This window comes from Staurois parvus, unplaced genomic scaffold (genome assembly GCF_062004578.1).
Source record: "Staurois parvus isolate SC_StPar_1 unplaced genomic scaffold, SC_StPar_1.0 ptg000387l, whole genome shotgun sequence".
NCBI lineage: Eukaryota > Metazoa > Chordata > Amphibia > Anura > Ranidae > Staurois > Staurois parvus.
Window position 1 is genome coordinate 7448183 of NW_028318183.1, and position 72089 is coordinate 7520271.

The window sequence follows — 72089 nt, forward strand, 5'->3', positions numbered from 1 at the left end:
GATCATGCCCGCACTGTACAAAGCTCCTGTTGTTGAGGAATAAAACGTTTTCTGCGTGTCACAATAGAACAGATTCCCGGGAAACCGCTACCAACTTCACATCCATTTCCTGGACTGAGCAGTAAGACTGGCATACACTTCCAGCCATACAAACTGCGCTAACATTTCTCGGAATCTAACCTCACCACAGCATCGATCACCACGTGCTTGTTACGTAGTGCGCACGAAACGTCAACGCCATGACGCCGGAAGCTGTTCTGCTGGTTGGCAAGCGCTGATTTCCCATTGGTTGGCGGCGGTCTGTGTGTTTTTCCGGGTTGCAGTGGATTAGTGTGTAACCATGGAGGACGAGCTGGAGCGGTAAGGAGCGATTATTACTTTATACGTCTATTAAATACATGGTGACGGGTGTATAGAGGGCATAACGTGATCTGAAGGGCTGAAATGTACAGGGTCAAATTGTCAGGGGGAGTGTGTACAGTACATATGTAAGTGTACGTGTCATGGAGGGGGAGTGTGTACAGTTTATAGGTCCATACGTGTCATGGAGGGGGAGTGTGTACGGTATATAGGACCATACGTGTCATGGAGGGGGAGTGTGTACAGTTTATAGATCCATACGTGTCATGGAGGGGGAGTGTGTACAGTATATAGGACCATACCTGTCATGGAGGAGGAGTGTGTACGGTATATAGGACCATACCTGTCATGGAGGAGGAGTGTGTACAGTATATAGGACCATACGTGTCATGGAGGGGGAGTGTGTACGGTATATAGGACCATACGTGTCATGGAGGGGGAGTGTGTACAGTTTATAGATCCATACGTGTCATGGAGGGGGAGTGTGTACGGTATATAGGACCATACCTGTCATGGAGGAGGAGTGTGTACGGTATATAGGACCATACCTGTCATGGAGGAGGAGTGTGTACAGTATATAGGACCATACGTGTCATGGAGGGGGAGTGTGTACGGTATATAGGACCATACGTGTCATGGAGGGGGAGTGTGTACGGTATATAGGTCCATACGTGTCATGGAGGGGGAGTGTGTACGGTATATAGGTCCATACGTGTCATGGAGGAGGAGTGTGTACAGTATATAGGACCATACCTGTCATGGAGGAGGAGTGTATACAGTATATAGGACCATACGTGTCATGTAGGGGGAGTGTGTACGGTATATAGAACCATACGTGTCATGGAGGAGGAGTGTGTACAGTATATACAGTCATGGCCGAAATTGTTGGCACCCTTGATATTTCTCCAGGAAATCATGTATTTCTCACGAAACGTATTGCATTAACACATGTTTTGCTATACACATGTTTATTCCCTTTGTGTGTATTGGGACAAAACAAAAAAAGGGAGGAAAGAAAGCAAATTCGACATAATGTCACACAAACCTCCAAAAATGGGCTGGACAAAAGTATTGGCACCCTTTCACAACTGCGGATAAATAAGAATGTTACAAGCATGTGATGCTCCTGTAAACTCACCTGGGGCAAGTAACAGGTGTGGGCAATATAGAAATCACACCTGAAAGCAGATAAAAAGGAGAGACGTTCACTTAACCTTTGCATTGTGTGTCTGTCTGTGCCACACTAAGCATGGACAACAGAAAGAGGAGACGAGAACTGTCTGAGGACCTGAGAACCAAAATTGTGGCAAAATATCAACAATCTCAAGGTTACAAGTCCATCTCCAGAGAACTAGATTTGCCTTTGTCCACAGTGCGCAACATTATCAAGAAGTTTGCAACCCATGGCACTGTAGCTAATCTCCCTGGTCGTGGACGGATGAGGAAAATTGATGAAAGATTGCAACGCAGAATAGTCCGGATGGTGGATAAGCAGCCCCAAACATGTTCCAAAGACATTCAAGCTGTCCTGCAGGCTCAGGGAGCATCAGTGTCAGCGCGAACTATCCGTCGACATTTAAATGAAATGAAACGCTATGGCAGGAGACCCAGGAGGACCCCACTGCTGACACAGAGACATAAAAAAGCAAGACTACAGTTTGCCAAAATGTACTTGAGTAAGCCAAAAGCCTTCTGGGAAAACGTCTTGTGGACAGATGAGACCAAGATAGAGCTTTTCGGTAAAGCACATCATTCTACTGTTTACCGAAAACGGAATGAGGCCTACAAAGAACAAAACACAGTACCTACGGTAAAATATGGTGGAGGTTCAATGATGTTTTGGGGTTGTTTTGCTGCCTCTGGCACTGGGTGCCTTGACTGTGTGCAAGGCATCATGAAATCTGAGGATTACCAAAGGATTTTGGGTCGCACTGTAGGGCCCAGTGTCAGAAAGCTGGGTTTGCGTCCAAGATCCTGGGTCTTCCAGCAGGACAATGACCCCAAACATACGTCAAAAAGCACTCAGAAATGGATGGCAAAGAAGCGCTGGAGAGTTCTGAAGTGGCCAGCAATGAGCCCAGATCTAAATCCCATTGAACACCTGTGGAGAGATCTTAAAATTGCTGTTGGGAAAAGGTGTCCTTCCAATAAGAGAGACCTGGAGCTGTTTGCAAAGGAAGAGTGGTCCAAAATTCCGGGTGAGAGGTGTCAGAAGCTTATTGATGGTTATAGGAAGCGACTGATTTCAGTTATGTTTTCCAAAGGGTGTGCAACCAAATATTAAGTTAAGGGTGCCAATACTTTTGTCCAGCCCATTTTTGGGGTTTTGTGTGACATTATGTCATATTTGCTTTTCTGCCTCTGTTTTATATTTGTTCCAATACATACAAAGGGAATAAACATGTGTATAGCAAAACATGTGTTAATGCAATACCTTTTTTGTGTGAAATACTTGATTTTCAGGAAAAATATCAAGGGTGCCAACAATTTCGGCCATGACTGTAGGACCATACGTGTCATGGAGGAGGAGTGTGTACGGTATATAGGACCATACGTGTCATGGAGGGGGAGTGTGTACGGTATATAGGACCATACGTGTCATGGAGGGGGAGTGTGTACGGTATATAGAACCATACGTGTCATGGAGGAGGAGTGTGTACAGTATATAGGACCATACGTGTCATGGAGGAGGAGTGTGTACAGTATATAGGACCATACGTGTCATGGAGGGGGAGTGTGTACGGTATATAGGACCATACGTGTCATGGAGGAGGAGCGTGTACGGTATATAGGTCCATACGTGTCATGGAGGGGGAGTGTGTACAGTATACAGGACCATACGTGTCATGGAGGGGGAGTGTGTACGGTATATAGGTCCATACGTGTCATGGAGGAGGAGCGTGTACGGTATATAGGACCATACGTGTCATGGAGGAGGAGCGTGTACGGTATATAGGTCCATACCGTCTGGTGCACACAGATGTTTTCAGACATAAAATATGCCTAGCGTAAAAAACAGGATATGTTTCTGCGCCTGAAGAATCCGGCTACAGAAACCAATGGTTGTACACTCCTGTGTTTGTGTTAGGCCCTATTCACATCTCATGTAGCAGGAAAAACACGTTCCTGCTCACAGGTTTCTTTTTGTGCGATTTACATGCTTTTCCACATTTCCCACATAGGCAGCCCATTCACTTGACTGGGCTGCCCTATGCACATTTGTAACGGCAAAGTAGCTCAAGGACCAAATTTTGGCCTTGAGCTAGGCATGTTTCTTTTCACACACATTTTGCCATGTGACAAAATCGCACCGCGTGTAAGGTGCCATAAATAATTAATACAACCCAAACACTTGTCACATGTTTTTCTGTGATTTCAGTACAATTTGAAAACACAGGCAGAATTGGCGCTAGAATCACTAGCGTGTCCGTGTTTATATGCGCATGCACAAGTAATGCATTTTTCCGGTTTCAGGAAAATACCCTGTAATCTCATATGTGGGTAAAGGCATTTACACAAGTACAGGTGCATACAGCCATTCACCACTATGGCCAGATGTACACCCCACTTGTGGCTCTCCCAGCATGGGAAAATGCCATCTTTTTTACACTTGATATAAACTTTGGCTGTGTGCATGAGACCATATACTACTTTATTGTAAGAACATTGGTGAATGGATAGAAATGGAATGGATTGTTTATTCACCTTCATGTGACAGAAGTGTGTTTTAAAAAGTGCTGCTTGATACGTCTTTGGTGCTCTTTTCAGACAAATGCATGTAGGAATGAATGGTGACACATGTTCCTGCACCACGTTGCATAGGTGAGATCGAGAGAGTCACAAAACTTTTTGCTTTCTTTTCACAGCGTGCAAGCCATTCTGCAGTTAGATGAGGTGCAGATGAATGTTATGCTTTCACCTCCTCCAATCACAGAATACCTTGCATCCTTTGAAAAGAATGCAGGATATATTCTGAATGGGCAAGGGGCAGAGAGATAAATCCTCTGTGATCATTGTACTCCATCAGAAGCTGAGTCTTAAAGTGGTTGTAAAGGTTCAAGGTTTTTTACCGTCATTCATTCTATGCATGAAGGTAAAAAAAACCTTCTGTGTGTAACAGTGCCCCTGCAATACTTACCTGAGCCCCATCAAGATCCAGCAATGTGCATGACAGCCTCGGCTGTCTCGGCTCTCTGCTTCCTCATTGGCTGAGACAGCAAGCGGAAGCCATTGGCTCCCACTGCTGTCAATCACAGCCAGTCAGCCCATGAGGAGAGAGAGGGGGTGGGGCCAAGCCACAGCTCCGTGTGTGAATGAACACATGGAGCAGTGGGTGTCCCCATAGCAAGCTGCTTGCTGTGGGGGCACCTAACAGAAAGGTGGAGCCAGGAAAGCCTGCGGGTGACCCAAGAAGAGGAGGATCCAGGCTGCTCTGTGCAAAACCACTGCACACAGCAGGTAAGTATAGACATGTTTGTTATTTAAAAAAAATAAAATAACCTTTAGGATCACTTTAATGCTGGACGTTTGGCGCTGATTGTTACTGTAAGTGCTTAATGAATGAAAACCTTTTGCCAAGTGTAGCAGCACACGCTTCATCTTCATTAGCGGAAATTTATTTTTACAGTGCAAATGTCCAAAAAGTAGTTTTTCACTGGCGTTCATATTTAAAGGAGAAGTACAGCCAAAGCTCTTTTGGATGTACTTCTCCTGTGGATCACAGGAGTGCAGTCCATTTTTCACTCCTTTGACCCTTTTTCAGCTGACAGTGAGCTGAAGCCTGCTGTCAGCTGACATCACAGAGCCAATCCAGGCTGGGGAAGGATTGCCACCATATGGTTGGGATCCACCCCAGAATCCGGAGCGGCACCTGGCTCAGCCTCTTAGGAAGTTGCTGAGAGCCTGACCCAGCCTCTCCCTCCCCCTCTACAGTGATGACTGACAGTCCTGGCTCTCTGCTCAGAGCGACAGTGAGAACTCAGTGATCAGGGGTCATGTGATCGCTCACCCTTAGAGACCCTGCTGCATTCACCTATTGTAGGTAAGTATGATTTTTTTTTTTTTAATGTTTCCCATACTTCTCTTTTAAGGGCCAGTTCACATCAGAACATGCTGCCTTTGTGATCTGCTGTGGGTGCCAATACATTAACAGCACCCCGAACACTGATTGTAAACACTGCATTTGCGGTCACCAGTTCACGTCATGGAAGGGCCATTGTATGCTTTTTTAGTTGACCAAAAGGAAGGCAGAAATTCATGAGCCAGAGGATTTTTTTTTAAACAAACATGACAGCTGTGCATCAAAAGACTTTATTCTTTAATTTTACATATACACTCACTGGGCACTTTTATTAGGTACAACTCGCTAGTGCCAAGAAAATATCCCCCATCCCATTACACCACCACCAGCCTGGACCGTTGACACAAGGCATCCATTCTTTCATGTTGTTTATGCCAAATTCTGATCCCACCATCTGAATATTGCAGAAACCAGTCTGCCCATTCTCCTCTGACTTCTGGCATCAACAAGTTATTTTTGTCCACCCAACTGCCGCTTGCTGGATATTTTCTTTTTTTTCGGACCATTCTCTGTAAACACTGGAGATGGTTGTGTGTGAAAATCCCAGTAGATCAACAGTTATTATTATACAGGATTTAATAATAACAGTTTTTGACATACTCAGACCAGCCCGTCTGGCACCAACAACTATGCCACATTCAAAGTCACTTAAATCCCCTTTCTTCCATTTGAACTTCAGTAAGTCATCTTCACCACGTCTAGATGCCTAAATGCATTGAGTTGCTGCCATGTGGTTGGCTGATTAGCAATTTGTGTTACCAAGCAACTGAACAGGTGCACCTAATAAAGTGGCTGGTGAGTCTATATGGCTGAAAGCAAACATTTAGTCATTGTGCTGCTGTATGCATTTTACTAAAATATTGCAAACACGATACCTCTTGAGATCCCAGCTCCACCCTTTTACTGTACAAGGGAATCTCAATTTGTTTAATTTCTTTTTTGTCTTATATTATAAAACAATGATTGGTAATACTGAAAGGTCAGCAGGAACTATGGCAGAAAGATGCAGATATGTGTGTGAAGGGATACATGAAACCAAACCTTTAAACTCCTTTCTCTAGACACAAACCAAAATTGAAAAATTACTTTTGGGTGGCCTGACCAATAAAACTGATTGTTTCTAGGTATTTTTTTCTTGAGGTACTTGTCAGAATAGAAATATGGGAGCTGCTCTTTCTTTTGATAGTATCATCTGTATGCAACCAGTAAAGTGTTGAGCACCTGATATGAACATGCTTGTTCCAGGTCATTGCCTCATTGATGGGAAAGGTGGGATCACGATGATAGTTCTGCATCTTGCACCTTCACAAACAAGTCAGCAATGGCACTTCTTGTATTCACAAGTTCCTTTTAACATTTCAAAGCTAAACTCCAGGTATACAGCTAAAGACACAGATGAAATACATGTAAGGGAGCTATTTTACCTGCCAAAGGATTTGTATTCCTGTCCACCTACTGTAGTTCTTTGATTTACACAGCTCATCCACACAGGGAGGCCAGTTGGATAACACCGCCTTCTTACAGTTCTAGATTTCATTCATCTGCGATGTACTGAGCCTGCTGACTGATGAGGTCATCTTTATGCTCACTCTACTTTCTCTTCCTATCGGCATATTCCTTGTCAACACATTGGCATGTTAGCATGCTTTATTGGCATCCAGTGCTTCTTCTCTCTCTCTCTCTCTCTCTCATTATAAAGTGGCCATAAAGGCCCCCCACCCAAATACTTTCCTGAGCACAAGAGCCTCTGCTTTCCCAGGTCTCTCCCTCCTCATCGGCTGAGATAGCAGCGGGAGCCATTGGCTCCTGCTACTGTCACATACAGCCAATGATCCAATGAGAAGAAGGTGCGGGGTGGGACCGAGCCATACTCTGTGTGTGAATGGACAGACAGGGCAGCCGCTTGGAACAGGAGCTGCTTGGGTTCCCCCATAGCAGGCTGCTAGCTCTGGGGGCACTCGGCAGGAGGGAAAGGCCAAGAACGCTGGTGGGGAACCCAAGAAGAGGAGGATTGGGGTTCCTCTGTGGAAAACCATTGCAGAAGGCAGGTAATTATAACATGTTTTTTTTTTTTTAAATCTGCCGTTAATATCGCGTTAAGAGGCTGATACCAAGTCAACATGCCTAGATGCATGAATTTATGCCTTTTTTATTAAATGCATGTAGTTGAGCTTTAAACAGCTGAGTGGCTTTGCATTGTCCTTAAAAAAAGTTTTTATTATACAGCACAGGAAGGAATTAATACTTTTAGTTGATACAGAATCTGGAAAGAACTACAAAATTATTAATAGCAATAAACACTTGTATTTTGGATTCCTATTAACCTTGCAGGTCGTAGGATCAATAATCTTCACATTTTGTATTCTTCATCTCTTGCATGCTGTTTCTCAGCAATGTTCTGTTACATATGATCAGATAACTCTTGTCTTCCAGACAGTAGGGAACACAGTCTTCTGTGATTTGATTGAACACCAGTATGAACTGATAAAACTTCCGCACTGCAATGTCTCTCTTTTCTGTTCAAGCTTCAGTATAATTTATTTATGTATTTAGTTTTTTTTATTGACTTTTTTTTTTTTTGCAGGAAAGCAGTGGAAGAGCTTCTTAAAGAGGCACAGCGTGGAAAAGATCGTGCTGAGACTATGGGACCAATGGGTTGGTATGTAGAAATATCCTAGTACTTTATTTTTTTGTAATGAAAATAAAGTAGTTTTGGAAGGTAAGTTATATTTTAACTAGATCAGCTAGAATATGTGGTGCTGTCTGCTCCTTTTTAAACTGAAGATGTACAATAAAGCTGAACCTTTGGGAGTAGAAATCCTCCCTTGCAGTGGGGCTGCCTCATGCTGTAAGGGCTAGTTTATGTTTAGAGGACCAGGTAAAACACTTTTTCTCACCTGATCCCACACTTTTGCAGGCTCCACCTTGCTGTAAGACTGCCCCCGCAGCCTCTCGTACCATCTGACGGTCGGATGACCTCTGACATCCTCAAGATTGATGTGTGGCCCATAGCCCTACACTGGACATGAGGAGTTAATGGGGAGGTCCAGTACCAGAACATTGGTGAGCCCAGCCTGCCAGGGGAGCAGAACATCTGTCCCCAAGATGTAAACAACCAGTTCGGCGTTGCAGTGCAGGGGCATCTGTACTGGAAGGGAGGGTTTTTACTTTTGCCGTAGTTGGCCTTTACCCTTCCCAACCACCCTATAGCAGAACTACCACTGCAGGGCTGCATAAAATCATGTATATATACACCATCTTGCATTTCCGGGTAGGGGGTGCGTGTGCGCCGCCCTACCCCCTGCCACCATTGGCGTCTACAGCTGTTGATCACCGGGTCCCAGCCGTAGATTCCCGACCCACCTGGCCATTGCCGAGGAACAGTGAAAGGGGAGAGGCCTGTGTGTAAACAACACAGATCTCTCCCGTGTCAGCACCGACATGCTGGTTTGTATTGCTATGCACAGCAGAACAATACAAAGCAGTATGTTTCCCTAGTAAAACACATACACAGCACACATAGTAAAACAGCACACATGTAACCCTTTGATTGCCCCAGATATTAACCCCTTCCTTCTCAGTGTCATTAGTACAGTGTCAGTGCTTTTTATTAGCACTGATCACTGTATTAGAGTCATTGGGGTGGCAGTTAGTTCCCCCCATTGTCAGAATGCCCGCCGCAGTACCACAGTCCCGCTATAAGTCACTGATCGGCGCCATTACTAGTATAAAAAAAAATAAAAATTCCTGTATATATACCACCATTTGTAGACACTATAACTTTCATGTAAACATTTAATTTACATGTATTGGGATTTTCTTTAGCAAAGATGTGTAGCAGAATATATTTTGGCCTTAATTTATGATGAAATTTGATTTTTTACTTTTTTTTTTACTGGATGTTTTATAGCAAAAAGTTAAAAATATTCTGGGTTTTTTTTTCAAAATTGTTGGGTCTTTTTTTTGTTTATAGCGCAGGAAATAAAAATCGCAGAGGCGATCAAATACCACTGAATGAAAGCTCTATTTGTGGGGGAAAAGGACATTTGGGTGCAGTGTTGCATGACTGGGCAATTGTCAGTTAAAGTAATGCAGCACTGTATTCCCAAAAAATGGCCTGGTCAGGAAGGGGGGTAAATCCTCTGGAGGGAAAGTGGTTAAAGTGAACCTGTGCCCAGGCTATGGATTTTAAACTGTTCACATACTCTTAATCAGTCATGAAAGACTTTTCTAGTTTCTGTAACTGTGAAGTAATTTATCAGATACATTAGAGACTCTAAAGTTTTGTTTTAGTTGATTTCTAAAGGGCTTGTTCACACTATTGACATCCCAATGCACCTTGCCAGTGCACTTGCAAATACTGCATGCATGATTTTTGATCCTTTTGTTGTGCATTAGGCAGCCCATTCATTTGAAATGCAACAGTTGAGCTGTTGCGCTGGATCGGTCTGGTGTGAACCTACATTAGATTGTAAGCTCTCCCGAGCAGGGCCCTCCTAACCCTCTTTTATTATTATACAGGATTTATACAGTGCCAACAGTTTGCGCAGCGCTTTACAAAATGAAGGTAGACATTACAGTTACAATACAATTTGGTACAAGAGGAAACAGAGGGCTCTGCTCGTTAGAGCTTAAACCTAATAGGAAGGGTTGAGTGATACAAAAGGTAATAGTTGTGGGGGGATGAGCTGATGGAGGAAATAAATTTCAATTTAAATTGAACTAAGTAGAAGCAGGATAGGCTTCTTTAACCACTTGCCCTCCTGAGGATTTACCCCCCTTCCTGACCAGGCCATTTTTTGCGTTACGGAGCTGCGTTACTTTAACTGACAATTGCGCGGTCATAAAACAATGCACCCAAATGAAAGTTGCGTCCTTTTTGTCTCACGAATTGAGCTTTCTTTCGGTGGTATTTGATTGCCTGTGAGGTTTTTCTGTTTTGTGCTATAAGCAACAAAAGACCGACAATTTTGTGAAAAAAACGCTATTTTGCACTTTTTGCTATTAAATATGTCCAGTAAAAAACGAAAAAAAAAAATCAAATTTCGTCATAAATTTAGGCCAAAATGTATTCCGCGACATCTCTTTGCTAAAAAACATACCAATACATGTAAATTAATTGGTTTCTGTGAAAGTTATAGCATTTACAAATGGCGGTATAGATACTGGGTTCTCTTTTTCTTTTCTACTACTAATGGTGGCGATCAGCGACTTTTAGCGGGACTGCGGCAGACATTCTGACACTGGGAGGGAACTAACTTGGTGTCACTGACATCCCCAGTGATACCAATACAGTGATCAGTGCTATGTGCTGGGAGTGTTTTACTAGGGGGCTGGGGGTGTTCTTTACTGTAAGCACACAGACTGGGATTGCTGTGCTGTGCACAGCCATCCCGAGCAGTATGCTCGAGCTGACAGGGAGTTAGACTGTTTGTAAACAAAACAGTCCTCTTCCCCTTCGGTGATAGTCGGTAATCATCGGGCGCCGACGGGTAATTACCGGCTGGGACCCAGTGATTGACATTCCTGGCCGCGCCCCCTGCCCAGAATGATATATATAAATATATATATATATATATATATATATATATACACACAGTATTTTTCGCTCCATAAGACGCACTTTTTCCCCAAAAAATATGGGGGAAAATGTCTGTGCGGCTTATGGAGCGAATACTAACCAGGCCTCCACCTGTCACCGCCACCGTGTTAGGGCCAGCGGCTGTCCCATCCCACTGCAACCTGTCCCCGAAGTTCACACTACCTTATCTGAGCCCCCTGTCTCAGCGGGCTGTCCCTGCAGCTCTTCATAGCAGGCAGTCCCCTCACCGAACCAAGCAAGCTTGCTTTGCAGTCCGGTCTGCCCTGCAGGCATGGCCTGTCCTCGGAGCTCCTCCCCGCTCCTGGCATGTGTATGTACCTTAGTTACTGCGCTCTGTGCTCTGCAGTCCGGTCTGCAGGTGTTGGCTTTCCTTACAGCTCCTCCCCGCTCCTGGCATGTGTCCATAGTGCGATCCCTGCTCTGCAGTCTGGTCCTACCTGCTGGTGTGGCCTGTCCTCGGAGCTTAGTTAGTTAGTGCGCCCCCTGCCTTCTATAGCCTGCCTTCTATAGCCTGCCTTCTGTAAGTTAAAAATGACAGATGCTGGGAGTTGTAGCCCTTTTCCTTGATGTATGGTGTCAGATCATTTGATATTCTGGGTGGAGGGGCCCTGTTGGGACTTTATATGGTGTAGTATGTCCGCAGTCTCTGGTCATCTCCTGTACTATGTCCGCAGTCTCTGGTCATCTCCTGTACTATGTCCGCAGTCTCTGGTCATCTCCTGTACTATGTCCGCAGTCTCTGGTCATCCCCTGTACTGTGTCCGCAGTCTCTGGTCATCCCCTGTACTGTGTCCGCAGTCTCTGGTCATCCCCTGTACTGTGTCCGCAGTCTCTGGTCATCCCCTGTACTGTGTCCGCAGTCTCTGGTCATCCCCTGTACTGTGTCCGCAGTCTCTGGTCATCCCCTGTACTGTGTCCGCAGTCTCTGGTCATCCCCTGTACTGTGTCCGCAGTCTCTGGTCATCTCCTGTACTGTGTCCGCAATCTCTAGTCATCCCCTGTACTGTGTCCGCAGTCTCTGGTCATCTCTTGTACTGTGTCCGCAGTCTCTGGTCATCTCCTATACTGTGTCCGCATTCTCTGGTCATCTCCTGTACTGTGTCCGCAGTCTCTGGTCATCTCCTGTACTGTGTCCGCAGTCTCTGGTCATCTCCTGTACTGTGTCCGCAGTCTCTGGTCATCTCCTGTACTGTGTCCGCAGTCTCTGGTCATCTCCTGTACTGTGTCTGCAGTCTCTGGTCATCTACTGTACTGTGTCCGCAGTCTCTGGTCATCTCCTGTACTGTGTCCGCAGTCTCTGGTCATCTCCTGTACTGTGTCCGCAGTCTCTGGTCATCTCCTGTACTGTGTCCGCAGTCTCTGGTCATCTCCTGTACTGTGTCCGCAGTCTCTGGTCATCTCCTGTACTGTGTCCGCAGTCTCTGGTAATTTTCTGTACTATGTCTGCAGTTCATTGGTTCAGAATATCTTTTTTCTTGTTTTTCTCCTCTAAAACCTAGACACGTCTTATGGTCAGGTGCGTCATATTGAGCGAAAAATACGGTGTGTGTGTATATATATATATATATATATATAAATATATATATGTGATTTTGCTCACAGGTGCTGCCCTGTAGCAGTATATCTGCTATAGGGTGGTCCTTAAGCGATTAACCACTTGCCCTCCTGAGGATTTACCCCCCTTAATGACCAGGCCTCTTTTTGCTACTCGGCGCTGCACTAATTCAACTGATAATTGCGCGGTCATGCAATGCTGTACCCTAATGAAATTTACGTCTTTTTTTTTTCACACAAATAGAGCTTTCTTTTGGTGGTATTTGATCACCTGTGCGCTTTTTATTTTTTGCGCTATAAACAAAAAAAGACCGAACATTTTGAAGAAAAGCAATATTTTTTACTTTTGGCTATAAAAAATAGCAACAGGGATTTTGGCCCACTCCTCCACACAGGTCTCCTCTAGATCTGTCAGGTTTCGGGGCTGTCGCTGAGCAACACGGAGTTTCAGCTCCCTCCAAAGATGTTCTATTGGATTTAGGTCTGGAGAATGGCTAGGCCACTCCAGAACCTTGATATGCTTCCTACGGAGCCACTCCTTGGTTATCCTGGCTGTGTGCTTCGGGTCGTTGTCATGTTGGAAGACCCAGCCATGACCCATCTTCAATGCTCTGACTGAGGGAAGGAGGTTGTTGCTCAAAATCTCACAATAAATGGCCCCATTCATCCTCTCCTTAATACAGTGCAGTCGTCCTGTCCCCTTCACAGAAAAGCACCCCCAAAGCATGATGTTACCACCCCTATGCTTCACAGTAGGGATGGTGTTCTTGGGATGCAACTCATCCTTCTTTTTCCTCCAAATACTACGAGTGAAGTTTAGACCAAAAAGTTCTACTTTGGTCTCATCTGACCACATGACTTTCTCCCATGCCTCTTCTGGATCATCCAGATGGTCATTGGCAAACTTCAGACGGGCCTGGACATGTGATGACTTGAGCAGGGGAACCTTCCGTGCAATGCATGATTTGAAACCATGACGGCGTAGTGTTCTACCAACAGTGACCTTTGAAACTGTGGTCCCAGCTCTCTTCATGTCATTGACCAGCTCCTCCCTTGAAGTTCTGGGCTGATTCCTCACCTTTCTTATCATCAGTGATACCCCACGAGGTGAGATCTTGCATGGAGCCCCAGTCCGAGGGAGACTGACAGTCGTCTTTAGCCTCTTCCATTTTCTAACAATTGCTCCAACAGTTGATCTATTTTCACCAAGCTGCTTGGCAATTGCCCCGTAACCCTTTCCAGCCTTGTGGAGGTCCACAATTCTGTCTCTGGTGTCTTTTGACAGCTCTTTGGTCCTGCCCATGGTAGTAGTTGGCGTCTGACTGACTGTGGGGTGGACAGGTGTCTTTAAAGAGCTCAGACAGGTGCTACTAAGTTAGATTAATGATTGGAGTAGAGGTGGACTTTTTAAAGGCACAGTAACAGGTCTTTGAGAGCCAGAATTCTTGCTATTTCTTAGGTGTTCAAATACTTATGTTCAGCAGTGCAAGACAAATAATTTCTTTAAAAATCATACAATGTGATTTCCTGAATTTTTTTTTTAAATTCTGTCTCTCGGAGTGTGAATGCACCTACAATGTGAATTTCAGACCCCTCCATGATTTCTAAGTGGGAGAACTTGCAAAATCGCAGGGTGTTCAAATATTTATTTTCCTCACTGTAGATAATGGAATTTATGGAATTTACACAGCTCTTACTTTCTGACTACCCATCACATTCCTTGAGGTGCTAAAATACCAGGATAGTACAAACACCCCCAAATTATCCCTTTTCGGAAAGTAGACACCCTAAGCCAGGGGTGGGCGGCTCTCCAGCTGTTGTGGAACTACAGTTCCCATGAGGCATTGCAAGATTACAAAACTGACAGTTACAGCTATGACTTGCAGAGCCATGATGGAACTTGTAGTCCTGCAACAGCTGGAAAGCCGCAGTTTGCCCACCCCTGCCTAAGCTATCTGCTGAGAGGCATATTGAGTCCATGGAAGATTTTTTTTTTTTTCCACAAGCTTCTGGAAAATGACAAAAACTTTTTTTTTTTACACAAAGTTGTAATTTAAATTATATTTTTCTCACACAAGCCATGGGTATATGTGGAATTACACCCCAAAATACATTTTGCTACTTCTACCATGTATGGGGATACCACAGGTATGAGACTTTTTGGGAGCCTAGGCACATACAGGAGCCTGAAATCCAATGACCACTTTGAAAGCCTGAAGGTGCGTAACTTCCTCATTTCACTTCCTCACTACCTATCACAGTTTCGGAGGCCCTGAAATGCCAGGATAGCACCAAACCCCCCCTCCCCCCCCCCCCCCCCGAAATTACCCCTTTTTGGAAAGTAGACACCCCAAGGAATTTAAAAAGAGGCATGATGAGTATTTTGCAGATCTCATTTATTCTCACAAGGTTTTGAAATATAGAAAAAGAAAAGAAAAAATATGTTTTTGTTTTTTTTGCTTCATTTTTCAAAAACTCGTGGCAACAAACGAGATCTGCAAAATACTCCCCATGCTTCTGATCAAATTCCTTGGGGTGTCTACTTCCCAAAACGTGGTCATTTGGGGGGGGTTTGGTGCTATCCTGGCATTTCAGGGCCTCCAAAACTGTGATAGGTAGTCAGGAAGTGTAATGAGGAAATAAAGCCCTTTAAAAGCCTGAAGGTGCTTATTGGATTTTGGGGTCCTGTACTTGGCTAGACTGCCAAAACGTCTCTTACATGTGGTACCCCCATACTCGGGAGAAGTAGTAGAATGTATTTTGGGGAGTAATTCCACATATACCCATGTCATGTGTGAGCAATAAATCATTTAAATGACAATTTTGTGTAAAAAAAAAACAACTTTTTTTGTTTGTCATTTTCCAAAAACTTGTGGTAAAAAAAATAAATTCTTTTATTGATTCAACATGCCTCTCAGAAAATAGTTTGGGGTGACTACTTTCCAAAAAGGGGTCGTTTTGGGGGGTGGGGGCATTTTATGCCCAGCATTAGAAGTTTATGCCACACATCATTCACTCTTCTAACCACCTGAAAGCCAAGCCTTTTCTGACACTTTTTTGTTCACATGAAAAAAATCAGTCTTTTTTGCTAGGAAATTAATTTAAACCCCAAACATTATATATTTTTTTAAAGCAGACACCCTAGTGAATAAAATGGTGGGTGCTGCAATTGTGTTATGTCACATAGTACTCGCGCAGTGATTTTTCAAACGCAATTTTTTTTTTAAAAATATACTTTTTTTACTTTTAATGCACAAAAATACTAAATGTTGGCCAATTATTTGGTAAAATATAAAAGATGATGGTATGCCGAGTAAATAGATACCAAGCTTTAAAACTGCACATGCCCCGTGCAATTGCGACAAACTGCATACGTTTTTAATATCCATAGGCAACGTTTTAAAAGCCTTTACAAGCTACCACTTTAGATTTACAGAGCGGGTCTAGTGTTAGAATTACTGCCCTCGATCTGACATTCGTGGCGATACCTCACATGTATGGTGCAACTGCTGTTTCCATACTGGCACAGGGTCAGTGCTCACGAACGCAGATGCACGTGTGCGCAGGGGGGCGAGGGTACTTTTTTTTTTTTTATTATTATTTTCACACTGTCCCCTTCATTTTTTTTGATCACTTTTAATGCTATCACATGGAATGCAAATATCCCCCATAATTTCAATGGGCATTGTCATATATTCTTTTTTGAGAAATCTGGGTTCTATCAGACTCTAGATATCTCCTCTGCCCTTACATTATCTAATTAAACCAAGATCAGGGTGATCAGATGCTTTCCCAATTTACAAATGGCGCTGTTTACATCCTGTGAAACTGAAGTGATGAAATGCTCGTAGCTTCCGATTTCTTAGGCTATAGAGATGATCGGCACCATTCTGGTCTCCAATAAGCAATATGGTCAGGTAGCAGAAACACCGACTGCATTCTTAGGTTGGCCCGATGGCACGGGACTGCCCAAGAAGGCCGTGGAAGTCAGTGGGGGAGAGGGGCATCGTCTTCTGCTGCTTGTAAAAGCAATCCTGCAGCTAATTAGCCACTAGGATTGCTTTTACATGAAAGCTGATCGCTGGCTGAAAAAAACGCTACCAGGATGATGCCTGCAGCTGTAGGCATCATCCTGGTATAACCATTCAAAGTCCAGTGATGTACCAGTACCTCGGTTTATGAATTTGATTCGTTCTGCAGGACATTTCATATAGCGAAGAATTCGTAAACCGAAACACTGTTTCCCATATTGAAAACCAATTAATCAGTTCAGAAGGTCAGAAAACCCGTAAACACTACTAAAATACTACATGAGTTATTTTATTAACTTGGTATTTTAGTAGTGACAACCATGTGTTAATGTTTCAGCTGTCAGCGGGGTTCCCCACTGACAGATGAATGTAAAAGAATTGCTGGTAATTAAAAAGAAAAAAAAAATTTTAATTGCAGGCAATTCACTCATCTGTCAGGTGCCAGTTTTTAAATGTAATTATCGTTTTGGTTTTTTTTTCCTTCACTATACAATAGTTCAGAAATTCAGCAGTCACTTTCCACCTCCAGCCGGAAGAGAAAGTTTCTTTTAGTTTATTTCCCCAAGTTAAAAGATACAATGTTTTCTGTCAGTTTCTTAAAAGATACAATGTTTCCTTTCAGTTTCTTAAAAGATACAAAGTATTCGTTAGCTCCAGGAAACTGACAGCTAATGTTGTGAGCTATACTGTACAAAAAAAAAAAGATGGCAATTGCATTTAAAAATCAGCACTGACATACACTTAGTATTGTGAAAAAAATTATTAAAAAATTTGTAAACCGAGGCATTATTTTCAATGGATTTTCATTCGTAAACCAAAAATTACGTTAACAGAGGCATTCGTAAACCGAGGTATTCCTGTATATGCTATGTTCTTTTTTTGTTTTGTTTTTTTTTTTTGTATGCAGCCTGAGGACTGAATGGGAAAAAAAGAGAAGAAATCTCTGCCAGAAAAAGTGTGTGGCATGCCCACCATTGGAATATACCGCCCTGCATCCACCCACTTCTAATGGTGGGCACACATTAGGTCACACTTTGCCACAAGCGCCAGTTCCAAGATTGTACAAATTTCTAAATAGTGGCACGCTTGAATAAAAATTGTCCACGTATAAGTAGTACCCCATATGGAGAAGGATGACACCAAGTCCCAAACTATCTTGCCACTGCTCCCCATGTAGTCTGTACATCTGGGGGGCTCCACGTGATTATCTTTTCCCTTGTAAATCCGAACAATACTTGTGCTCGCCACCACACCAGCTTGTACTGCACTTATGGGACTCGCCACGTCGCCAAGTCATACTGCAGTGCTGGTATTATTATAATTATTGTACAGGATTTATATAGCGCCAACAGTTTGCTCAGCGCTTTACAATATAACGGGAGACAATACAGCAACAATACAGTTCAATACAAGAGGGTTAGGAGGACCTGATCCTGGGAGCTTACAATCTAAGAGGTATGTGAAAGACCAGGATGTACTAGATCGCTGGTGTTCACCAGTTTACCAAAGGGTAGCTCGGAACTAGTACTGGCACTCTACCGACAAGTGCTAACAGAGATCAGACCTGATTCTGCCAACCTCAGTTTTGTGTGCGATGTATCAAGTGACAGTGACCTATTGACACTGCACTTGCTGGGGGAGAAGGGGGGGTAAGCGTAGGGGCTAAATGCAGGTGCCGGGACTGATCTCGCTAACGCTGCATTTTTGGGGACGCTATACTAATGTGAACGCTGGTATAGTGCTGATCTGATCAAAGATATTGATTCTTTCAGACACTATACTAGTAATGGAGGTTTATTGTGTATGAGCATGTTCCTGTGATGACTGGTGTACTGACGGGCAATCTGACGCCATCTGGGAGGGGCGTGAAAACCACAGGAGCATGAATCACGTATATATATGTGATTTTGCGCACCTGTGCTGCCCTGTAGCAGTATTTCTGCTATTGGGAGGTCAGGAAGCGGTTACATAAGCGGTTTGTGTTACGGCGCTTTGTTACTTTAACTGACAATTGCGCAGTCATGCAACGCTGCACCAAAATGAAATTGACATCTTTCTTTCCCCACAAATTGTGCTTTCTTTTGATGGCATTTGATCGCCTGTGCGTTTTTTATTTTTCGCGCTATTAAAAAAAAAATGACAATTTTGAGAAAAAAAAATATTTTGGACTTTTTGCTATAAAACATGTCCAGTAAAAAAATTTTAAAAATCAAATTTTGTCAAATTTCAGCCAAAATGTATTCTGCTACGTCTTTGCTAAAAAAAAAATCTCAATACATGTAAATTAATTGGTTTACGTGAAAGTTATAGCATTTACAAATGGCGGTATATATACTTGAATTTTTATTGTTTTTTATACTAATAATGGCGGCGATCAGCGACTTATGGCCGGACTGCGATGGACATTCTGACACCGGGGAAGAACTGACTTGGGGTCACTGACATGACCAGTGACGCCAATACAGTGATCAGTGCAAAAATAAAACCACTGACACTGTACTAATGGCACTGGAGAGGAAGGAGTTAACTTTTTTAGCCAATCAAAGGGTTAACTATGTGAGGGGAGTGTTTTACTAGTGGGGGGGGGTGTACTTCACTATTGCAAGCTGTCCCGGAAAGCTAAGCTCTGCTCTCCGGAACAGTGAGCTGGGAACTGACAGGGAGCAGAGCTGCATTGAAAACAATGCAGCTGTGCTCTCTGTCACTGTTTAATGACCGGCCGGGACCCAGTGATTGAAACCCGTGGCCGCACGCCTTGCGCGCGCCCCCTACCCGATATGCAAAATCACGTATACAGTGAAGGAAATGTGTATTTGATCCACTGCTGATTTTGAATGTTTGCCCACTCACAAAGAAACGATCAGTCTAAAAATCGAATGGTAGGTGTATTGTAACACTGAGAGACAGAATAGCAACAAAAAATTCAACAGAAATGCATGTCTAACAAGTTATGCACTGATTTGCATGTTCATGAGGGAAATAAGTATTTGATCCCCTTCACAAAACATGACTTCGTACTTGGTGGCAAATCCCTTGTTGGCAATCACAGAGGTCAGACGTTTCCTGTAGTTGGCCACTAGGTTTGCACACTTCTCAGAAGGGATTTTGGCCCACTCCTCTTGGCAGATCCTCTCCATGTTATTAAGGTTTGGTGGCTGACATTTGGCAACTCGAACTTTCTGCTCTCTCCACAGATTTTCAGTTGGATTAAGGTCTGGAGACTGGCTAGGCCACTCCAGGACCTTAATGTGCTTCTTCTTGAGCCACTCCTTTGTTGCCTTGGCTATGTGTTTTGGGTCATTGTCATGCTGGAACACCCATCCACGACCCATTTTCAATGCCCTGGCTGAGGGAAGAAGGTTCTCACCCAAGATTTGATGGTACATTGCCCCTTTGATGTGGTGCAGTTGTCCTGTCCCCTTAGCAGAAAAATACCCCCAAATACTACCACCATGTTTGACAGTTGGGATGGTGTTCTTGGGGTCATAGGCAGAATTCCTCCTCCTGCAAACACTGCAAGTTGAGTTGATGCCATAGAGCTCGATTTTGACGTTTTTCAGACGGGCCTGGACATGTGCTTTCTTGAGCAGAGGGACCTTGCGGGCACTTCAGGATTTCAATCCTTGTAGGTGTGGTGTGTTACCAATTGTTTTCTTGGTGACTGTGGTCCCAGCTGCCTGGAGATCATTGACAAGATCCTCACGTGTAGTTCTGGGATGATTCCTTACTGTTCTCATGATCATTGACACTCCACGAGGTCTTGCATGGTGCACCAGACCTAGGGAGACTGACAGTTGTTTTGTGTTTCTTCCATTTGCGCATGATTGCACCAACTGTTGTCACCTTCTCACCAAGCTGCTTGGCGATAGTTTGTTAGCCCAGTCCAGCCTTGTGTAGGTCTACAATCTTGTCCCTGACATCCTTGGACAGCAGCTCTTTGGTCTTTGCCATGGTGGAGAGTTTGGAATCTGATTGTTTGATTGCTCCTGTGGACAGGTGTCTTTTTTACAGGTAACAAAATGAGATTAGCAGCACTCCCTTTTAAGAGACTGCTTCTAATCTTAGCTTGTTACCTGTATGGAAGACACCTGGTAGCCAGAAATCCTGCTGAATGATAGGGGATCAAATACTTATTTCCCTCATGAACATGCAAATCCGTGCATAATTTGTTAGACAAGCATTTCTTTTGAATTTTTTGTTGCTATTCTGTCTCTCAGTGTTACAATACACCTACCATTCAATTTTTAGACTGATCATTTCTTTGTGAGTGGGCAAACATTCAAAATCAACAGGGGATCAAATACTTATTTCCTTCACTGTATATACGTGATTTTGCGCAGCGGTGTACTGTGGCTGGTCGGCAACCGGTTAAAGAGGTTTTCAGGGATCGTCTAAAGGTGGATAGATTAGGAGACAGCCAGACAGATTGGGGTAGGGAGTTCCATAGGATGGGAGAAGCTCAGGAGAAGTCCTGGAGGCGAGCATGGGAGGAGGTGACATGGGAACTAGAGAACAGAAGGTCTTGACAGGATCGAAGAGAGCAGTTTGGTTGATATTTTGAGATCAGGTTGGTGATGTAGCTGGGGACAGAGTTGTGGATGGCTTTGTAAGTTGTTGTTAGCATTTTGAAAGTTATTTGTTCAGCGAGTGGAAGCCAGTGGGATTGGCAGAGAGGGGTAGCAGACACTACGGTTGGTAAGGTGGATGAGCCTGGCAGCAATATTCATGATGGACTGAAGGGGGGATAGCCTATGTAAAGATAAGCCAATGAAGAGGGAGTTGCAGTAGTCGAGGCAAGAGATGACCATGGAGTGAATTAGGAGCTTTGTGGTGTCATTGGTTAAAAAGGGGCGTATTCTGGAGATGTTACGGAGGTTGAGGCGGCATGGTTTGGACAGGGATTGGATGTGGGCCTGAAAGGATAGTTCAGAATCCAGGATTACTCTAGCACTCTAGCATACAGGGATGGGTTGATAGTGGTGCTATTGATCCTGACCGAGAAATCAGGGGAAGAGGCACGTGGGGGAGGAAATATGAGCTCAGTTTTGGATAGATTGAGTTTTAAGAAGTGGTGTGACTATTGTATTGTAACTGTGCTGTCTCCAAGTGCTGTGCAAACTGTTGGCACTTTATAAAGTTTATATAATAATAATAATAATAATAATAGTAATTAACAGCATAGAAACATCCACAGGTTGTTTACATTAGAGGGCTGGCAGGCTGTCAAGATCTCTCCAGTACCTATGTTCTGCATGTTGAAAATTCATTTCTTCACAATATTTAATGCTACAGAGATGAATCAAGGCTTGTTTTTAATTTTCTTTTACAGTTTGTCCAGAATCTGTAAATAGTTTAGTCGAGTGTGGACACAGGTTCATCTTAAGGCCCCTTTTCTGTTTGTCTGTTTTTCATCCATCTGTTGATAATTTTTTCATCTGCTTCCATTAAGGTCTACTTGTTAAAATGGAACAAGTCTGCATTTTTGTTCCATTTAAAAAAACAGAAGTGGATGAAAAACATATGTACATGGATGAAAAACGGATGTCAGCGGACCAGAACTAAACAGAAGATGGAAGATAACTGATGTAAACTGCATCCATTTTTTCTTAGCAAAAACATAACTGAACGGATGATTTGCAGGAGCTATTCTAGAATACAGTGCCTTGAAAAAGTATTCATACCCCTTGAAATTTTCCACATTTTGTCATGTTACAACCAAAAACGTAAATGTATCTTCTTGGGATTTTGTGTGACAGACCAACACAAAGTGGCACATAATTGTGAAGTGGAAGGAAAAGTTAAATGGTTTTCAAATTGCTTAACAAATATCTTAAAAGTGTGGTGTGCATTTGTATTCAGCCCCCCTGAGTAGAACCACCTTTCGCTGCAATTGCAGCTGCAAGTCTTTTTGGGGATGTCTCTACCAGCTTTGCACATCTAGAGAGTGAAATGTTTGCCCATTCTTCTTTGCAAAATATTTCAAGCTCTGTCAGATTGGATGGAGAGTGTCTGTGAACAGCAATTTTGAAGTCTTGCCACAGATTCTCAATTGGATTTAGGTCTGGACTTTGACTGGGCCATTCTAACACATGAATATGCTTTGACCTAAACCAGTGGTTCTTAACCTTGTTGGAGGTACTGAACCCCACCAGTTTCATATGCGCATTCACCGAACCCTTCTTAATTGGAAAAATAAAATATGATTTTTAAAATTCAAAACATAGGTATATATTTATACATAGGTGCACAATATGAACAAAACCGTTAAGAACAAAACCATTAAAACATGATTTTCACACAAAAACATAATAATGGATATTTACTGCACGAATCATATGAGTCGGGTGTGGGTCTTCACCTCTGCCGAACCCGCGAGACTGACTTACTGAACCCCTGGGGTTCGATCGAACCCAGGTTAAGAACCACTGTTTTATAGTAATTCATCCCCCATATAGTAATTCATCCCCCATATAGTAATTCATCCCTCCTATAGTAATTCATCCCCCATATAGTAATTCATCCCCCATAGTAATTCATCCCCCATAGTAATTCATCCCCCATATAGTAATTCATTCCCCATATAGTAATTCATTCCCCATATAGTAATTCATCCCCCATATAGTAATTCATCCCCCATATAGTAATTCATCCCACTATAGTAATTCATCCCCACTATAGTAATTCATCTCCCATATAGTAATTCATCCCCCATATAGTAATTCATCCCCCATATAGTAATTCATCCCCCATATAGTAATTCATCCCCCATATAGTAATTCATCCCCCATATAGTAATTCATCCCCCATATAGTAATTCATCCCCCATATAGTAATTCATCCCCCATATAGTAATTCATCCCCCATATAGTAATTCATCCCCCATATGGTAATTCATCCCCCATAGTAATTCATCCCCCATATAGTAATTCATCCCCCATATAGTAATTCATCCCCCATAGTAATACATCCCCCATATGGTAATTCATCCCCCATATGGTAATTCATCCCCCATAGTAATTCATCCCCCATATGGTAATTCATCCCCCATAGTAATTCATCCCCCATATAGTAATTCATCCCCCATATAGTAATTCATCCCCCATAGTAATTCATCCCCCATATAGTAATTCATCCCCCATATAGTAATTCATCCCCATAGTAATACATCCTTCATATAGTAATTCATCCCCCATAGTAATTCATCCCCCATAGTAATTCATCCCCCCTATAGTAATTCATCCCCCATATTAATTCATCCCTTATATAGTAATTCATCCCCCATATAGTAATTCATCCCCCCTATAGTAATTCATCCCCCATATTAATTCATCCCTCATATAGTAGTAGTAAGTAAGTAGCAAGTAGTAAGCCAAGTCCCCCCTGTGTCAGTTCACTTACCTTTGCTCCGCGCGTTCCTCTCGCCGTATTCCCGTGCCGTTCCGGTCTTCAGGGCGGACTGTGAGAGGAGCCTAGCTCCTCTCACGTTCGTCACGCTGCCCCGCCTACACACATCCTGACAGTCAATCACTGGCTATCAGGATGTGAGTGGCAGCGAGACTGGCCAATCATTGCATTTGAGCGCGCTGCCCTGGCTGTTTTTTTTTTTGGATCACGCTGCAGAGTCCCTGCCGCCCGAGAGGAGGGAGGGGAGTGGGCGCCCGGCACACAAGAGCCGCATTAAAGCGTGTAAAGAGCCGCATGTGGCTCGCGAGCCACGGCTTGCCGACCACTGGGCTAAGCGATGTTGCGTGACCACCTGCAGCCAATGATGGACAAGCGGGGCATGTCATCACGAATCATATGAGTCGGGTGTGGGTCTTCACCTCCGCCGAACCCGCGAGACTGACTCACCGAACCCCTGGGGTTCGATCGAACCCAGGTTAAGAACCACTGGTCTAAACCATTCCATTGTAGCTCTGGCTGTATGTTTAGGGTCATTGTCCTGCTAGAAGGTGAACCTCCGCGACAGTCTCAAGTCTTTGCACACTCTAACAGGCTTTCTTTTACAATTGCCCTGTATTTGTCTCCATCCATCTTCCCATCAACTCTGACCAGCTTCCCTGTCCCTGAAGAAAAGGATCCCCACAACATGATGCTGCCACCACCATGTTTCATGTTTAAATTACATACAGGTGGACTCCTGTACTTCTTTCCTAATTAGGTGACTTCTGAAGGCAATTGGTTCCATTAGATTTTAGTTAGGGGTATCAGACTAAAGGGGTCGGAATACAAATGCACAATATTTATCATTTTCCTTCCACTTCACAATCATGTGCTGTTTTGTGTTGGTCTATTACATAAAATCCCAATAAAATACATTTGATTTTGGTTGTAACATGACAAAATGTTGAAAATTTCAAAGGGTATGAATATTTTTTCAAGGCACTGTAACTCTTACCAAAAGCTAGGATTGTTAAAGCCCCAAGGGAACCCTGTGCACATAGCTCTTGTCTATGTAAAATTGGTGAAGTGGTTTGAATGCCATTTATATTACTTTTAATGCTGACTGTATGTCCACTCCGGACAGTAGACCAAATTATGGGTGTTCTTATGGGGGGGGAGGGGTACATGTAGCAGAGAAGCCACAGCCTATTCCCAATCCTCATGTTCTCTTTTCCATGTATCTCTGTGTAGTTGGCAGCTTGTTTTGTGTCAGTGACAGGAGAGTCGTGCTGGCATTCACAAAAACCCAAGCCAAAAACAGCACACGATGGCAGATACTTCACATTTTCCTCTCAGGCAACTGTAGTACCTACCAGCATTTTGTCAACACGCGGTGGTGCTCCCCAGCCGCTGTCATTCACACAACACAAGCCACCAACTACTACTGTAGTAATCTCCTGAGAACTAGCTGACAACTGTGGACCCAGTCTTTTGACAGAAGCAGAGGAGTAATAGCTCCAGAATAGAGAGGGGGCTGTGGGAGGTTGCAGGCTTAGCCTTTCATTTGTACAGAGTAGAGGAGGCAAAGAATGCATGCAAGGAGTGCTGCAGATATCCTGTCTGCAGCATTCAGAGGAGGTGGGGCTGTGCTGTCTCTGTGTGCCTTGTGACTGCACCGCCTCCATCTCCTCTGTGCAGTTAGTCAGAAGCTGCTCTCCTTTGTTCAGCATTGTTGGATAGCAATGGGAGGAGCTTGCTGTCTGACAACACTGCTAAGAAACCACAGCACCCACCCTGGAGTGGGTATAAGCTGTATACTTGATGCGCCCAAGATTCCCTTTGTGGGATTAATTCTGTGCACGGTATTAATAATATGTGCGTTGGGACTGACGTGTTTTGTGTTGTGCCCAAAATAAGGACTTTAAAAAGAAACCAATTCAGTAACAATTTTAACAGATTTAACAAGCCTTATTAACTTTTGGTAAGGCTTCGTCTTTAACCACTTCCATACCGGGCACTTTTACCCCCTTCCTGCCCAGGCCATTTTTCAGGTTTCAGCACTCTCACACTTTGAATGACAATTGCGCAGTCATACAACATTGTACCCAAACTAAAATTTTATCATTTTCTTCTCACAACTAGAACTTTCTTTTGGTGGTATTTAATTGCCACTGGGGTTTTTATTTTTGCTAAATTAACAAAAAAAGACTGAAAATTTTGAAAAAAAACCCCACATTTTTCTTTGTTTCTGTTATAAAAGTTTGCAAATAAATAATTGTTCTTCATAAATTTAGGCCAAGATGTATTCTGCTACATTTCTTTGGTGAAAATAACCCAAATCAGTATTTATTATTTAGTCTGTAGGACAGGTATAGAGTTCACAAACTATGGGATATATCTGAAAATTGATGAATCCTGAAGTACTTGAGGTCCAAGAATGTCAGAACAGTACAGATATCCCCCAAATGACCACTTTTTGCAAAGTACACAGTCCGACATATTTCATAAGAGGCATGGTGAGTTTGTTGAAGTTGTAACTTTTTTGTCATAATTTTTCGGAAAATGAAAAAATTAAAAAAATTATTTTCACTATTTTTTTTTTACATACTGTCACCAGTGCAGTACAGCGTCATATAACTGGCATGGCGGTGATCAGGGATACTGACTGGTGACAGTACGAAAAAAAAAAATTGATAATTTTTTTTAAAAAATTTTTTTATTAGTTTTAATTTTTTATTAAATTTTTTTCTCTTTTTAAGATTTTTTTTTCATATTTCACTATGACCAAAGTAGTATAATGTTACCATAGTAACACTGTGGGGAAGTGATCAGTATTTTTTTTTTTACACAATTTGCTTATAGCAAAGAATTACTTTGCTATAAGCAAGCATTTACCTGAATGACATCGATTCATTCGGGATTTTTTTTTTTTTGTGCTCAGCTGTGATTTGGCCATGGCTAATCACATGACACAGATGGGCTGTGATTGGCCCAGCTTGTGCATGTGATTGCTGTGACCATTCACAGCTAGACACACTTGTATATAATGAATGGCATGAAAGGAAGCCATCCATTGTATACAACTGTCATGTGACCTGCTGTGATTGGTCACAGCAGGTCACATGGTACTAGCAACGGGGTCGGTAAACAGATCTGTCATCGGCCGTGTCCGAGGTACATGGTCGGTGACAGATCGTGCTGCAGAGCAGCCCTGCGGGCAGGCACACTAAACATGCCTGAAAGGACGCCATATGGTGTCCACCCGAAGGAATGAGCTATAGCCAAATGGCTAATGGTTAATGTCCAGCTTCAGACAAAGTTTTGTGAATAGAATGTAGAAGGGTAGATCCACTCGTACGTTGGTATGACTGTCTGTGTCTCTCTTGGAAAAAAAAGCGTCTCTCTTCTGGTGTGGTCACTGGGACTGGAAGTGAGAAGAATCTTTCCAAGCGAGATGCAAATGGCAATAAAAACATTTTTTCTGAAAGTAAAATAGAGAAAGGTTAGAGCCTCCTTCAGGGCTTTTATTACTGTCTTTGTCATAGGGGGAGATTCTTCATGTTTACCGTGTGAAGTCAAGGGAAATCTCCCCAAATGGTACTTGGGCAGTAATGAGACATTTAAAGTGATTGTTTTACAAGGTGAGGGTTTACAATCTATTCATTTTAAAATAAAAATTAAAGGAAAAACATTTGTGTATAGATATAAAAACATAAAAAATGTTTCTCTTTTTTTTTAAAGTGATCCCATTCCCTCTGTTCTCAGGTGCAAAAGAGCTGGAGGAGTAGAAACAGAAGTGCACTGATCTTCCCAGTGAATTGGTGTGCAGGGGGAGCTTCTCAACAAAAGTTTGATCATTGGAGGAGAGCTCAATGAGGGATTTCATACAAAGGAAGCAATACAAAGAGAACAGGATACTTTTTCATACAAGTACATAGTACAGCAGGAACGTATCAGGAATATTAAATGACGGGTTTACTTATTCTTTAAGACCTTGTTTACACTTGCATTTGAGGGACATTTAAGACCCTATGGTTGATCACCCCCCCTTTGCTGCTGAAGTAGCAGCCAGGGGTGTACACATGCATTGCAAACATGGTTGTCCAGTCTTAGGCTGTTGCAACACAGTTGTCTGGTATTTAGGGGGTAAAACAGGCAGTGAGGAGGCGATATGGTGCCTCCCCACCGCCTGTCTATTGCTGTCTGAAGTGCAATCAGAACGCAAATCATGCATTATACAGCAAAAGCAAGTATAAATTGGTCCTAATGGTTGTTTAAAGTGACAGTTCATGCTTAGAGACCTGGCCACAGGCACAAACAAAATCTTGTTGGCTGTTGGATTGTTCTTCATGTCCAACCACAATGTGGTGTCTATGCCTGGGTTAGTTAGGGACTTAAAGTAAGCCTTGGTTCTCTTGAGATAGAGAGTACATGGCTGAATGGTCTAGTCCTCAAACAAGGGAGCTGGTTAGCATGAAAACTTGAAAGTGTATAGACAACACAAATGAGAACCATAACCAATCTATAAAACAAAGTATGTTGCCTTTTCACCATGATATTTCAATTTTTCCTCCTGTTTTCATTTCTCTCTTACTACGTTTTCATCCTTTACCCACTTATCTCGACTACTGCATTCCCCATCCTGACTCCTTGGGGGAAATTTACTAAATCGGGTGCACTTGTGCTTAGTAACCCATCAGCTTCTAACCTCAATTGTTCAATAAGGCTAGGTTCACATCACTGCGGGTGGTGCCTCTGTGGATCCGCAGGAAAATCCGTGCAGCCGCACCACCCGCGCGGAGGAATGCTGACCCACGGGCTACCCACGCAGCCCGCACTGGAAAGCGCAACCGTACTGGGAACCGAGGTTCCTGTGTGGACTGCAGTTTCCAAAGAAGTGCAGGGACTTCTTCCCTGAGTGTCACGGGCACGGGAGTCCATTCAAATGAATGGGCTCTCGTGCCTGTGCAAAACGCGGCCTGCATGACCGCATATATGTGAACCAGGGCTTACACTTTGGCAATAAAACCTGGAAGGTGATTGGTTTCTATGCACCAGATTTTGCACTCCCAGGCTTTAGTAAATAACCCCCATAACCTCTTCTCTCTTAAAAAAAAGCTCTAAACCTAGAAGAGATGCTCTGTACATCATTTCACTTGCTTTCTTACATTTCTCAAGATTGAACTCAAGAGATGTCACATGTCTGAACGATGTACAAATTTTGCGAAATAGCTGCTAACAGTCAATATACTACCTTATTACAAAATCCGAATACATGATATATCTGCCCTGTTCCCACTGTTTTAGAAGGTGAAATACAAACTTGTATGGGGAACCTCTTTACAACCAAGTCAAATGTTTCAATAGTTTCCTTATAACCTACGTTCTATGATACTTACCACAGTTATTTAATTACAGTTTTCAATTTTGTTTCTTCTGCTTGAGGAAAAACATATGCAGCTGATTTCTTGTTATGCATTTTTCTTATAATATGGAAATATTGAAATTGTATAGAGGACCAGGTAGCCAGCAGAAGAACATGATAAAATTGTTGAAAGGTGAGGAAGCTGCAGAGGATAAAGAGAATGAAAGATTGTGGCAAGGGTTTGCTAAATGTATGTAATTATAGATAATTAATAGGTATGGTACTATAAAAAAAGTGTTACACAGGGTGATGAACACACAAAGCAGTTGAATCTAAAGTTAGGAGCACACAGTCTTTGTCCTCACAGGGAGTGAGTGGAGTGGTTCTGTGGAATCAATACAGGCCTATGACTGTGTGCCAGACAGGAGTAGTCAGAAGACATGCTATTTGCACTACAGTGTCCTTGTATAGTACTTATTTACTTTATTAACTTGATTTAGAAAATGTCTGTGGGAATATATTTGCAGATAATCAGACTGTATAAACTACATTTTTTTTTTCACAAGGCTCTTCACTAGTAGCTATAGACCTTGATAGTAGGCACATAGTGGTATTTGCCCATCCAGGCTTACACCTAAATACAAAGTTGAAATACATTTCTGTGTGTTTTCTTTCTTACAGACTTATAATTCTGTTAAGGTGGTGTTGTGATCCAGACATGCCTGTATTAGAACTCAGCAAAATCCTGGACGTCAAGGGGTTTATTTACTAAAGCTGGAGAGTCCAAAATCAGACTCCCTTCTGCATAGAAACCAATCAGCTTCCAGGTTTCATTGCCAAAGCTTCATTGAACAAGCTGAGGTTAGAAGCTGATTGGTTTCTATGCAGAAGGGAGTCTGATTTTGGACTCTCCAGCTTTAGTAAATAAACCCCCAAGTGTCACCCACCAGGGCAGCTTAGTTAAGGATTCAACCCCACACCCCCATCCCATCACCAGCCAGCAGCACATTTATTAAGTCATTGATTTGATCTCCCTTTTAATAATCATTTTCCTGGTTTGATTGCACTGTGCAAAGGGATAGTGCCCTGACTCCCTCTCTCTGAGCCCTTGTATTGTCTTAAAGCTAAACTTTTTAAAGTATGAAACCTACTGAAAAACATGTGAATCTGTGCCAGGAGGGTGACACTACATTATCTCCTGAAGTTATGGAATACAATGGTGTCATCTTCTTGTCCCAGCCAGCTGATTGGACAGTGGGAGCAACAGTAGATCCTACTTGATTAGTACTGGTGGGTGTACCTATGTGTGTTGCTGTACTGGGGGTTACAGGAAGCTGACTACGGAAGTTGGGTACTATGCAGTTTGTTATACAGTCATGGCCGAAATTGTTGGCACCCTTGATATTTTTCCTGAAAATCAAGTATTTCACACAAAAAAGGTATTGCATTAACACATGTTTTGCTATACACATGTTTATTCCCTTTGTATGTATTGGAACAAATATAAAACAGAGGCAGAAAAGCAAATATGACATAATGTCACACAAAACCCCAAAAATGGGCTGGACAAAAGTATTGGCACCCTTAACTTAATATTTGGTTGCACACCCTTTGGAAAACATAACTGAAATCAGTCGCTTCCTATAACCATCAATAAGCTTCTGACACCTCTCACCCGGAATTTTGGACCACTCTTCCTTTGCAAACAGCTCCAGGTCTCTCTTATTGGAAGGACACCTTTTCCCAACAGCAATTTTAAGATCTCTCCACAGGTGTTCAATGGGATTTAGATCTGGGCTCATTGCTGGCCACTTCAGAACTCTCCAGCGCTTCTTTGCCATCCATTTCTGAGTGCTTTTTGACGTATGTTTGGGGTCATTGTCCTGCTGGAAGACCCAGGATCTTGGACGCAAACCCAGCTTTCTGACACTGGGCCCTACAGTGCGACCCAAAATCCTTTGGTAATCCTCAGATTTCATGATGCCTTGCACACAGTCAAGGCACCCAGTGCCAGAGGCAGCAAAACAACCCCAAAACATCATTGAACCTCCACCATATTTTACCGTAGGTACTGTGTTTTGTTCTTTGTAGGCCTCATTCCGTTTTCGGTAAACAGTAGAATGATGTGCTTTACCGAAAAGCTCTATCTTGGTCTCATCTGTCCACAAGACGTTTTCCCAGAAGGCTTTTGGCTTACTCAAGTACATTTTGGCAAACTGTAGTCTTGCTTTTTTATGTCTCTGTGTCAGCAGTGGGGTCCTCCTGGGTCTCCTGCCATAGCGTTTCATTTCATTTAAATGTCGACGGATAGTTCGCGCTGACACTGATGCTCCCTGAGCCTGCAGGACAGCTTGAATGTCTTTGGAACATGTTTGGGGCTGCTTATCCACCATCCGGACTATTCTGCGTTGCAATCTTTCATCAATTTTCCTCATCCGTCCACGACCAGGGAGATTAGCTACAGTGCCATGGGTTGCAAACTTCTTGATAATGTTGCGCACTGTGGACAAAGGCAAATCTAGTTCTCTGGAGATGGACTTGTAACCTTGAGATTGTTGATATTTTGCCACAATTTTGGTTCTCAGGTCCTCAGACAGTTCTCGTCTCCTCTTTCTGTTGTCCATGCTTAGTGTGGCACAGACAGACACACAATGCAAAGGTTAAGTGAACGTCTCTCCTTTTTATCTGCTTTCAGGTGTGATTTCTATATTGCCCACACCTGTTACTTGCCCCAGGTGAGTTTACAGGAGCATCACATGCTTGTAACATTCTTATTTATCCGCAGTTGTGAAAGGGTGCCAATACTTTTGTCCAGCCCATTTTTGGAGGTTTGTGTGACATTATGTCGAATTTGCTTTCTTTCCTCCCTTTTTTTGTTTTGTCCCAATACACACAAAGGGAATAAACATGTGTATAGCAAAACATGTGTTAATGCAATACGTTTCGTGAGAAATACATGATTTCCTGGAGAAATATCAAGGGTGCCAACAATTTCGGCCATGACTGTAAATGTTTTAACATTTTAATGAATACATAACTGGATTGAAGGAAACCTACTCCTGAATGAAACAATTAGGTGCTATTGCTGATCTCTCCTTCTGAAAATGCAAATTGCTTGTCTATCCTGCCTAGGATTGCTTGTCTATCCTGCCTAGGATTGCTTGTCTATTCTGCCTAGGCCAGTAATCTGACGTAGAAGTATGCAGATTAGGAATTTGACTTACTCTGACATCCTTTGCTTCATACGTCCAGTGAACTGCCTTACTAGGAATTAGTATTTTCAGGATAGGTCAGCAATAGCATATTTCTATCAGTACAGGGTTAAATGAACCCTATCAGCTGAAAAAGGGTCAGTCCACCAAAGATTGGTTCAGTCTTTGGTACATGTTGCAGAGTAAACCACTGACAACCTTCTGGATGTGGTGGGGAAACCATATGCATTTCAAAATATTTATTTATATGCATAATATGATATATTTTATTTTATGCTTATTATCCACAAATATTTTAAAACAAATGTGATATTAGAGAGAGTACAATATTCAAGTAATTTGCAATTTCAAAAAGTGTTTGCTTTTTTTCAGTATTCTCAAAATGCACACTAGGTGGCGCACAAGACAAGCTCATTGCTATTTCCTTTTGAAGGTTTAAGAAAATGTCTTTACATCTCCTATAATTGTGCTCCACAGGATGAAGTGTCCTCTAGCCAGCACCAACAAACGTTTTCTGATCAACACCATTAAGAACACCCTGCCGTCAGACAGGGAGAAGCACAGCAGGAAAGCGCACAATGAGAAGGATAGCAGGGATCGAAGCCAGGAAAGGAGGTATTCAAGAAAGCACAGTACACATCCGTATAAGAGGAGCGAGGAGTCCAAAAAGGAAAAAAGCAGATCTCCATCTTCAAGCAAGAGCACAAACCATTCACACTCCAAGGGTGACCATAAGAGGAGATAGCCATAAAGACTTTAAAGCAATAAGGCTGTAACTGTTACTTTAGTCGTTTGCAATAAACAAGGTGTTCATATCTGGTTCTCACCCTGACGATGACTGTTAATGTTTTTACAAACACAATAGGAACAATATTTTCCTATGAAAATGTAAAGTGAAACTCCACCCAAAAAAAAGTTAACATGGATTGGGGAGATTATAAATTATTTTTTTTTCTTTTGTGTTATGTTAGCCTTGTCTCTCTCCTTTGAAAGATATATTTATAAAGTCTCTAGGCTTTGAACCCTTGATACCTTTGGGAAAAAAAAGGTTTTGAAAATGTTTCTATGAAAATGGCTTAATAACACATCCTGTTATAAAATGCAGTCGTAATAAAAGAGTTTTCATCAGTTAAACTGAAAAATATAAGAAATATTTTCAGTGTAGTGTTTTTCTTGTATTATTGTGCCTTATTTAGATCATTTAAAAAAATGTATCTATCTATGTGTGTGAGATAGATAGATAGATCTCACCCCTTTTTAACTAATGAAACTACCAAACTATTCATTGACTCCCTTGTTATCTCTTGCCTTGACTATTGCAACTCCCTTCTCACAGGCCTACCTCTCTATAGACTATCCCTTCTTCAGTCTAATATGAATGCTGCTGCCAGACCCATCTATCTTACCTATTGCTCAGTACCTGCCACCCCTCTCTCCCAGTCCCTCCACTGGCTTCTGATTGCACTGTGAATTAAATTCAGCAACATACAAAGCTAATCACAACTCTGTCCTAAGCTTCATCACCAAATTTGTCTCCAAATATCACCCAAACCATCCTCTCTGCTCTTCTCAAGACCCCCTGCTCTCAAGCTCCCTTATCTCCTCCTCCCATGCTTGTCTCCAGGACTTCTCCAGAGCCTCTCTCATCTTCTGGAACTCTTTACCTCAGTCTGTCTGGCTGTCTTCTACTCTGGCTGCCTTTAGGCGATCCCTGAAAACGCATCTCTTCAGGGAAGCCTATCACACCTCCAACTAACTGAGCTTTTATCACTTCCAGCAGCTCATGCATCCACAGTTATAACCTTTTGTATCACTTGCCCCACCCTATTAGATTGTAAGCTCTTATGAGCAGGACCCTTTTGTATTCTAACTATTCTGTCTCCTTTTATATTTATATATACAGTGAAGGAAATAATTATTTGACCCCCTGCTGATTTTGAATGTTTGCCCACTCAAAGAAATGATCAGTCTAAAAATCGAATGGCAGGTGTATTGTAACACTGAGAGACACAATAGCAACAAAAAATTAAAAAGAAATGCATGTCTAACAAATAATGCACTGATTTGCATGTTCATGAGGGAAATAAGTATTTGATCCCCTATCATTCAGCAGGATTTCTGGCTACCAGGTGTCTTTCATGCAGGTAACAAACTGAGATTAGAAGCAGTCTCTTAAAAGGAGTGCTGCTAATCCCATTTTGTTATCTGTATAAAAGACACCTGTCCACAGGAGCAATCAAACAATCAGATTCCAAACTCTCCACCATGGCAAAGACCAAAGAGCTGTCCAAAGATGTCAGGGACAAGATTGTAGACCTACACAAGGCTGGACTGGACTACTAAACTATCGCCAAGCAGCTTTGTGAGAAGGTGACAACAGTTGGTGCAATCATTCGCAAATGGAAGAAACACAAAACAACTGGCAGTCTCCCTAGGTCTGGTGCACCATGCAAGATCTCACCTCGTGAAGTGTCAATGATCATGAGAACAGTGAGGAATCATCCCAGAACTACACGTGAGGATCTTGTCAATGATATCCAGGCAGCTAAGACCACAGTCACCAAGAAAACAATTGGTAACACAGTACGCTGACAAGGATTGAAATTCTGTAGTGCCCACAAGGTCCCATTGCTCAAGAAAGCACATGTCCAAGCACATCTGAAGTTTGCCACTGAACATCTGAATGATGCAGAGGAGGGCTGGTTGAAAGTGTGGTCAGTTGAGACCAAAATCGAGCTCTTTGGCATCAACTCAAGTTGCTGTGTTTGGAGAGGAGAAATGCTGCCTATGACCTCAAGAACACCATCCCAACTGTCAAACATGTTGGTGGAAACATTCTGCTTTGGGGGTGTTTTTCTACTAAGGGGACAGGACAACTGCATCACATCAAAGGGACGATGGACAGGGCAATGTAGTGTCAAATCTTGGGTGAGAACTTTCTTCCCTCTTTGCCAAACGTCAGTCACCAAACCTTAATGACTTGGAAACGATCTGCCAAGAGGAGTGGGCCAAAATCCTTCCTGAGATGTGTGCAAACTTGGTGGCCAACTACAGGAAATGTCTGACCTCTGTGATCGCCAACAAGGGATTTGCCACCAAGTACTAAGTCATGTTTTGTGAAGGGGATCCAATACTTATTTCTCTCATGAACATGCAAATCAGTGCATAATTTGTTAGATATGCATTTCTTTTGAATTTTTTGTTGCTATTCTCTCAATGTTACAATACACCTACCATTCAATTTTTACACTGATCATTTCTTTGTGAGTGGGCAAACATTCAAAATCAGCAGGGAGTCAAATACTTATTTCCTGGCAAGGGCCAGATTGTAATGGCTAGACAACTGTGTCATAGCAACTCCAAAACTGCAGCACTTGTGGTATATTCCTGGTCTGCAGTGGTCAGGACCTACCAAAAGTGGTCCAAAAAGGAAAACCAGCAAACTGGTGAAGGATTTTATCCGATCCAAAAGAAAAACTACTGTAGCTCAAATTGCTGAAAGAGTTAAAAGTGTCAGAAAACACAGTGCATCGCAGTTTTTTGTGTATGGGGCAGTGTAGATGTAGACCAGTCAGGGTGTCCATGCTGACCTGTCTCCATCATCGAAAGTGCCAGTTGGCATGTGAGCATCAGAACTGGACAACGGAGCAAGGGAAGAAAGTTGCCTGGTTTGATGGCTCGTTCACAGTATATGTGCATAAAAACATTTTTGTGCATTTGGAATCTTCTGTTTTTTTTTTTTTTTTAATCCTCCTCTCCAAGATGGCTTTGGAAGGGTCATAGTACTAAACAACATTTGTTTTTCACAAAAAGCCTTTCAGGACAGCAGAGATTGTAGTTCCTCCTACTAGACACAGGAAACACTTCGACCATCAGACTTTTAAATGGAGGGCTTTCCCCGCAGATCTTCATGTTTTAGTGTTTCTTCCAGTCTGGTAGGAACACTTTGGAATGACTAAGATCTTTCAGGACTGCCCTGGGTTAACTGTGTACCCTTACCATTTTTACTATGATTTTGGTTCTCTAAGCATCACCTCAATATGGGTAGGGGATGTTTCAGATTTCTTCTCTTTCTATATTTAGGGAAAGCCTGTACAGCCTGGCGGTCTAGCCCTGTGTTTTTTTTCCAAAACTGTGCTTCTTGCTGGTTGGACCAGTGGCACCATTTTTCTGGTGGCCAGGGAAGTGTCCGGTGGCATTTGCGTAATTTCTGGAAGGGGCGGGACTTCCGGGTCAGACATGCAGCATCATTTCCAGCTGCATAGACACGGGGAGAGGCAGAACCCGGCTGGTGCTTATTTCCGATTCTGGTCTGGCGCAGCAGTGTCTCAGGAGTCAGATACTGACATTCTAAGTCATGGGGGTTTTTTTGCTACAGGCTTCTCAAGATGGATGAAACAGGAACCTTGGCAGCAGTAAGGACCGGCACTGGCTTTGGCGCCAACAAAGCTCAGGTAGGTAGACAGCTGTATCTCTGTCTTTCTCTCTGCTGGGCTTCTTGTATATATGTTTTCCCCTGGTGGCTGGGGCCTCTCTGGGCACTTGAATCAGTTCATTTTTTTTCGGTGCACCTGTGTTTGGGGCGATTTGGTGAGCATGGTGCTTGTGGACCAGAGTTTCAGCCAGGACTTGTTCTTTTTATTGTTTCAGTTTAGGAGCTCTTACAGGTCCATGTGAGAAGGAAGTGCCCCTCATGCAGAGTCACATTTGGGGATACCTGGTAACCAAAGAGCTGTATTGTTCTCCTTGTAAAAGAAGAATATTTTGCTGTTGGTAATGACCTAATTTCCTCAGTCAAAAATGAGTATTGTGACATGTTTCAATCTTTTTGCACCAATCTTTTGGGTATTCCTGCCCCTCAGGCTTCTAATATTTTGGAATCCTCACCCATCTCACAGTCTTCTGCCTCTCTTAGTGCAGAGCCAGGGGTTCTTCCATGCAGGAAGTTAGTTCTCCCTCCATATCTCTCGGAAAGTCTGATGAAGAGGAGGCTACTGAGGGTTATTCTTCCTCTAAATACAAATTATTTCTTGAGCAAGAGGATGGTGTTCTGAAAATGGTACTTGCTACACCAGGCATTGAAAAAGGAAAAAAAAGATTTATCCCTACACGACCATATGTGCTTAGGTCTAAATAAGCCTAAAGGGTGAGTCTTACTGGTTCATCCTCTTATTTTTGATAAAAGGAATGACAGGATCTGGAAAGCTCATAAAAAGAGTTTCCTGTTTATGGACCCAGCAGCTATTAGGAACAAAGTGCTGAATTCAGATGCCGCCTTTTACCAGGTCTTAAAAAGTACAGATCTTTTGAAGACATGGGTAACCTCAAAGAGGTAATGGACAATAGAATGGATCTGCTTCTTCAAAGATCCTGGCAGTCTATTATGGGGAATCTAATACCTATAATGGCTACCACCTGTGTTTGCTAGAAACTTTGAATACTGGCTTAGTCAGTTAAAAGGACATATTATTGCAGGTGTGTCCAAGAAATATATTGCAGATGCCTCAGCTGAATTCATTTGAAAGTTGGTCAGATCTACGGCACTCATAAATTCAGCCTGAAGAGCCTTGTGTATGGAAACTTGGCTGGGAGATTTGGCTTCTAAGCTGTGCAGTATACTGTTTTCAGATGATTTTTATTTTGGTCCAGAATTAGAATCAATCCTGGATCATACGGCAGGAAAAAAAAAAAAGTATTTTCCAGTGAAAAAGAGGAAAGTATGGCCATGCAGGCGTTTTGTGCATCCTCAAAGAGCTCAACCGCAGGACAAAACGCAGGGAAGGAAAAAGGATTGGACCCCTTAAAAGTCCAAAAACAGAGAGCCCTTTCCCATCCTCCTATATAATCCAAGAATTCACAATGACTATCCACCCACCCCAGTGGGAGGAAGCTTGCAGGGGTTTCTTCCGCAATGGGAAGACATCACTTTAAATCAGTATCAACTTTCAGTATTCTCTCCCAGGGATACAAGAACTTGTGGAAACCCCTTTGAAAAGATATTTAGTGATGGATATTCTCAAAAGTCCAGACAAGTCTCTGGCAATGAAGTCCCTGATACAGAAACTGATACTTAAAAGAGTGGTCGTACTGGTGCTGCCAGAAGAGAAGCAGCAGGGTTCCTACTCCTATATTTTTCTAGTGGGAAAACCTTTGAGACCTATGAGTACAAAGGTCCAATACAAACTATTTCAGATGGATCGGCCTAAAGGATGCCTACCTCCACATCCCCACTTGTTTTTGATCTCAGAAGTTCCTGAGACTGGCATTAAAATTGGAAAATCAGTTATTACATCTACAATTCAGAGCTCTACCATTTGACCTTTCATCTGCTGCGAGAGTGCTCATGAAGGTGATGGTGGAAGCCATAGCACCTCTGTGTCTAAAGGAGATAGCAGTGATTCCTTATCTTGACCTTTTCAGCATCAGAAGAGAAGTTGTGAAGCTGTGGGAGAATTTGATTATAGCTCACAGCTCTTTGGAAGATCTGGACTTGGTTTTGAATATCTAGAAGTTGAAATTAATACCGGCACAGGAGGTTCTTTTTCTAGGCTATCTGATCAATTCTGTGGAAAGGCTTTTTCTTTCAAAGGGCAAGAGAGTGAATTTACCAGGCGGCCATGGCTATGCTTCAATCAAGCCCTGTCAGTCAGGAATTCGATGTCTCCTTTGGGCATGCTAACCTTTTCTATTTCAGCAATTCAATGGGCAAGGCTGCATTTCCACCTGCTTCATTGTTTTTTTTCTGAGTTTGAAATTGCCAGGGGAGCTAGCTAGACACCATGGTGAAGATCCCCACCAAAGAGATTGCCGTGGTGTTGGTGGGACCAGAAAAATCTTACAGCTGACCTATGGTCCTTCATGGTTGGAAGGAGGCTGACCACAGATGCCTGCTTCTGGGGATGGGGAGCTCACTTGAATGAGAGAATAGCACAAGGTTCTTCGACAAGGTCTCAAGCAGCAATTGCCTCAAATTGGAGAGAGTTAAAAGCTATTGCAATAGCCATATAATTTTTTTTCCTCGGGATCTTCAAGATCATCGCATTCAACTCTTTTCCGACAATGCCACAGCAGTGACCTATATTAATATGCAAGGGGCACACATTGTAGAGCCCTACAATTTTTGGCACAGGAGATCATTCTTTGGACAGAGAGCCATTTGGCATCCTTATCAGTAGTCCACCACAGAGGCACCTTGAATTTGGTGGCCAACTTCCTGTTCAGACTCCGGGTGCAGAAGAGCAGAAGGGGTATTTAAATCTGGATATATTCTCCATGATTACAGAAAACTGGAGATGTCCTCAGGTGGACCTTTCTGTGAATCAAGAGAACACAAAGCCACCACTTTTTTTATTCCTGAATAGAGGAGACTGCTCCCTAGGTATATATATGCTCACACAACCCTGGGACTTACATCTTTATGTCTTTCTCCCATTTCAGCTGATCCCATAAGTACTAAGGAATTTCCAAAGAGAAAGGACTTCAGTAAAGAGCATGGTTCTCCATGCTTCTCCATTTGGCAATAAAAACATTGGCTTCATCTAGTAGTTAGTGCATTACCCAGAGGTAGCCAGATTAAACCCCACAGCTTGGTTCTTAAAGAGCAGCTCTTAAGTAAAAAAGTATTTTCAGAGTGTCTGGATTCTATACATCTTTTGAGTTGCAAGAAAGTGACTAGAAGCTTTTATGATAAAGTATGGAAAGTGACTCTTGGTGCATATCTTTTGGTAGTCATTTGGAAGACCTTACCTCTGTTTTGGAATTTTTACAAGAGGGTCTGGCAGTTGGCACCCTTGAGGTGAAGGTGGCTGCTTTAGGAGTGTTTATGGAGAGTTACATTTCATTTGATTCCTTGTTTGTAAGGGTTTTTTTTTTTTAAAGGGTCTTAGCCTGATCTAGACCTGTCCTGATTCAGGTTTTTTCAAAACTGTGATGTCATGCTTAGCCCTCAAATACAGGGTGAGTTACTGAGCGGAGTTCACAGCCATCCTAGTTCAAAAAAGCAGACTACAAACATTTAAGGTGGACCTCCCTCCTCCAAAAAAAATCACATTAGAAAGCAGTTCTGCATGCTGACATTAAACCTGCTTACATTCTAGAGTGACATTTTTATTTTGCTTTTACTTCTTCTGTTTTACCACTTCCTGGTTGAGTGAGTCACAAGCCTTACAGATGCACCATGGCAAGGTCCTGTCACATATTCCTGGAGGTAGACCCAGACTTCTAGACAGAGTTCCAGAAAGTAAAGATAGTTGGATATATCTGCCCTTAGTAAAAATGACCACCATGCGAAGAATGGGGAAGAAACAAAACATATGCAAAGGATAAAATACCCCCTATTTATTTAAAAGTATATAGATTGCCATTACTAAACATTTCTAAAAGTGCCTTTGTTGTAATTTTTATAAGGGTGATCTTCTTTAAAACATAGAAGTTTAAAGCTCCACCTAATTGTACAAAAGGAGAAAGTTAAATATTCATATGCTAAAGAAACATTTTTTTAATTAGTTCTGACCAAAATAACTGAAGAAATTTTGTACTAAACCAATATGTTCATTTTATTTACAACACTAATGGAGACTGTGAATAACAAAGCAAAGTACCAAGGGGTTGCCAACTTTACTACCCAGTATTCTCTTTTTGAATGTCTGCACTTCTGAATTACCATTTACAATCTGGTGAAATGTGTCCTGGGATTCGGCAGGACACATACTAAAACTGACACAATACAGAGAAGATTAGCATTGTCCTTGCGCAAGGATGACACGCAAAATCGTGAAGCACAATCTGGTGAAATGTGTGTCTTCACTATTAAGGCTTTTTCTTAGTGACCTAACAAGTTAGAATGGTGACCATACTGCGCAGTGTGGAAGCCAAGGTGGGAAGGGAGCCAATGCACATCTCCCTAGATTACTACAGATGTCTCATGGCGTGAGACAGCTGCAGTCACATGATCAAACAGAAGACATTTAGAAATGTTGGCTGGAATAAACCATGAAGACGATGTGAGGCTGGGGTTTTTTAGGGCGTGACCAGTGTTCCCTGACACTGGAAAAAAAAGACAAATAAGGCAATTGTAATTTAAATACTCAGTTTATACAGCATTGAGAGGTATTGCTTATGTATTTTTACATGTAAAATGAGTTTATAAAAAGAGAGACACTTAGTGATAGCTGTTTTTTAAGGGCTCATTCACATGGGCACAGAGGCCAGTACAGCGTGCAAGAGTCATTTGTTTAGAGCTGCATGCAGGCTGCCTACGTTAGTCAATGGAGACAAAGCATCAGCACAAATGCACCTGCACATTTGAGTTTAACATATGTACAAGGACGGGAGAGCAGCCCTAAACACACACTCACTACGCCATGCAAAGTTTCCTTCACATCCATCAAACTCAGATGTGCAGCTATAAGCTCCCTGAGATGCTAAAACCAACAGCTCTGTATGGGCACTGTAAACATTTAAAGAGAAGCATTGCCAGGCCTCTTCTTTTTTTTGCCCATTCTTCACTTTTGGGTCACTTGGACACACACACACACACACACACACACACAATTTTAGTTTTTTCAGGTATTTACCAAAACATATTCAAGCTATAGTTATATAATGGCTATGGGCCGAAAGTGCATACTCTCAGGTTTAGTTTGATGGTATGTACATCCAAATTGAAGGAAGAGTTTAGCAATCACAGCTATTCAAGAGTAGCAATCCTTCCTTTTTCAAGGGTCCAAAAGTAATTGGACAATTGAATCAAAAGCTGTTTCATGGCTAGGTGTGGGCTACCCCTTTATTATTTCTTCATCAATTAAGCAGGTAAAGGTCTGGAGTTGATTCTAAGTGTGGTATTTGCATTTTTAATCTATTGCTGTGAACTTACATCATGCGTTCAAAGGAGCTGTCCATGCAAGTGATACAGCCTATTGTAAGGCTTCAATAACAAAACAAAACCATCAGAGAGATAGCAGCAACATTAGGAGTTGCCAAATCAACAATTTGGTACATTCTGAGGAAAGAAGAACACACTGGTGAGCTCAGCAACATAAAAAGGCATGGACGTCCATGGAAGACAACAGTGGTGGATGATTGCAGGATCCTCGCTATGGTAAAGGAAAACCCATTCACAACATCCAGACAATTGAAGGACACTCTCGAGGAGGTGGGCGTATCGTTGTCAAAGTCTACAATCAAGAGAAGACTTCACAAGAGCAAATACAGAGGGTTCACCCTAAGGTGCAAACCATTCATAAGCCTGAAGAATAGAAAAGCCAGATTAGACTTTGCCAAAAAACACCTAAAAAAGCCAGATCAATTCTGGAAAAGCATTCATTGGATGGATGAAACTAAGATTAATCCTTAACAGAATGAAGGAAAGAACAAAATGTGGAGAAGGCTTGGAACAGCTCATGATCCAAAGCACACAACGTCCTCTGTAAAACATGGTGGAGGCAGCGTGATGGCATGGGCATGCATGGCTTCCAGTGGCACTAGGTCATTGGTGTTTATTGATGATGTGACAGAAGACAGAAGCAGCCGGATGAATTCTGCAGTGTTTAGAGATATACTGTCAGCCCAGATTCAGCCAAATGCAGCAAAGTTGATTGGATGGCGCTTCACAGTACAAATGGACAATGATCCAAAACACACTGCAAAAGCAACCCAGGAGCTTTTGAAGGAAAAAAAGTAGATTATTCTGAAATGGCTGAGTCAATCACCTGATCTGAACCCAATTAAGCATGCATTTCACCTGCTGAAGGCAAAAGTAAAGGCAGAAAGATCCACAAACAAAGAACAATTAAAGACAGCTGCAGTTAGAGCCTGGCAAAGAATCAGAAAGGAGGAAACCCAGTCTTTGGTAAAGTCCATGGGTTCCAGACTTCAGGTGGTCATTGCCAGTAAAGGATTCTCAACAAAATATTACAAATGAACATTTTATTTATGATTATATTCAGTTATATTTGAACCCCTGAAAATGGAGGGACTGTGTGTAAAAATTATTGCAGTTCCTAAAATTTTACTTGATATTTATGTTCAACACCTTGAATTAAAGCTGAAGGTCTGCACTTCAAATTCATTTGGATTGTAAAGATACTTATCCTTGTGCTAAAGTTGAGCTCCAGATGGTTAAGATGGCCATTTCTGACACTTTTCACGTATATGTAAAAATAAAAATTTTTTTTACTAGATAATTATTTAGAACCTCCCATTTTGCTTGAGGTGATTGTAGCCGTATTAGTGCATTTGCGGCAGAAACAATTGAGTACTGTCCGTGATACTTTTTTATTTGAACAATTTTGAGGACAAGCTTTCGGGCAGTGTCCCCTTCTTCAGTACAAAGCAGAACCTGAAGAAGGGGACACTACCCGAAAGCTTGTCCTCCAAATTGTTTGTTAGTGCAAATAAAAAAAAAGTATCACGGAAAGTACTCAATTGTTAGAACCTCCTAAAAATATATATTTTCTGAAAGAAAAAATCCTGGAGAAAAAAATGTGTGTTGTTGCAATTTTTATGTCACACATTATTTGTGCAGCATTTTTTCAAAAGCAAATTGTTTGGAAGAAATACACTTTATTAAAGTTTAGTGCACACAAACACAATATCCACTGTGTACAATTGTTAGCCAAGTGAGTATTTTGACTAAATCATAATTTTTTATGCATAAATTGAATGCTTATTGGATTTAAGCATATTAGGTGATGTGTGAGGGAGGGTGTGGCCTAAGAAGATCAACACCCTATATCAAGGTATGCATAATTATTAGGCAGCTTCTTTTCCTCAGGCAAAATGGGCAAAAAAAAAAAGATTTAACTTACTCTGAAAAGTCAAAAATTGTAAAAGGGCTTTCCGAGGGATGCAGAACTTTTAAATTGCAAAGATATTGGGACGTGATCACAGAACCATCAAACGTTTTGTTGCAAATAGTCAATAGGGTCGCAAGAATTGTGTCAAATATTTAAGAAGAATCAAACATGAAGTTACCAAGAACTCATTATCCTCCAGTGCTGTCATATTCCAGAACTGCAACCTACCTGTAGTTCCCAAAAGTACAAGGAGTTCAGTGCTCAGAGACAGCCAAGGTAAGGAAGGCTGAAACCTGACCACCACTGAAGAAGACACATAAGTTGAAATGTCAAGACTGGGCCAAGAAATATCTGAAGATTTTTCAAAGGTTTTCATGGACTGGTGAGATGAAAATGACTCTTGACGGACCAGATAAATGGGCCCGTGGCTGGATCAGTAATAGGCACAAAGCTCCACTTCGACTCAGATGCCAGCAAGGTTGAGGTAGGGGATGATATTGTTAAAGATCAGCTAGTTAGCTCCCAAACCTACTGCCAGTTTTTAGAAGACACTTTCTTCAAGAAGTGGTAAAGGAAAAAGTCTACATCTTTCCAGAAGACCATGATATTTATTCAGGACAATGCTCCATTGCATGCATTGAATTACCACACTGCGTGGCTAGCCATTAAAGACTAAAGATGAAAGACTAATGACATGGCCCCCTTCCTCACCTGACCTAAACCCTATTGAGAACTTGTGGGCCCTTCTTAAGTGGGAGATTTACAGTGAAGGAAACCGTACACTTCTCTGAACAGTCAACAGATCAAGAAACTGACAGACTCCATGAATGGAAGATTTATGGCTGTTATTGAAAAGAAGGGTGGCTATATTGGTCACTAATTTTTTTTTTTGAAAATGTCAGAAATGTTTCTTTGTAAATTCGGAGTTGTTTGTTTATTATTCTCACTTTAACAGATGAAAATAAACAAGCGAAATGGGAAAGTTTTTGTTTTTCTTTTAGTTACATAATCATTATGAACACTAATAGTTGCCCAATAATTGTGCACACAATAGATATTCTCCTAAGAAAGCCAAAACCTCACTTTTACTTTCTTAAATATTCAGGCTTGAGGTTTATTAACATTTTGGATTGGCTGAGAGCACTGTAGTTTAATAACCACTAGGGGACCGCCCACAGTATATATACTGCGGCAAAGCGGCCCCTGTAGGCAGGGTCACGTTTATATACATGATCGCGGCCGAGGGAGTCAATCACTGGGTTCCGGCCGATGATTACCCGCCGGGTCCCGGAGATTGTCGGCAAACAGTGACACAGAGCACAGCTGCAATGTTTTCAATGCAGCTCTGCTCCCTGTCAGTTCCCAGCACACTGTCCCGGAGAGCAGAGATTAGCTTGGGGTCACTGGGGATGTCAGTGACCCCAAGTCAGTTACCTCCCAGGGTCAGAATGTCCGCCGCAGTCCTGCCATAAGTCGCTGATCGCTGCCATAAGTCACTGATTGCCACCATAAGTCGCTGATCGCCACTATTATTAGTATAAAAAAATAAATCCAGTATCTATACCGCCATTTGTAAACGCTATAACTTTCATGTAAACCAATTAATTTACACATATTGGGATTTTTGTTTAGCAAAGACATGGAGCAGAATACATTTTGGCCTAAATTTATGATGAAATTTCATTTTTACATTTTTTTACTGGATATGTGTAATAGCAAAAAGTCCAAAATATGTTTTTTCTCAAAATTGTGGGTTTTTTATAGTGCAAAAAAAAAAAAAAATGCACAGGTGATCAAATACCATCAAAAGCCCAATTCATGGGGAAAAAATTATGTAAGTTTCATTTTGATGCAGCGTTGCATGACCGTGCAATTGTCAGTTAAAGTGACACAGCGCTATAACACAAACCGCTTCTGTAACCGCTTCCTTACCGCCCTATAGCAGACATACTGCTACATTGCGGCACAGGTGCGCAAAGTCCCATATATATATATATATATATATATATATATACATGATTTGCGCTCCCGTGGTTTTCATGCCCCACCCAGCTATAGTCAGATTGCCCGTCAGTACACCAATAATCGCATTTAACCCCTTGATTGCCAGGAAGACGCTCATACACAATAAACCTCCATTGCTAGTATAGTGTCAGAACAGCTCAATATCTTTGATCAGATCAGCACTATACCAGCGTTCACATTAGTATAGCGTCCCCAAAAACGCAGCGTTAGCGGGATCAGCCCTGGCATCTGTGTTTAGCCCTTTTACTTACCCCCCCTTCTCCCCCAGCAAGTGCAGTGCCAGTAGGTCACTGTCACTTGATACATTGCACACAAAACAACAGTGTTTGCAGAATCCGGCCTGATCTCTGTTAGCACTTGCCAGTAAATTTTGATGACTCTCATATGCAGCAGAGTGCCAGTACTAGTGCCGCGCTACCTTTTGGTGAACTGTTGAGTACTAGTGGTCTAGTACATCCTGGTCTTTAACATACCTCTTAGATTGTAAGCTCCAAAGGGTAGGGCCCTCCTATCCCTTTTGTATTGAACTGTATTGTTGCTGTATTGTCTCCCGTTATATTGTAAAGTGCTGAGCAAACTGTTGGCGCTATATAAATCCTGTATAATGATATTAATAATACCAGCACTGCAGTATGACTTGGTGATGTGGCAAGTCCCATAAGTGCAGTACAAGCTGGTGCGATGGCGAGCACAAGTATTGTCCCACAACCACCAAGAATTCGCACACAGGCCCATAGAGCTCCTAGTATCCTTCCGATTGGCAACCCACAAATTCTGCAGCAACCGTACTTCCCCCATTCACTGCCCAACCTGGAATTCAGGTGGAAATAGCAAATTTAACTACTCCCCTTGATTTTTTGGAGCTGTTTTTCACGGAAGATCTGTATGCATTGATTGTGGATCAAAGCATTTTATATGCACAACAATGTATCGCCGCCAACAAAAATTCAAACCTTGCCAGACCATTCGCATGTAAACTCATTACGGTTTTCGAATTTATATTTTTTGGGGGCCTAACCCTCAACATGGGCATTACTAAAAAAATGAATTGCGGTTGTATTGGTCCACAGACCCGATTCATCATATGCTGTGTTCTCTGCTGCCATGGCCAGGCATAGATATGAGAGTATAATGTGTTTTATGCATTTCAACGACAATACACTCTGTCGTCCTCGGGGTGACCCTGAATTTGACTGGCTACACAAAATTCAGTCCCTCGTAAATCACCTTAACCAAACATTTGCAGATGTCTTTACTCCCCAGCAAAAAATTGATGAGTCCCTGATTAATTTTTCTGGCCACCTTGCATTCAAACAATTTCTCCCCAGCAAGCGTGCCAGATATGGGGTCAAGATGTAGAAGACCGGTGAGAGGACAACAGGCTATACATATAAGTTTCGGATTTACAAGGGAATAGATAGTCATGTGGAGCCCCCGGATGCCCAGACTACATGGAGAGCAGTGGCAAGATAGTTTGGGACTTGGTGTCATCCTTTTTCCATATGGGGTACCACTTATACGTGGACAATTTTTATTCAAGTATGCCAATATTTAGACATTTGTACAATCTTGGAACTGGCACATGTGGCAAAGTGTGACCTAATGTGTGCCCACCATTAGAAGTGGGTGGATGCAGGGCGGTATATTTTAATGGTGGGCATACCACACACTTTTTTTTTTTTTGGCAGAGATTCTTCTCTTTTTTTCATTCAATCCACAGGCTGCATACAAAAAAAAAAAAGAACATAGTATATATACCCAACAAGGACCATTGACGTACCGGTACATCACTGGACTTTGAATGGTTATACCAGGATGATGCCCACAGCTGCAGGCATCATCCTGGTATCATTTTTTTCAGCTGGCGATCGGCTTTCATGTAAAAGCAATCCTAGTGGCTAATTAGCTGTTGGATTGCTTTTACAAGCAGCAGAAGACGATGCCCCTCTCCCCCACTGCCTTCCACAGCCTTCTTGGGCAGTCCCGTGCCATCGGGCCAACCTGAGAATGCAGTCGGTGTTTCTGCTACCAGACCATATTGCTGATTGGAGACCAGAATGGTGCCGATCATCTCTATAGCCTAAGAAATCGGAAGCTACGAGCATTTCATCACTTCAGTTTCACAGGATGTAAACAGCGCCATTTGTAAATTGGGAAAGCATCTGATCACCCTGATCTTGGTTTAATTAGATAATGTAAGGGCAGAGGAGATATCTAGAGTCTGATAGAACCCAGATTTCTCAGAAAAGAATATATGACAATGCCCATTGAAGTTATAGGGGATATTTGCATTCCCTGTGATAACATTAAAAGTGATCAAAAAAAAAAGAGACAGTGTAAAAATAATTTTAAAAATTCAAAATAACTTAAAATAAAAAAATTACCCTCTCACTTTTCCCCGCGCACGCGTGCACCTGCGTACATGAGCCTTGACCCTGTGTTAGTATGGAAACAGCAGTTGCACCATGCATGTGAGGTATTGCCACAAACGTCAGATCACGTGCAGTAATTCTAACACTAGACCTCCTCTGTAAATCTAAAATGGTAGCTTGTAAAGGCTTTTAAAAGGTTGCCTATGGATATTAAAAACGTATGCAGTTTGTTGCCATTGCACGGGGCATGCACAGTTTTGAAGCATGTCATCATCTTTTATACTTTACCAAATAATTGGCCAATATATTGTGTTTTTGTGTATCAAAAGTTAAAAAAAGTGTATTTTTTTTAAAAAAATTGCATTTGAAAAATCGCTGCACGAGTACTATGTGAGATAAAAAATTGCAGCACCCACCATTTTATTCACTGGGTTGTTTGCTTTAAAAAATATACAATGTTTGGGGTTTAAATTAATTCCTTTTTTTTTTTTTAGCACCAACCCCCCCCCAAATGACCACTTTTGGAAAGTAGACACCCCAAGGAATTTGATAAGAAGCATGGTGAGTATTTTGCAGATCTCATTTTTTCTCACAAGCTTTTGAAATATAAATACTTCTACCAAGTATGGGGATACCACATGTGTGAGCCTAGCTACATACAGGAGCCTGAAATCCAATGACCACTTTGAAAGCCTGAAGGTGAGCAACTTCCTCATTTCACTTCCTCACTACCTATCACAGTTTCGGAGGCCCTGAAATGCCAGGATAGCACCAACCCCCCCCCCCCCCCCCCAAATTACCCCTTTTTGGAAAGTAGACACCCCAAGGAATTTAAAAAGAGGCATGATGAGTATTTTGCAGATCTCATTTTTTCTCAAAAGGTTTTGAAATATAAAAAAAAAATATAAAATATAAAAAAAGAAAAGAAAAAATATGTTTTTGCTTTTTTTCTTCAATTTTCCAAAAACTTGTGGCAACAAACAAGATCTGCAGAATACTTATTATGCTTCTTATCAAATTCCTTGGGGTGTCTACTTTCCAAAAAGGGGTCATGGGGGGGGGGGGTTGGTGCTATCCTGGCATTTCAGGGCCTCCGAAACTGTGATAGGTAGTCAGGAAGTGTAATGAGGAAATAAAGCCCTTTAAAAGCCTGAAGCTCCGAAAATGTGATAAGTAATGAGGAAGTTACCCACCTTCAGACTTTCAAAGTGGTCATTGGATTTCAGGCTCCTGTATGTGGCTAGGCTCCCAAAAAGTCTCACACATGTGGTATCCCCCATACTTGGTAGAAGTAGCAGAATGTATTTTAGGGTGTAATTCCACATATGCCCATGGCTTGTGCGAGAAATATATAATTTAAATGACAACTTTGTGTTAAAAAAAATTTTTTTTTGTAATTTTCCAGAAACTTGTGGAAAAAATAAATCTTCCATGGACTTAATATGCCTCTCAGCAGATAGCTTAGGGTGTCTACTTTCTGAAAAGGGGTCATTTGGGGGTGTTTGTACTATCCTGGTATTTTAGCACCTCAAGAAATGTGATGAGCAGTCAGAAAGTAAATACACTGTAAATTCCATTATCTATACCATAGTTTGTAGACGCTATAACTTTCACACAAAGCAATAAATGTACACTTATTGGGATTTTTTTAACCAAAAACATGTAGCAGAATACATTTTGGCCTAAATTTATGACGAAATTTTAGTTTTTTTTGGATTTTTTTTATGACAGAAATGAGAAAATATAGTTTTTTTAAAAAAAACATTTTTCTCTCAATTTTTTTGTTTATAGCACCAAAAATAAAATGCGCACAGGTGATCAAATACCACCAAAAGAAAGCTCTATTTGTGTGAAAAAACGGACGTGAATTTCATTTATGTACCATGTTGCATGACCGCGCAATTGTCAGTTAAACTAGTGCAGCGCTGTATAGCATAAAAATGGCGTAAATTGCAGTATCTATACTATAGTTTGTAGACACTATAACTTTCACACAAAGCAATCAATATACACTTATTGGTATTTTTCTTTACCAAAAACATGTAGCAGAATACATTTTGGCCTAAATTTATAACTAACTTTGAGTTTACTGTCTATTTTTTATTACTGAAAGTAAAAAATATAGTTTTTCTTCAAAACTTTCGGTCTTTTTTTGTTTATAGCGCGAAAAATAAAAAGTGCACAGGTGATAAAATACCACCAAAAGAAAGCCCTATTTGTGTGAAAAAAAGGACGTAAATTTCGTTTGGGTGCAGCATTGCATGACCGCGCAATTATCAGTTGAATTAGTGCAGCGCCGAGTAGCAAAAAGAGGCCTGGTCATTAAGGGGGTTAAATCCCCTACAGGGCAAGTGGTTAATGAAATGAATCCTCAAAAATACAAATTTCCTAATAATTTTGCACGCAATGTAATACCCTATTCTTTGGTAAAATACAAAATGATGTTATGCCGAGTACAATTGCACACACCTGTGGATTGGCGACAAACTACTGTACTTAAAAATCTCCATAGGTGAAGCTTTAAAAGCCTTTACAGGTTACCAGGAGTTACACATGAGGTCTGGTTCTAGAATTACTGCTCTCACTCTGATGTTCGTGGCAATACCTCACATATGTGGAGCAATCACCATTTACATATGCGTGTGGGACCTACATTTGCCTTCTCTTCCCTGCCCTCAAAAGCACCTACTCAAACCAAGTTCCATTTGATCAGATGCGTTACACACCAGTAATGGCTTGTAAACAACAAATGAAAACTGGACATGCCAAAATCCTTGTCACTGCCAATTTCATAGACCAAATAGATGATCAGGGAACGGCATTTCCTTTTTCATCTCTATGGTGTGCTGCCCTAACCGCCAGTGGAACAGGAGAGACCCAAAAGATGAAGGGAGGTGGGGGACCACCTGTAAAATGACTCCAGCAGCTGTATAGCTACCTGGATCACTTTTATATTATAGAGCATTGCCAGCTTTTAAAAAAAGATATCAGGGTCATGATTGCAGCTGCAGCCATGACTCTGGTAGAATCACTGAAACCTGGGAGCATATGGGTACATACATTTGGGGGAAGTAGGTAATACAATCTGACCATACATGCAATGTGATTTAGATTTAGCAACAGCTATTTAGTACAAGCGCCTACCTAAGCAATCCATTCAATTTATATCCGGTCAGGTAGATCTTTGCATACACACACAATGCATCTGCTCACATTAGGGTAAACGTGGCCTTAAACAGATATCTAAAAGTGGTCAAAATACCCTGTAAACCTAACCACCCTTTGATTTACAATATGGTGGGGTTATAGTTAAAGTATCTAATCCTCATTTTTTTCTCTGCATGTAGTAAGGAAGGGTTAGAACCACTGTTATGTGTGTTTTTTTGTTTTTTGGGGGTTTTTTTTACTGATTTTCCTTCACGTCCTGTCCAGGAGACACATCAGGAAGAGGGGGATGTCTCTCCAACACAAGGGAAATTGCCTTTTAGTCTGTTGTCACTGAAACTTATGTCCCCTAATGATTTAAAGATCTTTCCTGGTGACAATTGTATTATTTTCACCATATTGCCATCACTTTCTGTCCCGGGGACAATGGCTTTCACACATGCCATACATGCACACATGCCATAGCCGCACCACTGGAGCTCCATGTAAGTTGCACTTTATTTTGTGTTACCACAAACCCACAATAATGTGTGTACTCCAGTTCATGCATTAACATTCATTTTGAACCCCAACATACCAGCTCACTGTATCACATTCTTAATATAATTCACAAGAGCGCTAGTCTGAATGGGCCATTGGTCCTTATTCTGCTGCAAGTTTCATTACAGGATGTTGATGTCTAGGTTAGCTTGTTCTAGTTCTGTACAAAAATTCTATGACGACTGTACCTACCTGGTGTTCAGCCTTAAAAGAAATCTGAACAAGAAAAGTATATATCGTATAAATGTGTATATAGACTGCGCTGCCAAAAATGTGAACCAAAATTACTTAACATTTTGCCACGTGAAAATACAAAAAATGGAAAAAAAATTATATAAATGGACAACACAAGAAAATACTGATAATGTCCAATGTATCAGTACGTCCCATTGAAATAATAGTTGCTTGAAAGCCAAAAGATAGATGAATAGGTGCTGGTGCCATTAGTAACAGAAAAAACAGATGACCACTTCCAGGTGGTCCAGGGGTCCCCACAGGGATTTATACTCAACACAATGGCTGGACCTTCTATTACTAGATAGGACTCACTGTGCATTTTTTTGATTGGACCCACTGTTTGTTTTGTCACCAACTTGACTATTCACATGTACCAGAAATGCGATTTCTTTCCATGCAATACACCACCACTCAAAAAACAGTATCAGGGAAAAGGTTAATTGCGCAAAGCAGCTGAGTTTATGAAATCATATAAACCTAACGATTACACCTCGCTCACATGTATATATGCCTGGAGACCGACACCAGGTACATACAGCGCTTGTTGATAAGATGGCCACCACCTCCTCGAAATCAGAAGCTGGCTTATGCTCCTGGATTGGGATGGGATGTATCGGCTGAGGAACACTGCTTCAACTAGTTTTGTCTTTAATTGGACATCTTCAGGAAGATCTGAATGACGTCCGAGAACTGTGACTGACCAGGCAGTGAAGGAAAGAGTCATCTGGGGAACTGGTCGCAGGGACAGGGGAAATATATCACCTTATTTATCATCCCTTAGGGAAAAAAGAGCAGTTAACCCTTGCATTGGGATAAACCCACATTAGGGTAAATCTTTTTTTCCCCCGGAGTTCAGCTTTGATTGGGCTGCGCTCTCTGCAGTGATGTATAAAAGCTTTGTTGTTTACAAATATATGCACTACAAGAATGTTAATTAGAAATATTTGCCTGTACAAGTTCATTGGGTCTCCATTTTAAAAAGAATGTAACTCAGGCTGTAACAATGAACTCTGAATAATGTACATTACTTGCATTTTTCCTGAACTCATTGTCTTTACAAGGAACAAGATAATTTACTCATATAATGCTCTGGGTTTGAATGGACTTTAATGAACACTGAGATTACCTTGTCCTTTTGATCAGTGTGCTGGTGTGTGTGGTGTCCTTGAAAATCATTTTATTTAAGGGTGACAATTCCTAAGAGCTTTTAATTTGTTTTACACAGCTAAAATGAAAGAGTAATTGTCAGGGACATTAGTTTAGGAGACAAAAATTCAGTTTGTAGTGTAATTTTTATGTCTGCATTGTTTTTTAAACAAAGAGAAACAAGTTAGTATATAGTTTTATGTGAAAGTTTGGACGCCTCTGTTAACCTTGCATATTTGTGAATTTAGTAAAAAATTAACCAAACCTTTGCGGAGAAAACTTGGTTTGATGTATTGCTGCAATTTTATGGCTTGGTTCATATTGGTAATTTACATGCTATGATGCAAAAGGGGAACTTTACCCATAACAGTTTGATAACAATTAATGTTCTTTAACAAAAGAACATGCATTCCACATTAATAATTATGCTACCAAAATGAGTGTGTTCCATAAAATGCTTCCAGCATTGCTCCTGTGTCTTCTTGATGGAGATTCCAATCTTGAATCTGGCTCAGACAGAGAGGACGGCTGAAAGAAGCTTTACAGTACTGAAGTTCACAGGCTGCCTATGAGGGAGAAAGGAGAGAATATCATTGAGGTCACATAAGACACTACCCTTGTAAATTTAAGGCCAGCTATAGACGGTTCAAATCTCAGTCGGTTCAGCAGGAATCTCGGCCGAGATTTAAATCGTCTGTGAGCAGGCCAAATGTTCCAAGTTGAGCGATCAACTTGGGTACAACCAGCCTGCTGAATGTACTTGCAACCATTGCTAGCGTCTGCTATAGCTGCTAGCAATAATCACTGTTTTTCCCGGGGGGGGGCAGCTTCTACGCCCCCCCTCCCCCCCCTCCCTGCGTTATAAGGAACTAGGTGGTTTCTCATTCTCAAGTGAGTGCTGCACTTTTATTTGTTTCTTTAGTCTTAATATTCTTTGTATTTTATGACTAGCTGTCCAGCAGCTTTTTATTTCATCTTAGCGCAGAAAATCGAACACATATACAGTGTTTTATTACCAGAATGTGCTATTGGTGGTGCCATGGTGTACTTTATATTCAGAACTATATTTCAGATGTACAGACCACCATGAAAGAGAAGGTTTTTATGTTTTTATGTTTTTTTGGACTTTAAAGAGCCTTCCAACTCCTCTCAGTATTCTCTGCACCCCCTTATCCCTACAGTTTTCTTGCAAAAGTTAGACACAAACATCCACAGGTGACCAAAAGAAGAAAAATAAGAACAAAAACCACTTTATACATGCTGAGGCTTGGTTCTATTCTCTCTAACCCTGCTGCCCTGGGCACTGGCTCATCAAATGACAATTTTAGCAAAGACAGCCCCTGGTTATGGGGTAATTACAATAAACTAATCCACACTACTTGTTAATAAGGGTACATCATTTTCATTGACAAACGTTGATATACGTGAATATATTACATCAGCCAGGAAGATGTAATTAGAGATGTGGTTTGGGTTTGCTGCTACCAAGGCTTTGAGGCAAATCCTGTAGGTTCAAGCTTCACCCAGGAGAGTTTTTTTTTAAACCATACTGTACTGTACAGCCTTTGAACTATGACTATCAGACTTATAGGGAGCTTTTGGAAAGCTGGCAAACTGCAGCAATCACAGAGTTCAGTGGCCAGGATTAAGTAATACAGAGAAGTGAGGAGTAACTAATGCACAGAGTTCAGGGGTCAGGATTAAGTAATGCAGAGTTCAGAGGTCAGGATTAGGTCAAGTTTAAAGTGATGGAGTCAGGATCAAGTAACCCACAGAATTCAGGGGTCAGGAGTAAGTAGTGCACAGAATTCGGGGTCAGGATTAAGTAATGCACAGAGTTCAGAAATCGTGATTAAGCAATGCACAGAGTTCAGGAATCGGGATTAAGTAATGCACAGAGTTCAGGGGTCAAGATTAAGCAACACCCAGAGTACAGGATTAAATAATGCACAGAGTATTTGGGTCAGGAGTAAGTAATGCATAGGGTTCGGGGGTCAGGATTAAGTAATGCACAGAGTTCAGGGGTCAAGATTAAGCAACACCCAGAGTACAGGATTAAATAATGCACAGAGTATTTGGGTCAGGAGTAAGTAATGCATAGGGTTCGGGGGTCAGGATTAAGTAATGCACAGAGTTCAGAAATCATGATTAAGCAATGCACAGAGTTCAGGAATCGGGATTAAGTAATGCACAGAGTTCAGGGGTCAAGATTAAGCAACACCCAGAGTACAGGATTAAGTAATGCACGGAGTATTTGGGTCAGGAGTAAGTAATGCATAGGGTTCGGGGGTCAGGATTAAGTAACACGCAAAGTTCAAAAGTCAGGATTAAGTAATGCAGACATTTCAGAGGTCAGGATTAGGTCAGGCATAAAGTATAGGGGCCAGGATCAAGTAATCCACAGAGTTCAGAGGTAAGGATTAAGTATAAAACAGAGCTCAGGAGTAACTATTGCACAGAATTCAGGGTCAGGATTAAGTAACGCACAGCGTTTAGGGGTCAGGATTAAGTAACATACTGTAGAAAGTTCAGGAGTAACTGTGGCAGAGTTCAGGGGGTCAAGATTAAGTAACACCTGGAGGTCGGAGATTTATTTATTACAGGTACTTATATAGCGCCGTCAATTTATGCAGTTCACTACATATATATATATTGTACATTCACATCAGTCCCTAACCCTCAAGGAGCATACAATCTGAAGTCCGTACCTTACATTCATACATACACATACTAGGGCAAAATTTAGACAGGAGCCAATTCACCTACCAGCATGTCTTTGGTGTGTGGGAGGAAACCCGAGTGCCTGGAGGAATCCCACACAGGCTCAGGGAGAACATGCAACTCCAGGCAGGTTGTGCTGTGACTGGGATTTGAACCAACGACCCTAGTACTGCCAGGCGGAAATGCTAACCATTTAGCCACTGTGCTGCCCCATTAGGATTAAGTAATACCCAGAGTACAGATGTATAGAGTTCAGGTGTTGGTAACATGCAGAGTTCAAAGGTCAGGATTAGGTAATGCAGATATTTCAGGGGTCAGGATTAAGCAGCACACAGAGTTCAAGCTTCATGTTTAAGTAATGCCTAGAGTACAGGGGTCAGGATAAAGTAACACACAGAGTGCAGGGGTCAGGATAAAGTAACACACAGAGTACAGGGGTCAGGATAAAGTAACACAGAGTACAGGGGTCAGGATAAAGTAACACAGAGTACAGGGGTCAGGATAAAGTAACACAGAGTACAGGGGTCAGGATTAAGTAACACACAGAGTGCAGGGGTCAGGATTAAGTAAAACACAGAGTACAGGGGTCAGGATTAAGTAACACACAGAGTACAGGGGTCACGATTAAGTAACACACAGAGTACAGGGGTCACGATTAAGTAACACACAGAGTACAGAGGTCAGGATAAAGTAACACACAGAGTACAGAGGTCAAGATAAAGTAACACACAGAGTACAGGGGTCAGGATTAAGTAACACAAAGAGTACAGGGGTCACGATTAAGTAACACACAGAGTACAGAGGTCAGGATAAAGTAACACACAGAGTACAGAGGTCAGGATAAAGTAACACACAGAGTACAGGGGTCAGGATTAAGTAACACACAGAGTGCAGGGGTCAGGATTAAGTAACACACAGAGTACAGGGGTCAGGATTAAGTAACACACAGAGTACAGAGGTCAGGATTAAGTAACACACAGAGTGCAGGGGTCAGGATAAAGTAACAGAGTACAGGGGTCAGGATTAAGTAACACACAGAGTACAGGGGTCACGATTAAGTAACACACAGAGTACAGGGGTCAGGATTAAGTAACACACAGAGTGCAGGGGTCAGGATAAAGTAACAAAGTACAGGGGTCAGGATTAAGTAACACACAGAGTACAGGGGTCACGATTAAGTAACACACAGAGTACAGGGGTCACGATTAAGTAACACACAGAGTACAGAGGTCAGGATAAAGTAACACACAGAGTACAGAGGTCAGGATAAAGTAACACACAGAGTACAGAGGTCAGGATTAAGTAACACACAGCATTTAGGGGTCAGGATTAGGTCATGTGCATAGTTCAGGGGTCAGGTCAGGAGGAAATGACTCACAGCTTGCAGCTAGTGTCCCCCAATTCCAGTGTCTGACTTCCTTGCCCTCCCCCTTTCTTTGCTCTCCCACTTTTCCATGCCAGTTCACCCCAGCATTGTTTCAAGGAGCAGTGCAGTGTTGTGTGCCTATAGCAGTGCACAGCCTCCAACACAATGCCCAATGCACAAGTGTCAATCCAAAACTGCTCCACTGGCCTGTGGGTAAGTGGTAACGTGGATTGTATTGATGATTGTGCTCTGGGACTTAAACTGAGGCCTGCAAACTGCAGTGATTGTATTACACATTGCCTGACTCTGAAGGACGAATCAGGAGGTACCTATTTCCCAGGGGCAATATCCCTCACAATGGGGACAGTCCCTTGGAAGCAGGAATGAATGGTAACCTTACATTATCCCCCTAAGCTCCATCCTCCCACTGTACATTAACCCCTTCACTGCCTTCAGCCTCTGTGTATGACCTGTACACTAATGTTGTGCTATAGCTAGTGCACCATTACCAAGATTTATAATTTAACCACTTCAGTACCAGCATGTTTCTTCATTTCCAAAAAATTGTTACAAAGATGATATCACCTTGGGGTGGCTACTTTCTGAATAGGGGTCAGTTTGGGCGGTTTTGTACTGTCCTGGCATTTTTTTATGCTTTATTACAAAAAGTATGGAAAGTAGGTTTTCATTCAGATTTTTTTTTTTGGCAATACAGTTAACAAATAAAAAAAAAGTGATTATTAAATAACACCAATAGAAAGTGCTGTCTGCTTGAAAAAGATATAAAATTATTGGGGTATGGTGTTATAAGCACTAACATATGGCCTGTTAATAGGTTTCAGGGGTGGTATTTGGGGGTCTTCATTTCTACTTTCGAAAATGTCCTGCTGTATCATCTGCTGTCTTTTTATTCTTAACATGAGTTTGATAAAATATGGTCAGCATTAGGAGAGTTTTTGCATGACTTAGATTACATGTGTCAAACACAAAGCCTGCGGGGTGAATGTGGCACGCCAGGCCCTTGTAATTCTTCTGCAGCTGCAGCACCCCCCTCGTCTCCACCCCCACCTTGTCTCAGAAGTCGAGAGGAGGAGAGAGGAGGACAGAACTCCTCCTACAGATCCTGTGCTTCTCTGTACATCAGCAGCACTCCCTTGTCTCTGCCTCCCCTGATCTCTGCAATTAGCAGAATCCAGCAGCTGACTCTAGCCCTCCTGTGGTCCTTCTCCAGACCATGCACTCTTTGCTTCTCATTGCCACTCCCAGCTTCTTTCCGGCAACAGCACAAGGTAAGGGGGTGCACTGTGATATAAGGGAGTTTGGGGAAGTCTTGACTTCTGGTAGTGAGGGGCTCTTGACATCTGAGGTAAGGGGGATGGGTTCTGAATCAAGACGGTATCTCAAATAAACATATAAACCTATCCCCTGAAAGCATATAAGTCTCTACTTTCACCCTTGAAAGTGTAATAAATGATAATACCTCAATATGCTCACCCTATAGCCAAAGCAAACAAGTGCTAAACTAAATAAACTATGCATAAAAGGTATAAATCAATTGAATCAAGTACATATAATAATATAAACGCAGTGTCAAAAAAAAAAAATAATATAAACGCAGTGTCCAAAAATAAATATAAACGCAGTGTCCAAAATACCAAGGTATAAATCAATTGAATCAAGTACATATAATAATATAAACGCAGTGTTCAAAATTAATAATATAAATGCAGTGTCCAAAAATAAATATTATAAATGCAGTGTCCAAAATACCAAGTGTCCAAAAATATTAAAGTCACACACTAAAGATGCAAATCCAAGTCCTTTCTGCACACGCTTTCCCAAAAAGACTCCAAACTCCAAAGTGATCCTCAAAAAAAAATGAAACTAAAATAGTGTATTATCCTTAAAACAATAATGTACAATCATATACAACGTAAGTGTCACTTTTTATATATGATGGGTACTATGGAGTAATCCTGCTCAAGGTCCTGATGACAGCTAGGAGCATTATCCATGAGGCTATGAGGGCATCTCAATGAACATATCCAGGCTGGATTAGCTTTCCTTGGATGGTGTATACCCTTAGTGGTATTAAAGTGCTGTTTCTTTTGCCATCTGGTAAGGGTATTCAGTCATTACACTATAGAAGTGTGTACTACTACTAGCACTTTGATTTTTTGATTTGTTGGATCACAAGAGTGTTTCACTAGCACGTTTTTTCACGTCGAGCACTTGATTAACATACAGTATATGGTCATGTTTGATGTGGAGTGACACTTATGTTGTATATAATTGTACATTATTGTTTTAAGGATAATACACTATTTTAGTTTCTTTTGCATCTTTTGTGTGTGACTTTAATATTTTTGGACACTTGGTATTTTGGACACTGCGTTTATAATATTTATTTTTGGACACTACGTTTATATATATTTTTTTTTTTTGACACTGCGTTTATATTATATGTACTTGATTCAATTGATTTATACTTTTTATGCATAGTTTATTTAGTTTAGAACTTGTTTGCTTTGGCTATAGGGTGAGCATATTAAGGGGGATGGGGTGCTTTAGACATCTAGTCTTACTGATACAACCAGCCCTTTAAAGGCAACCATAATGCTGATGGGGCCCACAATGACACTGAGTTTGACACACTCGACTTAGATCATGGACAGCCACAGCAAACTACTGGCCAGATAAAGCAGGACTATTTCCTTTTGATGAAAAGGCATGTGTTGCTGCTAAAAGTACCTGAAAAAAACACATAAAAAAATGAATGTGATCAGGATGCTGATGCTTTATGTACCGTATTTTTTGCCGTATAAGACGCACTTTTTCTTCCCCAAAACTGGGGGGGGGAATGTCAGTGCGTCTTAATGGGGCGAATATGGAGCGGCCGGTCCGGTATTTCCACCGCGGCCGTGTCAGAATACCGGGCCGGCCGCTCAGCTCTGCAGCGGGACCTTACCTGTTCCTCTATCCAGCGGCGTGCTGTCTTCCCGGCTTCTGTAGTGTGGGCACTGGGCATGACAGCCGGGTGCCAAGTGCGCATGCGCAAGAAGCGGTGCTTTTTGTGAATGGTAAGGCGGTAACTGGGACACATGACAGATCCCAGAAGCCGCCGGACCAATCACAAAGCGCAAGTGCTTCTCGCTAATGCGCACTGGGCACCCGGCTGTCATGCCGAGCGCCATTACAGAAGCCGGAAAGACAGCGCGCGGCTGGATCGAGGAACAGGTAAGATCAAACAAAAACTCTGCGGAAGTAAGAGCGGGTACCTGTCAAATTCAGGTACCCGCTCCCCACCTCCCCAAAGGTCAGCAGTCATCTGTACTGTCCGCAGTCTCTGGTCATCCCTGTGCTGTCCGCAGTCTCTGGTCATCCCTGTGCTGTCCGCAGTCTGTGGTCATCTCCTGTACTATGTCCGCAGTCTCTGGTCATCCCTGTGCTGTCCGCAGTCTCTGGTCATCCCTGTGCTGTCCACAGTCTCTGGTCATCCCTGTGCTGTCCGCAGTCTCTGGTCATCCCTGTGCTGTCCGCAGTCTCTGGTCATCCCTGTGCTGTCCGCAGTCTCTGGTCATCTCCTGTACTGTCCGCAGTCTCTGGTCATCCCTGTGCTGTCCGCAGTCTCTGGTCATCCCTGTGCTGTCCGCAGTCTCTGGTCATCCCTGTGCTGTCCGCAGTCTCTGGTCATCCCTGTGCTGTCCGCAGTCTCTGGTCATCTCCTGTACTGTGTCTGCAGTCCATTAGTTCAGAATTTTTTTTTCCCCTGTTTTCTGCCTCTAAAACCTAGGTGCGTCTTATGGTCAGGTGCGTCTTATACGGCGAAAAATACGGTAAGTTAAGCTAGCCAAATAAACAAATCAGCCATCATTTTGTGATAACACATCTAATATTGAGTAGGTCTTGCTTTTGCCGCCAAAATAATCCTGACCCATCACGGCATGGATTCCACCACACATCTGAAGGTATGCTGTGGTATCTGGCACAAAGCCAGTTGAGAGGAGGGTTCTCCATGTTTTTCCAGCAAATCGAACAGATGCTCGTTGCACTGAGATCTGAAGAATTTGGAGGCCAAAACTTCAAACTCGTTGCATTCTCAAACCATTCTTGAACCATTATCCTGGTGAAAGATGCTCTGCTATCAGGGAACACAGTTTCCAAGAAGGGGTGTACTTGGTCTGTAACACGCATGCAACTCGGCCATCAACATAATGTAAAAGAAAATGTGATTCATCAGACCAGGACACCTTCTTCCATTGCTCTGTGGCCCAGTTCTGATGATCATGTGCCCATTGTAGGCACTTTGGGCTGTGGACACGGTTCACATGGGCACCCTGACTGGTCTTCAGCTATGTAGCCCCTTTAACAAACTGCTATGCCCATTTTTTTTTTTGCTTTCTACACATCAGCTTCAGGGACAACATTTTTACTTGCTACCTAATATATCCCACCCCCTTTCAGATGCAGTTGTAATTACATAATCAATATTATTCACTTTATGAAGTCACGTGGTGCATGATGCAACGCATCAGACGGAAGCATGACATCATTTCCGATGATCACCGCCATCTTTGTTTACCTCTGTCTATGCTTTATGAGGGTGCTTAGCCCCTATGTTATGTTAACCCCTTTGGGTTTCAGTGATGTGGAGTGTCCAGTGGCCATGACATGCAGAAGAATGAGGAGTTGGAGTTAAGCATAGTCTGACCTGTGTGATGTGGGTCAACCTGTGGAGGTGAGCGTGCATGCCTGGTGGTGGTGGATATTACAGCACACCAAAGGGGAAGATTCGCAAAAATTACACATTGTGGATTTATTGACACCATGGACTGTCACTTTATATGTGAACATTACTTAGGAAAATTCACTTGAAAGTCACTATTTTTATGTTTTTTTTACTCATTATATACAGTTGTGTTCAAAATAATAGCAGTCAGACATCACTAACCTGATCAATCACTGTTTTTGGTAGAAATGATATTTCTACATGGCAAATAATTTACTAGCAGGTGTAGTAGAGTAATAGAAATCCAACAGACCCAACAGTCATGACATGCATGCTGCTGATTCTGTGTAATTGAATCACTAATTGAAAGGGGCATGTTCAAAATAATAGCAGTGTGGAGTTCTATTAGTGAGGTCATTCATTCTCTGAAAAACAGGTGGCAATTATTGCCCTTATTTAAGAAAGGAAGGCAGCAAATGTTGTACATGTTGGTTACAGTGCATTTCTCTCTGAAATTCTGAGGAAAATGGGTCATTCCAGACAATGTTCAGAAGAACAGCATACCTTGATTAACCACTTGCCTACCAGGCACTTATACCCCCTTATTTACCAGGCCAATTTTCAGCTTTCAGCGCTGCCGCGCTTTGATTGACAATTGCGCGGTCATACAACATTGTACCCATATGAAATTTTGATCATTTTTTTCTCACAAATAGAGCTTTCTTTTGGTGGTATTTAATCGCCACTGGGCGCTTTACTTTTTGCGCTATAAATAAAAAAAGTGCAAAAAATTTGAAAAAAAAAAAAGTTTCTTTGTTTCTATTATAAAATTTTTCAAACAGGTAATTTTTCTCCTTCACTGATGTGCGTTGATGAGGCAGCACTGATGGGCACTGATAGGCGGCACTGATGGGCACTGATAGGCAGCAATAAAGGGCACTGATAGGCAGTACTAATGAGGTGGCACGGATAGGCGGCACTGATAGACAGCACTAATGAGGTGTCACGGATAGGTGGCACTAATATGCAGCACTGATAGGCGGCACTGATAGGTGACACTGATGATGGGTACTGATAGACGGCACTGACTGGCATCACTGCTGGGCACTGACTGGCGGCACTGACTGGCACAACCGCTGGACACTGACTGGCAGCACTGCTGGGCTGCACTGGTGGGTGGCAATGGTGGGCAGCACTGGTGGGTGGGCACAGGTGGGTGGCACTGGTGGGCACAGGTGGGTGGGCACAGGTGGGTGGCACTTCTGGGCACAGGTAGGTGGCACTTCTGGGCACAGGTGTGTGACACTGCAGAGTGGCACAGGTGGGTGCACTGCTGGGCACAGGTGGGTGATCTGCTGGGCACAGGTGGGCGGAGCTAGTGGGCGCACTGCTGGGCACAGGTGGGCGGAACTTGCGGGTGCCACTGCTGGGCACCGATCATCAGGGCACCGATCATCAGTGCCCTGATGATCGGTGCCGATCCTCGCTCTGACAACTGCCGGTTCTCGGCAGTACTTTCCTCACGATCTGACAGCGTGAGGAAAGTGCAGCCGAGAACCAGCACTTGCATTTCCCTCTGATCAGCGTGTCATTGGACACCGCTGATCACGTGGTAAAAGGCCGCTGTGATTGGCCTTTTACCACATCACGTGATCAGCTGTGTCCGTAGGACACAGCGATCACGGAGATCGCCGGGTGCGCGCCCCCTGGGGCGCGCAGGAGAGCGCGTTCTGGGAGGACGTCATATGACGTCCACTCAGAACTGGCCGGCCGCAGTGCAGCCGTCATTCGGCTATCTGCGGTCGGCAACAAGTTAAAAAGTTGATTGGAGAGGGGAAAACATATAAAGAACTTCAGAAAATGATAGGCTGCTCAGCAAAAATGATCGCAAACGCTTTAAAATGGCAACCATAACCTGAAAGATGTGGAAGAAAGCAAAAAATTACCATTCGAATGGATAGAAGAATAGCCAAAATGGCAAGGACTCAGCCAACAATCAGCTCCAGGAAGATCAAAGAAGGTCTAAAGTTACCTGTGAGTACTGTTACAATTAGAAGACACCTATGTGAAGCCAAGCTATCTGCAAGAAGCCCCCGCAAAGTCCCACTGTTGAAAAAAAGACGTGCTGAAGAGGTTACAATTTGCCAAAGAGCACATTGACTGGCCTAAAGAGAAATGGCACAACATTTTGTGGACTGATGAAAGTAAGATTGTTCTTTTTGGGTCTAGTGGCCGGAGACAGTTTGTCAGACGACCCCCAAACACTGAATTCAAGCCACAGTACCCTGTGAAGACAGTGAAGCATGGTTGCGCAAGCATCATGATATGGGGATGTTTCTCATACTATGGTTTTGGGCCTATTTATCGCATACCAGGGATCATGGATCAGTTTGAATACATCAGAATACTTGAAGAGGTCATGCTGCCTTATGCTGAAGAGGAAATGCCCTTGAAATGGGTGTTCCAACAAGACAACGACCCCAAACACACCAGTAAACGTGCAACATCTTGGTTCCAGACCAACAAGATTGACGTTATGGAGTGGCCAGCCCAATCTCCGGATCTTAATCCAATAGAAAACTTGTGGGGTGACATCATAAATGCCGTTTCTGAGGCAAAACTGAGAAATAGAGAAGAACTATGGCATGTAGTCCAATCATCCTGGGCTGGAATACCTGTTCACAGGTGCCAGAAGTTGGTTGACTCCATGCAACACAGATGTACAGCAGTTCTCAGAAACAGTGCTTATACAACTAAATATTAATTAAGTGATTCAAAGGAAAGCAAAATCTTCAAACATTTTTCAGTTTATATAGTGAATGTTTGAGTTTGTAAAGAAGAATACAAACACTGCTATTTTTGTGAACAATCTAATATTCACTTTTCTTCAATTTTTTTAGAGGAACAACACAAATTTGATATATTTTTCTTCATGTTTTGATTTGGAATAGAATGTGTAGTGTTCCCAATGCATTTGTGTGTATGGAAATAAAAGCTATTAGAAGGATTTTGAGCTTTATTCACTTTTTTCAACACACTGCTATTATTTTTAACACAACTGTATATTTAATACCACTGTATTTATTTATATACTGTTACTTTATGTCACTTGTTTAGTATTGAACATTTGCAGTTTTTCACACGGCCCATCTTTGGTGGTCAGCTGGGTGTTTACTTATTGCTGTATATGTCCTTTGCAGTATTTTACACTTGTGTCTAGTGTTTCATCTTTTTATTAGGATTGTGTATATAGTTTGCATAGTTCATTGATGCCCTGTTGGGCATTTACCTTAGTGTTGGACTGAGGCTCTGTCGGGTGTTTTTTGATTACTATATTGAATCCTGTTTTGCACCTTTATGAACTTATTTTATTTTGAGTTATATATGCCTTTTTGCACAGTAATGTAGGGGATAGTTTATAGTGCAGCACTATTAACTCACTATATATCATATAATCTTTATAATCACATAATTTTCAAACTTTCTAAATCTAAAACTTTCAATAAACCCTGGGAACCCTGCCATGAAACTCTTTGTTGAGGCACTTCCTGTTATTGGCTGACACTATTTCTGTTTCCAAATTGTTTTCTTATGTTGTCACTTTGTCATATGCTGCACTGATGAAGACTAGGGGGTTGAGTTACTAAAACTGGAGAGTGCGAAATCTGGTGCTGTTGTGCATCTTGGTCAATCAGCTTCTAAATTCAGTTTGTTCAATTACGCTTTAACAAACAACCTGGAAGCTGATTGGTTTCTATGCAGAGCTGCACCAGATTTTGCACTCTCCAGTTATAGTAAATGAACCCCTCTAAGTGGTTGTGCAGACATTCAATCATCCAATGCACTATTTATTTATTTCAGGTACTTATATAGCACTGTCAATTTACACAGCACTTCACATACATATATTGTACATTCACATCAGTCCCTAACCCTCAAGGGGTGTACAATCTAAGGTCCCTAACTCACATTCATACATACACATACTAGAGCCAATTTAGACAGGAGCCAATTAACCTACCAGCATGTCTTTGGAGTGTGGGAGGAAACCAGAGTACCCAGAGGAAACCCACGCAGTCACAGGGAGGGCATGCAAACTCCAGGCAGGTGGTGTCGTGGCTGGGATTCAAACCAGCGACCCTAGTACTGCCAGGTGGAAGTGCTAACCATTTAACCACTGTGCTGCCCACTGGTTTGTTCCTCTCTTAACTCCATCAGAATGCCCAGAGCAATGATGTGCAGCCACAGCTGCAGTGCATACTTGTAGACAGTAAGTGGCTGCAAAAAGGCTGGAGCAGATTAACAGAACTGAGATACAACAAAGGATTAAAATGAGATTAAAACAGATTTTTCAAAAAGAAAAAGATGCTGTTATACACATGTCTTTAGGAAACCAAATATCACCTAGTTGGAGTTTACTGGAACTTCACTGGTCAGAAAGACCTAGGAGGCCCCTAGCTTGGAAGTATATAAAGGAAAATAAAAAACTGACCAAAGGACTAATAAAATTATCAAAACTTTCTTTGACTGCGCTGTGGGCCTTGTTCTTGGTGTATTTAAACTTCATGGAGCTGCCTGACAGGTTGATATATGACTCCTGTTTTTTTTTTCTATTTTATCCTCTCCCCACCCTCATTAAAAGACATTTTTCAGGCTGGGAAATAAATTGTGTTTGTGTATAGAACAGCTTGAAGGGGTGCAGATGTAATAGATTTGCACAGCGATTATGAAATTTCCACTGAAAACTGTTCAGCAAAGAAGATTTAAATGTTTTTAGATCAATGGAATAATGCAGCCAGAGGGGGTGCCTTTTCTCCATACAAACACTGCATTTTTTTGTTGTATTTGGTCTGCCAATCTCTGGGAGGCACATAGAAGTCTTAGTCTTTTTCACATTGCCGGCTAATGATGATGTGTTTTCAGCTCATCAAAACACACAATACAAAACAGGTCTTTCCTGGACCATTAGTAACAATGCTGTCACATCTACTATTCACAAACACTTGGCTGCTGAAAAAAAAAATCAAAATGGAATTACAGCTATGTGGCTGCGTCAGCTTAGGAAAAGGCATACAATCTGCATTCAGTTGTCTTCTTTACTAACGCTGGTGGCACAAAATTATCTTCATTTAATTAAGAAAATTAAGTTGTAAAGTGTGCTTAAATTGAACCTGTGTATTGGTCATGCAGGGAAAACCAGAAGATAATGTTTAATGGCAGTTCCACCAGCAGAACACACTCACTTTCCTGAAAGCAGAACTACACTGCACCACAAACCAGAAACATTTTATAATAGAAACATAGGAAAGTGAAGGCAGAAAAAGATAGAGATCCTTCGAGTCTGCCCGTTTGTTTGTTTTTTCAAGGGGGTGTTTTTTTATTCAAAGCAAACTCCCCTATCCATTCATGTTTCCATGCTTTATTTTGATGAGAAATCATTTTGAAAAACACCTCCCTAGCATTTCTGGCCATAGCCATCTTGAGTAAGGGCAGATGATTCAAGTAGCATTTACTTCCTGGAATCCATCTGCCCTTAGCTCAGGCATGTAGGCGGGAGGGTGTGCTTAGCTGAGAAAATCCCTCCTGGACACTCCTTGGATGTATGACATCATTTGCCTAGACATAGAAACCAGGACGTAATGGAAGAAATGTTTAAAACAAGCAAATATGAAAAAATTTCCCATTTATTTATCAATGCTAGCAGCATAACAATTAAAATAGTGTTGATTGAGAGAGTGAAGTTCGGCTTTAAGCTGACCATAACAGATACTTCCATCCACACAAACGAGGCGGATGGAAGAACCCCCCCCCCATACCAGGATATTGTATGTTGACAGCGGGACCCCCTGCTTTCAGAATATACTGATCAGCAGATGTAGCCAATTGCCTCCTGTACTTTTTAACAAATGTTTTCAAGCATGTCCCTTCGACAGAAGTTGATTTTTTGCTGGGATGGCCACACACTGATCGAAGTTTGACCGAATTTTAATTAGTCTACGGCCAGCTTTTCTCTCTCCTCCAGTTCAGTTTAATTGTCAGAAGTGAAGAAAGATAGGTAGTAGAGATGAGCGAAGTATTCAAAAATTCGATTCGGCTGATTCGGCGAATTCGAGGAATAAATTCGATTCGAGGCGAATATATTCGCTGCGAATTTAACTTATAAAAAGGGTGTTTCTAGGCTTCAGAGAGCCTTTATATTAGTGCAGAACACTGTACCTTTAATTTAAATGCCCTTGGAGTCTGCTGGGGAAGAGAAATAATACTGTCAGTCAGTATGACATGCAGATGAGTGCCGTCGATCTTAGAATCACCGCACACTTCACTCATTTGGGCAGTCACGGGGCCAAAACCAGAGTGTGGAGCCACAGTGTGGCGGTGGAGGCAGCAGCAATGGGAGGCCATACAGCACCCTATGACAAAATGGAACCCACCAGCAGTGTGAGGAGACCTGAAAGTGGCACATGGCAGAGTGTGGCGATGGAGACAGCAGCAATGGGAGGCCGTACAGGGACCCATGACACACTCTGGACCTGGCAGCAGCATGAGGAGGCGGTACAGGGGCCCATGACAGATTACGGGCCTGGCAGCAGCATGAGGAGTCGGTATGGGGGCCCATGGCAGATTACGGGCCTGGCAGCAGCAATGGGAGGCCATACAGCACCCTATGACAAAATGGAACCCACCAGCAGTGTGAGGAGACCTGAAAGTGGCACATGGCAGAGTGTGTCAATGGAGACAGCAGCAATGGGAGGCCGTACAGGGACCCATGAGACACTCTGGACCTGGCAGCAGCATGAGGAGGCGGTACAGGGGCCCATGACAGATTACTGGCCTGGCAGCAGCATGAGGAGTCGGTACGGGGGCCCATGGCAGATTACGGGCCTGGCAGCAGCAGTGGGAGGCCCGTAATCTGCCAGCACCCTATGACAAAATGGAACCCACCAGCAGTGTGAGGAGACCTGAAAGTGGCACATGGCAGAGTGTGGCGATGGAGACAGCAGCAATGGGAGGCCGTACAGGGACCCATGAGACACTCTGGACCTGGCAGCAGCATGAGGAGTCGGTACGGGGGCCCATGGCAGATTACGGGCCTGGCAGCAGCAATGGGAGGCCCGTAATCTGCCAGCACCCTATGACAAAATGGAACCCACCAGCAGTGTGAGGAGACCTGAAAGTGGCACATGGCAGAGTGTGGCGATGGAGACAGCAGCAATGGGAGGCCGTACAGGGACCCATGAGACACTCTGGACCTGGCAGCAGCATGAGGAGTCGGTACAGGGGCCCATGGCAGATTACGGGCCTGGCAGCAGCAATGGGAGGCCCGTAATCTGCCAGCACCCTATGACAAAATGGAACCCACCAGCAGTGTGAGGAGACCTGAAAGTGGCACATGACAGAGTGTGGCGATGGAGACAGCAGCAATGGGAGGCCGTACAGGGGCCCATGAGACACTCTGGACCTGGCAGCAGCATGAGGAGGCGGTACGGGGGCCCATGGTAGATTACGGGCCTGGCAGCATCAATGGGAGGCCCGTAATCTGCCAGCACCCTATGACAAAATGGAACCCACCAGCAGTGTGAGGAGACCTGAAAGTGGCACATGGCAGAGTGTGGCGATGGAGACAGCAGCAATGGGAGGCCGTACAGGGACCCATGAGACACTCTGGACCTGGCAGCAGCATGAGGAGTCGGTACGGGGGCCCATGGCAGATTACGGGCCTGGCAGCAGCAATGGGAGGCCCGTAATCTGCCAGCACCCTATGACAAAATGGAACCCACCAGCAGTGTGAGGAGACCTGAAAGTGGCACATGGCAGAGTGTGGCGATGGAGACAGCAGCAATGGGAGGCCGTACAGGGACCCATGACACACTCTGGACCTGGCAGCAGCATGAGGAGGCGGTACAGGGGCCCATGACAGATTACGGGCCTGGCAGCAGCATGAGGAGTCGGTACGGGGGCCCATGGCAGATTACGGGCCTGGCAGCAGCAATGGGTGGCCATACAGCACCCTATGACAAAATGGAACCCACCAGCAGTGTGAGGAGACCTGAAAGTGGCACATGGCAGAGTGTGGCGATGGAGACAGCAGCAATGGGAGGCTGTACAGGGACCCATGACACACTCTGGACCTGGCACCAGCAAGAGGAGGCGGTACAGGGGCCCATAGCAGAGTAGCGAAGCGTAAGCAGCTTAAATTGAAGGCCATACAGAGGCCTATGTTAAAAATAATAACATGTTTGGGGCATGATTCATGGCGGATTTAGTCAGTTGTGTCAGTAACTGGTGGTTTGAAATCCAGACTAATCCACGCCTGATTCATTTTCACAAACGTGAGTCTCTCCACACTTTGGGTGGACAGTCGTGTCCTCCGCGGAGTTACAATACCTCCTGCCGCACTAAACACGCGCTCCGATGCCACGCTACTGGCCGGGCATGACAGCCTTTCAAGGGCAAATTCAGCTAGTTGGGGCCAAAGGTCAAGTTTCGTTGCCCAGTAGTCAAGGGGATTGTCTACCTCGGTTGGCAGGGTGCTGTCCAAGTAGGCCCAAGCCTGTTGTTTGAGGTCCTGCTCCAGGTCCACCTGATGCTGCTGCTGCTGCGGCTGGTTAGTAGTTTCCTCACTGCGCTGGTGAAGAAAGCTACTCATCATCGACTGCAGACTGAGGCAGCCGCTGCTGGTGGAGCTGCCACTGCTCCTACCACCCCACCCCTCCCCTGCTGCCATGGCAGCGGAACGCGAGCGCACAGGGCCCACAGTGTCTGAGGATGGACGTTGGCGCAGAAAGGCAGAGACCAACTGACTACATAGGTGGTTTTTATAGTACTTTATTTTGGCCTCCCTCTCAGCAGGTGTGAAAAAGGCCACCATTTTTGAACGGTAGTGAGGGTCCAACAAGGTGGACAGCCAAAAGTCATCCCTCTGTCTGATGGTTATTATTCGGCTGTCGCTACGCAAGCAACCGAGCATGCTATGGGCCATTTGTGCCAAGGAATGCGAGGGACTCCCTGCCTCCATCTCCACAGCATACTGCCACGGTGTGTCTGGGTCCTCTGTCTCCTCCTCCTCCTCTACCAGATGCTCCTGCTCCTCCACTCCTGTCCGCTGAGTGGAAAAACCACCCATTTCACTCAATAATTCCTGAGCACCAATGTCCTCCTCTGCCTCCTCCTCTTCTTCCTGTCCTGCCCCCACAGGGGTCATGTGGCGTTGAGATCTGTGCGCCACGTCTACCGCACCCTGACCAGCCATTGTTAACAGCATTTGTTCCAGGACGTGCAACAGAGGAATGACATCGTTCATCCCATAGTCCTGCCGACTCACGAATAGCGTGGCCTCCTCAAAGGGCCTGAGCAAGCGGCAGGTGTCACGCATGAGCTGCCAATGGCTGACATCTAAGTTACACAG

At 42.7% G+C, this 72089-nt stretch overlaps 1 protein-coding gene and 1 non-coding gene across 2 annotated transcripts; both read left to right on the top strand.

Moving 5' to 3' along the window:
• Positions 1-218: 218 nt before the first annotated feature.
• On the top strand, positions 219-33738 carry POLR1D (RNA polymerase I and III subunit D). The gene is made up of 3 exons (XM_089685839.1): positions 219-360; positions 8025-8099; positions 33065-33738. Exons 1-3 carry the CDS (start codon positions 341-343, stop codon positions 33330-33332), a joined length of 363 nt encoding a protein of 120 aa, XP_089541965.1. The 5' UTR covers positions 219-340; the 3' UTR covers positions 33333-33738.
• Positions 33739-41271: 7533 nt separating this feature from the next.
• Positions 41272-41379, top strand: LOC149455864 (U6 spliceosomal RNA). Its single transcript, XR_016314028.1, has one exon. It is a non-coding gene; the product is annotated as a U6 spliceosomal RNA (small nuclear RNA).
• The last annotated feature ends 30710 nt before the right edge of the window (positions 41380-72089 follow it).

Excerpts from the sequence above, each read along its gene's own strand:
- POLR1D (XM_089685839.1), top strand. The coding sequence starts at position 341 with ATGGAGGACGAGCTGGAGCG. Across the intron at positions 361-8,024 it reads ATGGAGGACGAGCTGGAGCG|GAAAGCAGTGGAAGAGCTTC; the intron begins GTAAGGAGCGAT and ends TTTTTTTTGCAG. Across the intron at positions 8,100-33,064 it reads ACTATGGGACCAATGGGTTG|GATGAAGTGTCCTCTAGCCA; the intron begins GTATGTAGAAAT and ends TGTGCTCCACAG.